The sequence below is a fragment of the Muntiacus reevesi genome, chromosome 9 (assembly GCF_963930625.1).
Source record: "Muntiacus reevesi chromosome 9, mMunRee1.1, whole genome shotgun sequence".
Classification (NCBI taxonomy): domain Eukaryota; kingdom Metazoa; phylum Chordata; class Mammalia; order Artiodactyla; family Cervidae; genus Muntiacus; species Muntiacus reevesi.
The window spans coordinates 4,861,002-4,933,090 of NC_089257.1; the positions used below are offsets into that span (position 1 = coordinate 4,861,002).

The window sequence follows — 72,089 nt, forward strand, 5'->3', positions numbered from 1 at the left end:
AGGAAGGACACTGAAAGTTTATTTTTCTAAATTCCCCAAATAGCGAGAGTATAGAAGCTGAGACTTTCAGGGCAATCAGCAGAGCAATGTTGAGGGGAGAGAAAAAGATCTGAAATCTGAAGAGAACACTTCTCAGGCTGTAAAGGAAAGGAATATACTTAGATAGATGAAAAATTAAACTATTATTGTTGAAGTAAATAACAGTGTTGGATAAAAATTCAGTGGATTCAAGGAATTTAACTTGGAAGGTAATTAGAATGGGTTTTTAATCTATTAAGTTAATATTAAAATAGAAAACTGAATATAATGATATCCTTATTCCTAATTTCTCACATAATTTTGAATAGTATATTTATTTTATAGCACTATTATGTCAACTATTGTATAATAGCTATGTCAGCTTTAAATTAGACACAGGGATTTCTATATTATTGTCAGAATGATCAATGCTCTAGCAACATTATTCTAATAATGTTGCTGCCAAAATGAATGGGAAAAAACAGTAAGAGGCAGGAGGCAAAATTTCCAGGGCCCCAGATCCGAGAGACGGCTCAGAGCCCACAGTTCACGGTGTGAAGGGCCCTCAGCAATCTGCTGAGCATCTCCAGCATCTGAAGAATACAGCTGTCAGGAAAGGGAAGTCTGTGAGACATTCTCTCAGACATGTGAACAGAGCAAGCTGTTTCCAAGAGAAATATATGTAGTTAAAACTGATAGGGAGGGCTAGGCCTATGATTTGGCTATCCATGGATTCTATACAGCAGGTAAATACTTTTAGTACAAGATTCTATGTTATGTGAGCATGTTTGTTCCACCAGTACAAATTACACGGGATAAGTAATAAAATTATCCTCAAACGTCATCTTTTCCCGAACAAATACTTAGGTGATGAATAATATGACGTTGTGGCTTTAAAATTTATTTTTAATGTTAATTTTTCTTGTAATTACTTTAAAATGCATGTTGAAAATAAAAAGTCTCTACTATCTTCATACATTCTCTTCTTGATTTTAAAAATTAAATTAAGGTGACTGTTTAGATGAGTAGGGTTGCTATAATTTTTCATATAATATGCTGCAAAAAATCTTCACTAAGTATGTCTTTATATTATTAATTAGTGTTTCATTCATAGCATATTTTGTTATCAATTTATAGTAGACTGAATTACATAAACATCTTGTTCAACATTTTAGATATTTCTGATTTTTTTATAAATGAAATATCATCTTCTATAAAACTTATATCACTTCATTTCACTTTTAGAATAATTTTTAGGGTTGGGGTTACTTATATGAGAAATATAGTGATTTTTGTGCCTCTAAAAATATTTGCTAAAACATTTCCCAATTGGAAAATATGAATGAAGCTGTTTCGTTGCAATTTAGAAGACGTCATCATTTGAAAACCTGACTTAGAAACCTGTTTTGTTTTTATGATGGATTCAATTCTTCAGTGCACTTTGTACATATAAACACTATTTAAAATTAAACTTTATATAAATATTACACATCTCTCTGTTGAATTATACATTGAAAAGCAGTTCATAGTAACTGTCTTATTTGACAATCACAGGTCAGCAGCGTGAACAAATGTCACTCGATTTTATGGAAAGGACTCAGAAGCTTCGTGGTTTCTTCAGGGACACATGACTATAAATCTGTAGCTTCTAGATTTTTTTATATTGGAAAGTGAGCAATTGTATTATTTTAATTAACTTTTCATTTTGGAATAATTTTAGATTAAAAGAAAAGTTGCCAAGATACTATAGAGTTTCTGTCTACTCCTCGGCTATTTTCCCCTAATAATTATCATCTAACATCACTAGTAGCACATTTGTCAAAACTGTGGAATGAATGTTGCTGTATTACTCTTAAAGAAGCACAAGATTTTATTCATGTTTTACTAACTTTTCCCCTTCTATCACTTTTCTGTTCTAGGGGTCAATCCAGGACAGCACAGCATATTTAAGTACCTTTTAAATGATTTCTGATCATAAAGCTCGTGATCATAAGCTCTGAGGACGCTGTCCTCTCCATTGCCTAAGTATTAACAGTAATTTTGGAAGTTCCTTTAATATTGAAAAAAGAGCCGTTTGATTTGTTCATGCCTGATGAGCATTTTGATTCTAAAATAGTATTTCTCTTAGAAACTTCACAGATTAGGGACATGCAGAGCCTAAGATCTCCTTGTTAGATTAATACAGAGCCTTGCTCTTTCTCTCCACTGTTTGCATTATTTGATGTTCTTTGTTCAATGACACTGCCTGAAAAAGAAGTGGGCTCCTGAGGATCTGGGCTTCCTAGGTGATGCTAAAGGTGAGGAACCTGCCTGGTCAGTCCAGGAGACAGAAGAGACGCAGGCTTGATCCCTGGGTCGGGAAGATCTCCGGAGAAGGGCACAGCAATCCATTCCGACATTCTTGCCTGGAGAATCCCATGGACAAGAGGGGCTTGGCGGGCTCCAGTCCATAAGGTCACAAAGAGCTGGGCACAGCTGAAGCAACTTGGCACCCACACACGCACACATGAGGGTCTGAAGACTATAAACTATATTCAGGAGCTATTAAAGACTTAAAAGTGCTGCACATTTAAATGATACCATATCTTCACTGTGGCAACCAATAAAAATATTTTATATTTGTGAACATGTAAAAGGATGAGTGAAGACATCTGTAAGCCTAGATCATGGGAAAGCAGAAATTAGGAGTAAAAGCACTGTCATTTCTGCTCTGTGTCAAAGGCTCTGGGAGTTTTCTCACTGACGGCAATTTTCTCCAGTGCATCCTACTGCATTCATGGTTTTATCAATATCAGTATTGCCTTATCTGATTCTTCCAAGAACCTTATCAATAGGTGTTGCTAAAATACCCAGTTACAGAGAATCTGAACTCTAGAGAATTTTAAGTAACTTTTCTTGTCACATAATATAACTTAGCACAAGAGCTTGAATTTGAACCTAGGTCTCTGTGACTCTGGAACTGATGTCTCTATTTCATTTCATTGGCTCCACATATATTAATAGCCTCTACTTTTTAATATATAGTCATTCACGGATCCAATGATCTTACAAGGTTTGTTTCGTGTTCTTGTTTACTTGATGGCACGGCTGAATATGGAGTTCAGGGCACAGGTGCTGCTTACGAATGTCTGGTATCCTGGAAACAATTTGTTTTAAAGTAAGTAAAAAGACATATTGCATGTATGTCTGTATACGTGCTAGTTTTATTCATATTTTCAATCATTTTTGTTAGCTGTCAGTGTCATTCATAAAAATCAACTCATTTTTAATTCTTTCAGAGAGCCCAATTATTCTTTTACTTCCCTATTTAACAAGCATAGGCCGTATGTATATGTACACACACACACATACTCACTGGCCCCTTGACTGATGAACCTCTCAGATGCACAAGGAAGGACAATCAGGCTTCCCTGGTGGTTTAGTGGTAAAGAATCCGCCTGCCAATGCAGGAGACGTGGGTTTGATCCCTGCATCAGGAAGGTCCACTGGAGAAGGAAATGACAACCCACTCCAGGGTTCTTGTCTGGGAAATCACACGGACAAAAGAGCCAGGCAGGCTACAGTCCTGGGGTCACAGAGTCAGACACGGCCGAGCGACTAAACAACAGCAAAGGACACAGTCATTCTTCAAACGTGTCCTGATATAAGAAATGAAGCCAAAAGTTGGCCTTTCTGTGGGTAAGCTGTCTGGCTTTTTAAGAGGGAGAAGAGTCACTAAAATCAGTAAGGGTATTTTATCATGAGCAGCAATTTCACATTTTCCAATTTGACCCTCATTATAATTGTATGAAATGAGTAGGGAAGTTATATGTGAATCTCCCTACATTACAGTAAGTCATATACATTTGAAACAGATACACACTGGTGAGTATTACTTGATCTGATTGGGCCACATTGAATAAATACTTAGCAATCAATTAATAAAGCCTCAGGCTCTGGCTATAGCCAGCGTACTGTTTCTAATCCTTACCTATGTGGTTATTGTTAATTTGCATCTATAAATAATTGGACCATTACCTTCTGATTCTACATCACTGGCTCTGTGTCCTTCATCAAGAAGCATCAGTCAAACTTTGACACAGAAATCAGAAGGTTATAACCTCTACAGTGAATGGAGACTCTAGAGAAGCCCGTCCTTCTCTGAAGCTCTTGATAGGAAAAAAACAAAAACAAAAACAAAAACTTCTTCTTTCCCTGTAGTCAGTCACTTCCATGCTGGAGTCAGAGGTTCTGGGTTAAGATACAGAGCCAGCATCTGTTATTTCTTTAATTCTATCTCTTTAAGCATGAACTTCCTACCAGTAAAATTGGGTAATAAGATCTAACGTGGAATGTTTCTTAGCCACTTAACTCTGAACTGCTCCCTTGCATTATTTAGCTTAGTCATCGGAACAGTACACATTAGTAGGTATTACTTATTTTTGTCAGCTTCTATTCTTGTTTTTAAATAATGAGTGAAGAGAAAACCAACTTAACACATGGAAATTTATTATGTCTTAGTCTTCAGCAAGGTGTGTTCCCAATGATCATTCTCTTTTTAAAAGAATGAATTAGTTGATTTTAAACTCTCAATTCTGTTTAGAATTTTAAAGAAATAACTAAGGGAATAGCCATGATCCAAGCATCTCTTCAGTTTTGTCTTATTTCTCCTTCTATCTGTAGATAAGGAAGTCACCTAATCATGGACAGCTTGCAACACCCCCCTGTTCCCCGCTTCTCACATCCATGCACATGGCAGGCATGACCAATAAACTGCAATTTTCCTTTCCTCAGATCATGGATGTGGCTTCAGCACTCTTCTCACAATTCACTCCAGGAAACCACTACTATTAACATATGACCAGAGCTGGCAGTTGAGATAACAACTATTTCTTATCCCCACAGGTGGATCCCTATCCTGCTCCTACATTGAAGCTCTGTCTTAGAATATTTAATAATTTATCTGTACTTCAATTCTTCCTGGTATCCCCCTAGCACCTTCAACAAATTTCTAGCTTTGTGTTCTCAATGATAAAACAAGCACAAGAACATAAGTTAATTTTTCACATGGATGCACCAATTTGTTGATGACTGATGACCCCTCCAACTGGTCTGAGACACATTTGTCTTTTTTCTTTCTGTAGATTCTACATGCTCACTGTGGTAGCTTTCACCTTTTCACTGGAAATTATGCAAAACCAAAGCTTTGTGACGGAATTTGTCCTCCTGGGGCTCTCACAGAATCCAACCGTGCAGAAAATAATATTTGTTGTATTTTTGTTCATTTACATTGCAACTGTCGGGGGCAACTTGCTAATGGTGGTGACCATCAGTAGCAGCCCAGCACTCCGGGGCTCCCCCATGTACTTCTTCCTGGCTTTTCTGTCCTTCCTGGATGCGTGCTTCTCCTCCGCCATTGCCCCAAAGATGATTGTGGACTCTCTCCTTTGGAGGAAAACCATTTCTTTCAAAGGCTGCATGATCCAGATCTTTGCTGAGCACTTCTTTGCTGGGGTGGAGGTGATCGTCCTCAGCGCCATGGCCTATGACCGCTATGTGGCCATCTGCAAGCCCTTCACTACTCTTCCATCATGAACCACAGACTCTGCGCCCTCCTGATGGCGGTAGCCTGGACAGGCGGCCTCCTGCATGCCATGATACAGGTTCTTTTCACTTTCCAGCTGCCCTTCTGCGGCCCCAGTGTCATCAATCACTTCATGTGTGACTTGCACCCGCTGCTGGAGCTGGCCTGCACTGACACTCACATCTTTGGGCTCTTGGTAGCTACCAACAGTGGGCTTTTCTGCATCTTAATCTTCTCCTTGTTGCTTGTCTCCTATGTGGTCATCCTGCTGTCTCTGAGAACCCATAGCTCTGAAGGGCAGCAGAAAGCCCTCTCCACCTGTGGATCTCACGTTGCTGTTGTTGTTTTGTTCTTTATCCCATGCATATTTATGTATGTACGACCTCCATATTCTTTCTCCTTTGACAAAATGGTAGCCATATTTTATACCATCCTAACTCCCTTGTTCAATCCTTTGATTTACACTTTCAGGAACAAAGAAGTGAAAAGTGCCATGAGGAAAGTGTGGAATAGGGTAATGATGGTTTCTAATGAAAAATAAAACATTTAAAGTTGAATAGAAAATTCAAAGTTTCTAATCAAATCAGACAAAAATTTTATATGGATGAGGATTGCTTGACAGGGGGTAAAGTAATGTAATATTATAAAAAATAGCATAAGTTCCAGGAAATAATTTAGTTTTTGTTCTTAGATCACTTATGGACTCTGATTTGACAATTCAATATCCTCAAATGAAAATTAAGAAGACTTGAATTTTATGCTTACTTAAAATCTAAAAGTCAAAAAAGAATGAAAAAAATTGCTCTCACTTCTTGCTACTAATTTGATATCTTGGGAAATATTTCTGGAGGGAAGACAAAATTGTCCTAGAGATTAGGTTTATACATATATAACTATATTTGTATACCAATGAACTTTTTGCCCAGATTAATGTATGCAGATCACTGCTGTACAACTGAAAATAACTAAATATTACAAATCAACTCTATTAAAAAAAAATAAACAATAGAAAGAAAAACATAAGCATATTAATACTTCAAATTTGACAAAGAACTGTAATTATTGCTGATATTAGCCCTTTGATATTGATGATAACTATGATTAACACTTTGAAAGTGAAAGTGAAGTCGCTCAGTTGTGTCGAACTTTTTTGTGACTCCATGGGCTATAGCCAACCAGGCTCTCCTGTCCATGCGATTTTCCAGGTAAGGGTACTGGAATGGGTTGCCATTTCCTTCTCCAGGGGATCTTTCCAACCCAGGGATCAAACCCAGCTCTCCCCCATTGCAGGCAGATGCTTTACCGTCTGAACCACCAGAGAAACCAATTCAAACTTTCATGTAACGTGAATAAGAGTAGTTAACCACACATATTTCAGAGTGTAGGAAGAGCTTACTCCAATTAAGTTTCCAAGAACGGAAGTAAGAAATTCACTTCATTTTCAGGGCACCCTCTCTGCTCCACTACAGACCTTGCTGTTCTGTCTGACCCAGTGTTTCCAGGAAGGAGCTGTGTGAATTATGGCTACATGAAGTGTTCCCTTCTCCATAAACTCTTTACATCCCATCATCACTTGTGATAGAAGGCAATGATAAATCTCAATGAAGTATAGTTTATGTGTTTTATTCAAGTGTCACATAATTCACCTTCTAAGTAAATGAGAGTTGAAGATATGAAAAATAGACTCTGTTGGAAGTCATCTGTTTGGTTGTAAGAAAAGAGGTAAGTTTCTCAATCTGTCTGAAATATTTTCTTCTGTGCTGTGCTTAGCCTCTCAGTCGTGTCTGACTCTGTGACCCCATGGACTGTGGACCACCAGGATCCTCTGTCCATGGGATTCTCCAGGCAAGAGTATTGGAGTGGGTTGCCATGCCCTCCTCCAGGAAATCTTCCCAACCCAGGTACTCAACCTAGGTCTCCTGCACTGCAGACGGATTCTTTACCATCTGAGCCCTAAACACTGATCTCTTGGAATCTGTACTCAGTGTATCTTCTAACAAATGCTAGAGCTCCTGGGGAGTGTTTCTCCCAATGAAGAATATGGTGATTCGGGCTTCCTAGGCCTTCCCTGGTCTCAGCACACAGCTGAACTACCTCCCAAAGGCATCTCTGCCCACAGAGGATGCAACACACTGAGTCAAGGCCAGCTTGGCAGAAGTTTCTACCTTGGGGAGCACCTGGCTCAAAGCTTATGGCCAGGGCTGATGTTTCTGGGACAGAGTACGAAATTGGGCTTCACTTTCTACACACCTGGGTTTTCAAGATCCTTGACAATCCTTGCTATGACACGCAGCAACAATCTCTCTTTAATTGGGGTAAGTGAAGGCGTGGTTGTTCAGGAAGAAAGAAGCTGAACTGTGGGATGAACGTTCAGATTAAACGACTTTCTCTAAGATGTTTCTCTCCTCCCCGCTCTATGTCTTTCTATATCCCATCCCCAACTCTTCTTTCCCTGGTACCTGCTCATTCCTCTCTCCTGTTCTGACTACATGAGCCTGCTTCTTTCCTCCTCTTCACTATTATCCAGTTAGATCTTTATTTTCTTTTGCTTTGATATCAGCCTCAGCATGCAGTTTAATGAACTTGGTTTTGGAGGCAGGAAAGAAATTTAAGATATCAATTGCCATCCTTCTCTCATTACTCATGATTTCTCTTTTCTAAGATGCAATCTACATGATGATTAGGATTTGATATTTTATATGACATGTAGGGTGAACGCTTTGAGAGAGGCTACGTAGTAACATCCCTTTCTAGTTCTGGCCTAACTGCCTTAATTAAAACACTCTGTATCACAGGTCATGCTTTGTAAAGAGAAATGGATGAATCACATGGCCAGTTACCTTGCCAAAAAAAAAAAAAAAGTGTAGGTCAAATGAAATAGCACAAGCAAAAACTTGTTTGAAAGACAAGATTATGGAACAAGAATATTTTATCCTGAATTATCTTATTCAATCATATATATATATATATATATATATTATATATATATATATATATATATATATACATATACATATGGAACATAGGAGATAGAAGCAGATGTTTATTTAATAAAGGAAGAATGGAAGAATTTTGGTACCCAATGTATTTGAATTAGTTAGCATTTGAGTAGGTAAAAGGAAAATTTAAGGATCAAGGAAGTAAAAAAGCCTTCTGTCACCATGATGCCCTCCCAAGTCAAAGAGGCAGGGCAATCCAGAGAAGCTCGGAGGTAATGGCTGAATTCAGTAATGAAGTCCTCAGGGAGTATTGGTTTGGCCTGATGCACACATCTTCTCAATGATGCTTCCCTGTATTTATGTCTCCAAATCTTCTCTTCGCTTACTTAAAATAAAATAGAATTGCTTGAACTGGATTTCATGGTTGTCTGTTACCTACCCAAAATTCATCTCTTAAAACGTTTGGATTTAGTGAGAGTGTAGTTTTTAATGAAGGGGGCATCTATTTTTCCTGACGTAATGCATGTTCGCGTTCTAAAAGTATTTAGTCACTCCTCTATCCTAACTGCTCCTCTTTTCACAGCAACGGGCTCCCTCTTTTTTGTTTTTATCCCCTGCTGGAAACCTAATGTATTAAAATTAAAAAATCATTGATTTACTTTATTTTTTTAATAATCATCAGAGAAAATCGAAACACCCAATCAGAGTTTGCAATTATTGTGATATTTCTGATTTCTCACAGTGAACTAATATTATTTTAGCTCAACTTCAAGGAAAACCTAATGGTATTTAGATGTGTAACTTTACTAGAGTTAAATAGTTTGACTTATTAATATTAATATATTTATCTTACTTAGGAAAACCCTTTATAAACTTTTTGAATATTTAGTTTTCAGAGAATCTTGTTGGAAATTGCAACTTAATTCAATTAAAGCCATAATTTCACTTATTCCCCATATTTAAGCCTTTAACGACCAATCAATTTATTTTCTAGGATCTTTCTGATATGGAAAGATCATATCACAGAGTTTTGTGTAGTTTTCAATGATTGAGAATCTTACATAGAGAAATGGTATCCCTCCAACGTCATTGTGAGGAGGTGGAGGACATCTTTTCATGCCCTGTAAATTGACTCCAGATATGATGAGTAGGTTCTCAGTACACATTTGATGACTGAGTTGATGGTGTTACTGAATCACTAGAGAACTGATGACTAATCAGAAAGAGGAAGTACATCAAAATTCACGTTAAAATTTGTTTCATTTGACATTAAATTTTAAAGGCATGATTGACTAAAATGGAAACAGGAGTGTAAAATTGACAGTTTATTGCATAATGTTGAAAAAAAGAGCTCAAAACTTAAAGATATAAAAAAATTAGACAAAGCATACAAAATTCAAAACAAATGAAATAGAAGAAATTAAAATATACAAAAATGTTATACTGTATTGCTAATCAAAATATATATTTCATAATGCTAATTATGTTAACTAAGCAAATATAATAGTGCTTCAAGTTAAATTTTATTTATAATTTGTGTCATATTGTTATAGTTTTAGAAACAATGGAAAATGATCTAATTTGTATATAAAATATTTCACATATATATTTGTGTGTATATACATACATATATATCTGAAAACCCAGCAGAATGTGTAAGGAACTAATTTTTATTTCTGGTTTACGGGCTCCCCTGGTGTCTCAGATGGTAAAAAACATGCCTGCAATGCAAAGACCTGGGTTTGATCCCTGGGTCGGAAAGATACCCTGGAGAAGGGAGGGGCAGCCCACTCCAGTATTCTTGCCTGGAGAATCCCACGGACAAAGGAACCTGGTGGGGTTCATGGGGTCACAAAGACTCTGGCAGGACTAGTGAGTAACACTACCGTAGGATTGGTTAAGTATGAATTTTTGAAGGTCCCTTTTCTCACCCTGTAATACACTGAAAGCTCCAGAAACTTTGTTATGCAGATGTATCCATACACTAATCAAATTTCTAATAAATATTGAACCAACCAAATTGAAAGATTATTTGAGAATAGTGCCAATAATTACGGGCTTCCCTGGTGGCTCAGTGGTAGAATATGCTTGCAATGCAGGAGATGTGGGCTCGATTCCTGGGTCAGAAAGATCCCCTGGAGAAGGAAATGGCCACCCATTCCAGTATTCTTACCTGGAAATCCCATGGACAAAGGTGCCTGGTGGGCTACAGTCCATGTGATCATAAGAGGTGGACGTTGACTTAAAATAGTGATATTTATATTATGAATCTCCTGGGCATATATTTGATGAAACTATTAAAATAAGCACAAGCTATATGAGAAGAGTTTATTAAGAATATTTTAATTAAATGAAAATTTGGAAAAACAAAGAATAAATGGTAGAATTTATATTTCAAGATTTTTAAGATTTTGACGTGTTAATTTTGGGCCCCCCTGGTGGCTCAGCTGGTAAAGAATCTGCCTGCAATGAAGGAGGCCGGGGCTGATATCTGGGTTGGGAAGATCCCCTGGAGGAAGGAATGGTAAGACACGCCAGTATTCTTGCCTGGAGAACACTATGGACAGAGGAGCCTGGTGGAGTCCACGGTGTCACAAAGAGTCAAGCATGACTGAGTGACTAGCATCATGTTTATTTATAACTGCTAAGTAGATAATTACGCTACAAATACAGTTTAACTACACAGCAAAGGCTTTTAAATTAAAACAGAAAATCAGAAAATATAATAACATGATTGAAATTATATAGATATATGCATATAAGGAAAAGTAAAGGAGAGCAAGGAGGTGTATTTTTATGTTGAATTTCTGAAATACATTTTTAAACTTACATTAAAGTGATAAAAATGGAAAGAATGCAATCTTCTAGATGACATTGGTAGGAGAATCAGATATGAAGGAGGATAGTACACAGGTTACAGAAAAATAGGAAGTGAAATAACAGGTTGGAGCCACAGAATTTGAAATTTACTAGCATGCATCTAATGAATGTAATGGTTTATATCAAATGTATAGCAATTTCAAAATTATTGCTAGCCTAAATGCTTTGTTCAAATATCTCATGTACCCTAACCGGCAATGAAGGTAAAGTTACAGCTGCAATGAACCTAAAGATGGAAAAATAAGTTTTTTCTTAAGTATAACCCAACAAAGATACTGAAGAGATCAGGAACAATGGGTACAAGCTGTTGTTCAAATAAACAAATGTATTCACTCAGGAGAGAATCTCCAAATGTATTATTTCTAAATTATATAAGGATATTATTATCAGTAATTGATGTGCATACATGTTATATGCACATATATGTATCATATGCATATGCTTAATAATGTATCTGTTAGATTCTCTATCATATAAAGAAAGCGCCTTAAGACATTAAAATGATCTTATCAAGATCATAAAGCAAATTCACTAGTTCTCAGACCATGGCAGAGTGCCGTCAACCACTTGAGGGCTTTTTGCCCTACAAATAAATCTTGGCAACCCGTAAGAAGACCTTGAATCAATGCCAATGTTTAAAGCATGTCAACATTAAAAAAAAAAAATCCTGAGTGAGTATAGTCTATGAAAACTTTGAGAAACACTAAATTATATGTTTGATGAAATTAGAACTCTAAAAGTTGCAATTCTGGATGCAAATAAACTGCTATTGCCAAGTCATCATTTCTCCAACTCTGTTTTTGCCGATGAACCACTTTTCAGCTGTGTCTGTTCTATATTCACCATAACCATGGAGGAGAAGAGCAGTGTGAACGAGTTCATTCTGCTTGGGTTAACACAGGATCTTCTAAAGGAGAAAGTAGTATCTGTTACCTTCTTATTTCCATACCTTGGGACTCTGTTGGCAAACTTCCTAATTGTGATGACCGTACGATATGGCCAGACACTTCAGAGCCCCATGTACTTCTTCCTTTTCTACTTATCCTTTGCTGATGCCTGTCCTTCAACAACCACTGCCCCTAGGCTAATTGTAGATTCTGTATCTGAGAAGAAAGCCATCTCCTACAATGAGCGCATGACCCAGATGTTTGCATTTCACTTCTTTGGGTGCATGGGAATCTTGGTACTTGTCCTCATGTCCTTTGATCACTATGTGGCCATTTGCAAGCCCCTGCGGTTCACAACCATCATGAGCCAGCCTGTCTGTGGCCACTGGTGAGACTGGTCTGGATGGGGTCTTGTACCCATTCTTCAGTACAGTTTCTCTTGGTTTTGAGATTACCCTTCTGTGGCCCCAATGCCACTGATCACTATTTCTGTGATATGCAACCTTTGTTGAAACTTGCCTTTGTGGATACTTAAGTCATCAACCTACTCATAGTGTTTAACAGTGGGGCCATGTGCATGGTGAGTTTCATATGCTACTAATCTCCTAAGTTTTCATTCTACATTCTCTGAGTAACTGTAGCACAGAAGGAAGGAGGAGAGCCCTTTCCACATGTACCTCCCACGTTATTGTTATTGCCTTATTCTTTGTACCATGTATATACATATATGCTCACCCTCTAACTGTATGTCCAGTGGACAAGATGGTGGCTGCATTTTACACTATTTTGATACCTTTACTGAACCCTCTGATTTACACTAAACCCTCTGATTTACACTCTGAGGAATGCAGAAGTCAAACAGGCCATGAGAAAGCTATGGTGCAACAAAGTCTGACTCAAGATGACAAAGAGCAGAAGATGCCAACTGCGAATTCTGTCAGAGTTTAAGTATAATTGGGCTGATGGAAAAGAGAAAATGTTCATTCTATTGTGGACAGTATAAATGTGTTCCAGTGGGACATTTAGGGGAATAGGCAGAATGAGCACCCGGCAAAATCTATATTATTTTAACCAATCTCTCAGAGAGACAACATCAGGTTCCATCATCTTTGTGGGGGCACAAGCCCATTCCTCATGTCTGCTGTCTGCTTTGATGTTTCTGCTTGTGAACCACATCCTGTTCTCTCTGTAGGTTTAACTTCTGGTTTTGTACACTATTATTTTTTTTTTTTTTCTTATCCAAGTTTAATATTTTGCCCCTGATCTCTATCATCCATTTTGTTGGTAAATCAGGTCTGGGAGTACTATGTCTGTATCATATACTTTCTGGCTCAAGAGTCAATAGCATAGCGTCACTCCTGGAAACCTATGCCCCCCAAGGAGCATAAATATCAGCCAGTCAATCCTCTCTATTTGGGGCTTGTCTCCCCTTTGTAATACTCTGAAAAATTAGCTTTTTCTTTGCCTGTGTATGTGTAGGGAAATAATGCATCACTTCCTATTCAAATCAGGTAATTCTATTTATAACAAAGATATTCACTGCATTGATACATAATTTCTCTGTATATACATTAAAATGTTTTGTTCATCATGTTGATTATTATTTACATATTTCTTAGCTTTTTATACATATCTGTTTTTGTAGTTTCACTTCATGGGCACTTTCCTAATCTTTGGTTACTTCTGAATGGGTGACCATTTTATAAAGCTGTTAGAGTTATATTATAAAAACTAAGATCTCACAGATGAGATCATACATATGAAAAAGGCAATAATTGACAAATAAAATAGAAATAATGTCATAATGTGTGTGTGTGTGCTCAGTCGCTCAGTCGTATCTGACTGTTTTGAGACCCCACAGACTGTACCCTGCCAGGGTCTTCTGTCCTTGTGATTTTCCAGGCAAGAATATTGGAATGAGTTGCCATTTCCTTATTTAGGAGATGCTCTTGACCCAGTGATGAAACCTGCATTTCTTGCGTCTCCTGCATTGGCAGGCAGATTCTGTGCCACCTGGGAAGCTCATATTTTTCATGTATCTCACTAAATTTGCATTCTTGTTTGAGTACTGTTAACTAATGAGCATCAACAGTAGGAGCCAGCCCACAAGGAAAAAGACATTGAGTCTATCTCTGAGAATAAATATAATCAAGACTATTTTGCTATAGTTGAAACTCCAATACTTGCGACACCTGATGTGAAGAACTAACTCATTGGAAAAGACCTTGATACTGGGAAAGATTGAAGGCAGGAGATGAAGGGGACAACAAAGGATGAGATGGTTGGGTGGCATCACTGACTCAATGGACATGAGTTTGAGCAAGCTCTGGGAGTTGGTGATGGACAGGAAGACTGGCGTGCTGCAATCCATGGGGTCACAAAGAGTCGGACATGACTGAACGACTGCACTGACTGATTTCTCTATAGATCTGAAAACTGGACTGTAAACTGTGGCAGATGAACTCATATGATGCCACTTTGAGATGTTTTGCATTAGCGTGTCTCTTTGGGAATCTCAGCACTCATGGACCTTCAGACTCAGACAATCAAAGTGTGGAAGATCTGATTATATTCTCTTCTGTTAACAACTTTTTATGGTTAAAGATAGTAACTGATGTTCTTGCTGTGATCATTTCTAAGGATCTTTGCAAGCCTGTTTTTAGTCTCTCAATTATTCTTCCTCTGGATATATTCATAGCTTATCCCCTCAGTACTTTTGATTTATTATTAAAATGTATCCTCTCAATAATGACTTTTCAGACTACTTCATAAAATTGCAACAACCACCCAGTAACCTTCTGTATCTCCTATTCCTCCATCTCTGCTTAGTTTTTCTCCTTAGCACTTATCATTCTCTAACCTGTCATACAGTTTATTCATTTTATTTGCTGGTTATGATGGTAGGAATTTGTGTCTTAAAAATAATGTTACGTCTTCAGTGCCTAGAATAGCACCTGGCATAGTGGAAATGGTCAAGTACCTGCTGAGCTAATAAATAAATAATTGTCGAAACATATATAAACCACAAGAGGCTAGAGAGTGGCATGGAATGAACTATCTTACTTCAGAAGGAGCCATATTATAATACCAAATAATAAAGAGCAGAAGGATAAATAAAGAATATATTTATGAGGAGAAGACACACAGAAAGCCATAATCTGGTCCTTTGACTAGAAGAACAAAATTAATATTCTTCTGTCATGTGGTGGCATTTACATGAGCATATATATTTGTCATAAGTTATTTACTGTATGTTTAAAATGGTGCAGTCTATTATATGTAAATCATACTTTAAGAAGTTCATTTAAATATAAAATTATGTAAAAACATTTTTCTTTCCATTTTTCTCTTCTCCCTTCCTTTATCTGGTGACTGATTTCAAAATGCTATAGGGGTTATAGAAATTTAAAGTAGTAGTTTTCATCGTCATTAGTTATGTTTCACTGGTATCATCAGGATTTATATAATAATTAATATATTTAACAGTTACAGTTTCTAAAATATGAAACTAGGAGAAGTTAAGAAACTTGCTTAAAGCCACAGAAACATAAGTCAAGAAGCTAGAATTCTACTAGATCAGATCTATCTGAACCTTTATCTACACTCAGAGCTGCTTTTGTCATTGGGAAAGATTTGACTTAAAGGACAGTCTTTGGTAACTTTTTGCAGTCTATACCTCCATGTGACTTTGAAAGTGTGTTTTTCCCTTGGAGTAGGTACATGAGTGGAGCTCTTGGCAACTGAAATGGAAGGTGTCCCCTTCATTAGGACAGAGTAGGAGGAGAGGAGGGCTCTCTGGGCAGAATCTCCCATTTGACAATCTTGTCTGGAATTAATTAGCCTCATTGTTTGCTGTGATTCTGGATTAACTGAACTAAATAGCTCATTTAGCAAGTCTTTCAGAGTTGGGTGGGAAGGGTAAAGACGTTTAACCTTCAAAGCCTCGGCAAAGAACTTTTCATTAAGTCCTTATAAATATCTGTTAGAGGAAGAGGACATGTTTAATTTACGTGCTCTGCCAGGGAAAGATTTGGGGTTATTGGATTTGGCTATTTAGAGATAGTTTTATCATAGACTGGTGGGAATATTTCCTATTTATTCTAGAAATTTATAAGAGCAGAGTAAGCAACTTTCTGCCAGTATTACAGACCCTTCTGAAGAGTCTAACTCAGGCCTTCGAGGAAGGGTTGGTATCTATGGATTATCTTCTCTCCCCATAGGTCCTGGGATGGAAAGCAGAGTGGATCTATTTGGAGTACAATGTACGTGTTGCAAATACTGAGCATGATTCATCTTCATAGCAAATCAGAATTGAGGGAGCAAGAGCTCATAGCTCTATCCTTTTTTTTTATTTCCACAAAGGAAAAAGGTAAGTTTTCAAGCCTAACTGAACAATTTCCTTCTTCTTGCCTCCCGTTCAAGACCGGCTTTTAGGTCAGCTGCCTCTACCCAGTTCTGTCTCCTGAGAAACCTCAAGTTCAGGAAACACATTTCTCTTGGAGATGACAGGACTCTGATGTTTGGGGGAGCCTCTTCTCTCATTGGTCTCTGCTAATGCAACACTGGCTCAGGCCCAGTTCTGATCCAAAAAGGGGGGATACTGAAGGGAGCAGAGGCACAGCATTCTATGCCTGCACGTTTCTCATTTACAAAGCATAGGGGTAGGAGAAGGGCAAGGGCGCGGATGAATGATGTGCGGTGGGTATGCACTGATACAGGTGATGTTGTGATACTTGCTGTCCTAATTATTACACTAACATTTTCTACCCAGGACACACCATCACCCCTACTTACAGCCCCAAATTGCATTCTTCTTCTGGGATTGGAGTAAGGGATAATATGAGGACTGGAGAAGAGAAAGATCAACTCTCTAGTGAAACCCTGGGATAAACTACTTTTTATCCCTAGCATGGGTCTTTGCTCACCCTTGTCTAGTGAGATTTGCCCTGTTCCATCCTCTGATTCTTCTTCTTTTTCTGGCTCTTTCCCACAATCAAAATTTCCCCTTTTGCTCTGGCTTCTCCCACCATTCTCTAATCTCTCTATCCCTTACTCCTTACTACTATTTTTCAGATAAACATCTAAATGCTGATCTCTTTGTTTGACCCATCTGGAAGTTTGCACTCATTTACTAGTCAGGACATGCACTGAACATGTCAGAGGTTTACTTCTTTACCTGCTTAGGATTTTCTGGCTTTATGCTGGCTCCTCCTGGATGGCTGGAGACTGATATTTTGTGTAACTGTGTGGAGCAGAGTGTTAGCAAGAATTGCTATGGAGCACAAATGCTTCAGTTTCAGTCCAGGTTCCTCTCTGACTATTCTCTGCTAAATCCTGCCTCCCAGCTTAACTTGAAGTAAACAAAATAGAACAGTATGAACGTGCCTCTGTATGACCGTCTCTAGGCCCATCCACTTCTCTGGAAATGGCACAGTTTTGATCCTTTTATGGCTGAGTAATATTCCATTGTGTATATGTGCCACATCTTATTTATCCATTCCTCCATTGATGGAGACTGCTTCCATGTCCTAACTACGGTAAAAAGTGCTGCAATACACATTGGGGTGCATATATCTTTTGGAATTATAGTCTTCTCATATAGCAGAAAATAATGCAACTTTGTAAACCAACTCTGCTCCAATAAAAATTAAAAAAAAAAAAATCAACACATGAACTTGCCTTATGAGATGGTAAAATCAAATGAATAAAAAATATTAAAGCAAATCTGAAAGGATTGCATAATTCAGTAAATACACACACACACACACACACACACACACACACACACACATGCACGCAAACATGCCCTTTGAAATGGATAGCCATTAGCAAGCACGTGATTTGACAGAGCCAGGCTGGGCTGCTGCATGTAGAAGCAGAAGCACTGAGTTAGAGGACTCTGAGAGCCACAGTGAGTATCTCAGTCATTGTTCTTGAAAACCACAGTAATCACTTTATTACATTTATAAGGTGTCATGGCTTTAAAATGTTCACTTTTCCTTTTCTTTCTTTTTTCTTTGGCCTTGTCTAATGGCATGCAGGATCTTAGTTCCCTGACCAGGGATTGAACCCGTGCCTCCTGCACCGGGAGCATGGAGTCTTAACCACTAGACGACCATTTGTTAAACTGATGTTTATGAAATATCAGCCTGACTTAATGGTATGTAGGAGCTAATAATTCTTACAATCAAAACACAGAGAGAGATCTCACTCAAAGTGTTCCTTTTCATCCACTAAATTTTTGTGTGAGACATTTTATTTAGAATTGAATGAAAATTAAGCACTCTGTGAAAAGACTTAATATGTTCCATGTTTTAGAAATATAAAAATGATCATGTTTTAGGGCAGTGAACATATTCTCTACAATATTATAGTAATAGATACACATCATCGCACATTTATTCAAATCCATAGAATGTCCACCGCCAAGAGTGAGCCCCGTGGTAAACCATGGACTTCAGGAGACTGCAGTGTGTCCATGTAGCTTCGGCAGTATAACAAACGCACCACTCTGGTGGGATAGTCGATAATGGGGTGGAGGTTATATATGTGTTGGGGCAGGGACTCTATGGGAAATCTCTGACCCTTTCTCTTAATTTTATTGTGAACCTAAAACTGCTATAAAAAATAAAGCCTTAAAATGATAACAATGACAGCACATGATCCTATTAAATTTTAAAAAGATATATTTAATTTTGTTGTTTTGCATGAGACTAATCAAAAAGGAGCATTTAAGATCCCTCGCTAAGAAGTGAAAGTCGCTCTGTCATGTTCGACTCTTTGCAACCCATGGACTATACAGTCCATGGAATTCTCCAGGCCAGAATACTGGACTGGGTAGCTATTCCTTTCTCCAGGGAAGGAAGTAAGAAATCCAAAGTCACCAATGAATCATATCTGGGGTCACTGAGGGTCCAGACTTTATTTCGTTGGGACCACAGAGGATCAACTTGTATGCCTCCCACTCAGTTTCTTAGTGTAGGGAATAGAAAGACATATCTCCCCTGGAAGCTGCATATCTTCAAGAAGGTAGACATTTCATTGCAGATGAGCTTACACTCCAATTGGATTTTTTTTAATGACAATTTTGTTAAACAACTTAGTTATTTCTGTTCTTAGGTAACGAATAAATCATAATAAAAGCTGTTCACATCTTTATAGGCCTCTACATTTTATATATTCCCAAAAAAACATATTCAAACAATACATTCTTGTTTTCATGGCCTTTCGCTAGGTAGAAAACCTAGTTTTCGAAGCTTTTCTACTATGACTTTGTTGTTGTTCAGGCGCTATATCATGTCTGACTCTTTGCCACTCCATGGACTTCAGCATATCAGGCCTCTCTTCCCTCCATGATCTCCTGGACTTTGTTCAAATTCATGTCCATTAAGTCAGTGATGCTATCTAACCATCTTGTTCTCTGCCACCCTCTCCTCTTTTTGCCTTCAGTATTTCCCAGAATCAGAGTAATCCAACTAAACTAAAAGTTTTGGTTTGATTTTCTTTTTATTTGCTTGATAAAACATTTGCCTTATCACGTCCATTTGGAGAAGGCAATGGCAACCCACTCCAGTACTCTTGCCTGGAAAATCCCATGGACAGAGGAAGCTGGTAGGCTACAGTTCATGGGGTCATGAAGAGTTGGACACAACTGAGCGACTTCACTTTCACTTTTCACTTTCAAGTATTGGAGAAGGGAACAGCAGCCCACTCCAGGGTTCTTGCCTGGAGAATCCCAGGGACAGGGGAGCCTGGTGGGCTGCCGTCTATGGGGTCGCACAGAGTCGGACATGACTGAATGACTGAAGTGACTTGGCAGCAGCAGAATCCTGTCCATTAAAATATTGCTTTCCTCTCTTCTTCCAAAGCCCTCACTCCTCTGAATTTTATCTCTGGATTCTGGACTTTTTCACATCCAAGGGCCTATGTTCCTTCTACTTTTCTCTTATCAGGGGCCCGTATTACTGAATGTGTTGTGTACTTTTGTTTATTTATATTTAGGTACATATTAAAATTTCTGAAAGCATCATTCCTAACTTCTGGTCACCATGAGAAAACTGGTGTGATACACAGTGCTGATATGATTTCAGCTACTTAGAAAGGGAACTTAATGTTTGAAACAGTTGTGCAGTTGTTTTATAGGTAAATAAAAGTTTGGAGTTGGTATCTTTGAAAAATGAACAATCCCTCTTGGAAAGCTAACACTCATAATCATAATGGAAGTAACCACTGCACTTGAAGGTACCACATACCCACATCTTCCATATGTTTTGCACATTCTGAATTATCCAACCTTCATAGCAATCTTGAAAGGTAGATTGCTTTATCACATATTTTCACAGCTGGAGAAAATGAAATGCACAGAATCAAGGAATTTATTAAATATTACACCCTCATAGGCAGCAGGTGGAGTGTGAATCTAGGTAGTGTGGCCTCAGATTCTATGCTAACTCACCTCTTAGACCTGATTTAAAACCTGACTTTCTTCAGTTAAAGTTCATCTCTTTAAAAAATTCTGAATTTTTCACTGACTAATGTACTATTTAGGAATTTGTACTTTTATCTCTGTAGATGGTTTCTACTCTTATAACACCAGTGGTATGATGACTTACATAATTAGTGATCTTATCTCCAAGTACCTTAAAACTCATATTAAACTTTTAGGAACAGGGAGGATGTTTTCCACATTCCTCACAATAAATCCAAATAATTTCAATTCAATGTTTAAAGTGAAAGATAATTATGGAATTATGGAAGGTGAGTGGATACTGTATTACTATTTTAAAGTTTTTTCAAAATATAGACTACATTAAAATGGGAAAATTGACAGTTTGTATTTTATAAAAAAGAACAAGTTCTCATAAGAAGAAAAGAAGCAAAGTCATAAAAGTACAAGTAGTAGAGACTGAGACTTACATAGTTCTTACTTACTATGAGCCACCTGCTTCTTCATTTTAACTGCATAGTAACCATAATTACCTCTAGTAAACTAATAACTAGTTTACTAGCAAATAGTAAATAGTGAATCTGGGATTTGAACCCAGACAAACTGACTCCATCAACTGTATTCTTTACTAAGAAATATCATTTTGCTAGATTAATATTAATGGTAAATAAAATACCAAAATTACAAAATATAAGACAACAAAAGATAAAAGATACTCAGGACCATATGTTTTCATAAAGATGTGGTAAAAAATAAAATGTGACTTGTAATATAATTTGATATACGTGTAATAAAAATACATTTTTACTAACCAAATGAGATAATACAATAACCTTTCTTTACTTTGCTTGTATGTGCATTAATTTTTCTGCAATATTCTAAAGTTTTATATATCATTATATTATTAAGTCAATAATTAAACTATGGAAATTATTGTGAAATTTCACATATTAATGTGAAAATTGTTATAATAATTCTAAGTGAAAGTCAGAAACTACACTACAATGATGATTTCATTCAAACTATATATGATGTTAACAAATATCTGAAATAGAAAAATTGTATTACTGTATATTGGAATTGCAGGGTTTTTTTCAAACAATATTTTTAGCAAAATACTCTGGAAAATTTAGAGTAAAGAGAGACATGTGTAAGTAAGATCATATATTAGATTATACACATATTGGAAATTTAACAAGTCAAATCCATAGGCAGAAAGGCTTAGTACTTTAATGGGGTAAGTTCAGGAGTATAGTCGAGAGGGTAAATAATAGTTTCCCAAATTATAGAAACCTTAGTGTATTATCCACGCATTTGTTATATTATGACCATCAGTGAAGCTGACATCTAGAACACAAGAAGCGCAGGTAAAAATTGTCAAAGCATACTTCAACCAAGACTCCAGTGGAGTCAGGTATAATAGACACAAAAATGAACCAAACTAAGAATGGTTTCTTCAGCAGGGCCTCTAATAGTATTAACACTTAGTATTGAAATAGTGCTATTTAGATTTTAAAGAACATAGAAAAGATATATAATGCCTGGAATATACCTGTGTATATTGATGTCTATGTGGGTACAAAATCAGCTTTAAATTTTCAGGAAAACTCAGAATAAGATATGGCAAGTGTTTGCACCCCATTTCTTGTCAGAAGGCTAAATTTCAAAGTGTTGAAGTCATTTGTCCAAGGAAAGTACTAGTTCTGGAGTTCGTGATCTTGGTTGGAATAAAAAATTTTAAAGACCATTCATTCTGTATTCTCAAAATGCAAAAACTTTGATCCAAGGCTGCTAACTTCTGAATCATAGATAGATCTGGGTGAGAATAGGACATGTGTAGATTTCCAGACATTCATATGGGATTAAAGGCATTTGGAACCAACAGAGCATGCAGCATAAACTAGGACTTCAGAATTCAGTCCACTTATCTTCCCCAGATGTCTGTTCTTTTCTTCTTTCTGCAGATTAAACCTTTGTCACCTAGATCTCGTCTACAGTCATTACCATGTCAGTGAATAAGAGTGTGACTGAATTCATTCTCTTTGGCTTGACACAGGATGCGGAAAAGCAGAAAGTGATATTTGGAGTCTTCTTGATCCTATACCTTGCAACACTGTTGGCGAACTTTCTTATTGTAGTGACTATTAAGACAAGCAGGACACTTGGGAGTCCCATGTATTTCTTCCTGTTCTATCTGTCCTTTGCTGATGCCTGCTTCTCCACAACCACAGCCCCCAGGTTAATTGTGGATGTCCTTTCTCAGGAGAAAACCATTTCCTACAATGAGTGCATGACCCAGGTCTTTGCCGCCCATTTCTTTGGATGCATGGAGATCTTTGTGCTCATCCTCATGGCCTTTGATCGCTACATAGCGATCTGCAAACCCTTGCGATATACAACCATCATGAGCCGGCACCTCTGTGGTGGACTGGTGATTCTAGCCTGGGTGGGATCTTGTATTCACTCGTCAGCACAGATTTTCCTGGTTTTGAGGTTGCCCTTTTGTGGCCCTAATGTGATTGACCACTATTTCTGTGATTTGCAGCCCTTGTTGAAACTTGCCTGCATGGACACTTCTGTGATAAATTTGCTTGCTGTTTTTAACAGTGGGGCCATATGTATGGTGAGTTTCATAATCCTGTTTATTTCTTATGTTGTCATATTACACTCCCTGAGAAACCACAGCGCAGAAGGAAGGCGAAAAGCCCTTTCTACATGCACCTCCCACTTCACTGTGGTTGTCATATTTTTTGGCCCATGTATATTCATATACACACGCCCACCAACCACATTTCCAATAGACAAGATGGTGGCTGTGTTTTATACAATTGGGACACCCTTACTTAACCCGCTGATCTATACACTACGGAATGAAGAAGTGAAAAATGCCATGAAAATGTTATGGTGTAGCAAAGCATGACTTCACTTGATAAGTGTATATAGAGGAATCCTTGTGTATATTTCCTTAAAGATTTAGTTCTGCTTTATGGACAGAAGAGATAGCATATTTTTGTCCAGAAGCAAGAGTAGAGAAACACAAGGATATAAGGACAGAGATACACAGTATCCTCATTCTGAGAGGCTTACATTAGAAAATAAAACAAATAACAATTTTGAACAACCTCTGATGACTCTTACTTTAATTCTATCAACATCAGACAATATTCACATGATAATTTAGTTTCTTGCACAAATGTTTCTTCAGAGAGAAGTGGACTGACAGAATGTGTGTGTGTGTGTGTGTGTGTGTGTGTGTGTGTGCACATTGATTCTTTTTCTAGATTTTATTTTAGTTCTTATGAAAGTGGTCATAAGAGCTTATCCATAGGGCACTGGTACTCTACAGAATCACAGTTTCTGTCTTGACAACCTAACGGTTAGAGAAGATTCTCTGAGAAAATGTTACTCTGGAAATCAGTGCCTGAATCCACCTCACTAGTGTATCTACACTGATGACCCTCAAACTCCTATAAAAGCTGGAACTATCAGTGAAAACTGAGACCATCCCTGAAAAACCTCTTAAAATATCGTGAATAGTTATGAAGATGAAGGGTCTTATGTTTGGCTCAATAGGAAACAACAGCCAGTCAATCAGTTGCCCTTCAGAATCTTCCACATTGCTCTTCATAAAGGAGAGGGAAGAGGAAATAAGAGTTTGGCAGCAAGAATGTGTAGAAGGGAGGGTAAAGGGCAGGAGGGAGGACAGAAAGGTAGGACAGGTGAAAGGAAGTGGTCATTTTACCCAAGTAGGAGAGAAGGCGCTCCATCTTCCTTATGCTTTGAGAATCACTTTTGGGAATATGAACATTTGCAGGAAATAATGAAGTTTCAGGCTCTTCCCATACCATTAAGTTTTCTTTTGTGTACAGGAAAGAAGCATTTTTGTTCTTTTGCTTCACCATAACATCTGAAAACTCAAGTTTCAGGATTCTGGGAAGAACCTGAAATTGAAAGCTTAGCACTTCTCAAAATTGGATCTTTTATTTTATATAAGGTTATTAAAAAATGTGTATTTGAAGATAGCTTAATATATAAATAATGTTCACTCACCACTCCCACTACCACAACTACTATATAATCTCATGATTAAGTACTGTCATGCTATTTTCGAACCTGAGCTTATAATTCCAATTCAAATTGGCACCAAGAGTATTATTTTGTGATATTTAAGTATCATTTAATACTCAAGTACTTAAGTATGGCTTTACGGGAAGCATTTCTGTCAAGTGAAGACAAAATGTTAGTATGTTGCACCTAAGATCCCCAATAGCTCTAATATAAAAAGTAGTGACAGAAAAAAAAAAAATTTAAGAACAAAAATGACATCTATCAGATCCTTTAATACCATATTAACAAGTTGTAAACTTGCTATACGCTCCCTCCAAATAACCCCCCCCATTTTTCTACTTCTATGTCTGGAGTTCTGCTTCTAAAGCATCTCCGTTTGATCCTTTGCTGTGCTATGCTTAGTTACCCAGTCACGTCTGACTCTGTGCCTGAACTCCAGGCTCCTCGGTCCATGGGGATTTTCTAAGCAGGAATACTGGAGAGAGTGGCCATGCCCTCCTCCAGGGGACCTCCCCAAGGATTGAAGCCAGGACCCCTGCACTGCAGGCTGATTCTTTGCCAGCAGATCCCCTAGGGAAGCCCAAGAAGACTGGAGTGGGTAGCTTATCCCTTCTCCAGGGGATCTTCCCAACCCAGGAATTGAACTTGGGTCTCCTGTATTGCAGATGGATTCTTTACCATATGAGCCACCAGGAAAATCCAAGCATACTGGAGTGGGTAGCCTATTCCTTCTCCAGGGGATTTTCCCAACCCAGGAATTGAACTGGAGTCTCCTGCATTGCAGGCAGATTCCTTACCAGCTGAGCTACCAGGGACACCCCTGGTCTTAATAAGTTTACATTAAGTGTGACTGGTTCTTTTTTGTTGTTGTTGTTGTTGTTACTGGTTCTTAAGTTGTTATTGTCCAATCGCTCAGTCCTGTCTGACTCTTTGTAACCCCATGTCAGGCTCCCTCATCCTTTACTATCTTCCAGAGTTCTCTCTAACTCATGTCCATTGAGTTGATGATGACATTCAACCATGTCATCTTCTGTCACCCCCTTCTCCTCCTGCCCTCAAATTTTCCCAGCATCAGGGTCTTTTCCGATGAGTCAGCTTCTTGCATCAGGTGGTCAAAGTATTGGAGCTTCAGCTTCAGCATCAGTCCTTCCAATGAATATTCAAAACTGATTTCCTTTAGGATTGATTGGTTTGATCTCTTTGCCATCTCAGGAACGCTCAAGAGTTTTTCCAACACCACAGTTCAAAAGTATCACGTTTTCGGCACTCAGTCTTTAAGGTACAGCTCTCATATCCATACATGACTACAAGATAAACCCTAGCTTTGACTACACAGACCTTTGTCATCAGAGTGACATCTCTGATTTTTAATATGCTCTCTAGATTTGTCATAGCTTTCTTTCCAAGGAACAAGCATCTTTTAATTTCATGGCTGCAGTCACCATCTGCAGTGATTTTGGAGCCCAAGAAAATAAAGTCTGTCACTGTTTCCATTTTTCCTCCATCTATTTTCCGTGAAGTGATGGGATCATATGTGATGATCTTCTTTTTTTCAACGTTGAGTTTTAAGAGAGCTTTTTCACGCTCCTCTTTCACTTTCAACAAGAGACTGTTTAGTTCCTCTTTACTTCTCCCATTAGGGTGGTGTCATCTTAAGTAAACAAGACATAATCCAAATATAACTTTCATTCTTTTTTCTTGTTGTTTATTCAAATTTTATATACTGGGAAAATTATTTACCCATGGTTGAATAAAAACTCAGAGGTATCAGCATTGCATACATGATCTGAGTCTCTCATACATTCTTGATCCTGCTTCTGGCCTCTCTCTGCCTGGATCACTATGTTTCATTCACTCTGTTATTTTACATTTCCTCAAAAACACCATGATGTTTCTTGAATTAGAGTGTTCTCACTCTAGAATCTTCATCTCATTAATCCTTACATGACTGTTTCCTTCTGCCCATTTCTGTAACTACTCAGCTCATTGGTATTAAAATATTAATATAGCTCATATCTTTTTTCTAATGTAATATCAATAGAATTCCAGTCAGTTTAAAAGATGCATGCTAATAGAATCCTTTTCTGACTGCCCAACATGAAGTACTTTCCATGAAATAATCACATCCTGCCATTTCCTTTCACTCTATTATAATGTTCACTTTCTGCCTTTTTGTTTCAGTTACTTTTAATTTTAGTGTTTGCTTCTTTTTATGACTCAACCATCTGAATTGGGCTATTTGAAAAATATAGGCTCTTGTGTTTTATATTCATCCAACAGATATTTATTGAAAAATGAATCCATGGGAAGGATAAATAAAAACCCCTTCTGGGCTTCCTTAGTATCTCAGTGGTAAAGAATCCACCTACCAATGCAGGAGGCATGGGTTCCATCTCTGATCTGCAAAGGTCACACGTGACACAGAGCAACCAAACCCGGGTACCACAACTATTGAACCTGTGCTCTAGAGCCTATGAACTGAATGTGCTGAAGCCCACAAGCTCTAGACCTCATGGTCTGCAACAAAAGAAGTCCCCACAGTGAGAAGCCCACACATAGGAACTAGACAGTAGCTGCTACTAGAGAGAAACCCATGAGACAATGAAGACCCAGCACAAAAAAAAGGAAAAAAAAAAAATCCCTTCCTGGAGACGTGTCCAGTCTAGACAGGCATGGAATGTAATAAAAGTCAGAGGATAGTTGCACAAAATAAACTTGCTTTTGGTCATTGTTACTAAGAAAATGAGAACATCGACATAGAGGTTAATGGTGAGCGTAGAAGAACCACTGAATAGAGTAACAGAGGAAGGCGCTCTAAGGTAACGACCCCTCATCTAGTACCAGAAGTTGGAGAGAAGTAGTCACCTAAGTGGGATGAAGGCTTGTTTTGAGAGAGAGAGAAGCAAAATCTTTCATGAATCTAAGAAGTGAAGTGAAGTGAAATCCCTCAGTTGTGTTGGACTCTTTGTAACCCCATGGACTGTAGCCTACCATGCTCCTCCGTCCATGGGATTCTTCAGGCAAGAGTACTGGAGTGGGTTGCCATTTTCTTCTCCAGGGGATCTTCCCGACCCAGGGATCGAACCCAGGTCTCCCGCATTGTAGGCAGACGCTTTACTGACTGAGCCACCAGGGAAGTCCTGAGGGCAAATGACAAATCTCAGGATTTCTGATGCACACCAAGGGGTTGGGTGAGGCACTCAGGATGCGATTAGAGATTCAGAGGAAAGATTAACCAGGAAATTCTAGTAGAAGGCAAGGAGATTCCAAATAACCGACAAACTATAAAAAAAACAGTTCATTGAGATTTTAAAATGTGTACACAGCACTTTCAAAAGTCAGTAAGAATGAGTCCTAAAAAAGCATGTAAATTTTATAGTAAATTGTGGTTTTAAAAAGTTCATTTTTTCCACAAAAAAATAAGCCATCAGAAAATGTTCCTATCTAGCAGTGGTTCTGCTGAGAGAGGGCTAAGTTTCCTCATCACTGATAATGAAGCACTTGATGGTTTGTTATCCAGCTTTGTGATAGAACTATCAAACTCCAATTGGAATTATGTTAATGAAAATGAATTAAAAATAAAAATAATAAAAATAGGAATAATAGCAAGAAATTTGACGATTTTGTTTAGATTGAACTTATCCATCAATTCTCCTTTCTCATGTTTTTCTTTTAAAATAATTGCATTTATTCGCATTTTGACTTAAGCTGTTGAGATATTTTCTGGGACATTATGTAATTATAATTTAAAAATAAGAAGGAAAAATGAAAAAAGCTATGAAGGCAATAGGAAGCTAAAGAAGAACAGAAAGCAGAAAGATATCATAATCCTTAAACTGCAAACACTATCAATCAAAATCAGATTTATATTTTTAAGAAATCTCTCTGGTTGTTAGTGAAGAATGGATAGTTTTGCTTCCCCCACATTCCTGAAAGAACAGAGTTCTCTTTAATGGACACACATGATATTCTGAGCATGACGGTCACTTGCCAACCAAACTCCCCATTTTAATCAACAGTTTTCTCATGGCACTTTTCACCTCCATAATCCTCGGGGTGTAGATCAAGGGATTTAACATGGGTGTGATGATGGAATCAGACTCGGCCATCACCTTGTCTATGCGGTAGGTGGCCACAGGCCTAACATACAAAAACATACAAGGCACAAAGAACGTGATGACCACAGTGAGGTGGGAGCCACAGGTGGAGAGGGCTTTACGCCGCCCTTCAGAGCTGCAGGACTTCAGGGAGCAGAGGGTGACCACATAGGAAGTGATGAGGATGAGGAAGATGGCCACACACATTACCCGGCTGAAGAGCTGGGCCATGTAACCTTCCAGGGAGATGGTAGTGCTCTCAGAGCGGGAGTCCACAGTCAACTTGGGGGCAATGATGGAAGAGTAGGTGACATCCATGACGGACAAGGAGGTAAGGAAAAGATACATGGGTGATCTCAGACTCTGACTTGTAACCATGGTTACCACAATGAGGAGGTTTCCCAAAACGGTGGACACAGACATGATTAGAAAGACGACAGAGGGTATTTTCCGCAGCTCTGGATACCGCGTAATGCCCAAAAGAATGAATTCTGTCACAGTGTTTTGATTTCCCATGTGTCAGCTGCTGATACGAGCTCCAGCTAAGAGTTAGAAGACCTGAAAAAGCAGCGCCTGATTTATAACTAGTGATTATTTGACTTCAAGTATTTCCAGGATCTCAGGGAACTTATGGGTTTTTTGTTTGTCTGTTGTGTTTTTTGTGTCTTTTTTTTTTTTTCCATTTATTCATTCTCCAGCATTTGGCTCTTAATAACCTGCTAAATAAAGAGCTTAAAAGAGAGCTACTTCATTAATGCTGTGTTCTTCTTAGGCTTTTTATTTTTCCTTCTCTTTTTAAACGGTGTTTCCATGTGAAATACATTTCTCCCTTTTACTCTTATTATTGATTGTCAGCACCTACCTTCTCCAGGCACTAGAATAATGCCATACAGACTCTATTTTACAAATGAGAGAACTGATTCTCACAGACTTGAGGCAACATAGCCAAGGTTGTACAGCAAGTGAGCGGTGAAGCCAGAATGTGGACCATATTTTCCTACTCCAGAATCAGTGCCCTCAAACATCAATATTTCTCCTCTGGTCGTTGCATTGTGATTTTATCATTTACCAATTATGGTACTAAGTATATTACAATATACCATACAACCCTGCTTTATCTTCAAATAAATATGAAGTAGCTTCTTCTTTCTGTGCTCTTCTCAAATGTTATGATGATTCTTCAGTAATTCAGTGCCTTACTTATATATATTAAGTTAATGAAATACATCTAAAACTATAATTTCTGAATAATATATTGCTCATTAATGAAGATCACAAAGGATGACGATCTAGCAAAGACCCAGGTCACAATATAATCCACTCAAACCTGAGTCAGTCCTAGTCATTCCTTTTAGTTTTCTCTGTTCCCTAAGTGGAGTTAAGGATTCTGGAATACAATAGTGACAATTCAATAATTAGTTTTTACGCTAATTTTTAGAAGTGCCAAAATATATTGAACTTGCAGGCCCTGAGGTTAGAGTTTGCCGGGGATAACATCAAAATGACCAAAAGTCAATTCCGGAAGACTTCAAATCTAATCAAAAGCCACTCTAATCTGAGGGCACAGTTTACTATGGATTTTTATGACCCAGTTGGGGGAAGAAGTTCTCATCACATGTTCCCAGAAGCCTGGGTCACCACAAAATGTTCCTCAGTTCTGGTTCAGATGATCACCCATGATGAGTTAACTTTACCGCACACCACTGATGTTACAGTGGTCTCTCTACATACTCAAACGGGCCAGCATCCCTCTCCAACATCCCAAAGCAAGAATGGAAATCTTGGCAGCTGTCAGTTCTTCAGTCACATTTCAGTAGCTGGGAACACCAGGCTAATTTCTGTTACAAAATGCCCTGGTGAGAAACAATGCAGAAAGATGATTCTCAAAATATTTGTAGGCACCAGATGTTGTACCTAGGGCATCTGCCATTCTCAGTTCATTCCAAGAAGAACTTATTATCCTTCCCTGTTAAAGGCCATGCATTTTTAACCTGATCTATCCTATATCCTAAGTTTTCTTTCTCCTCTTCCTGCCCATTTCTGGTAGCTATTTTCCAATATCTCATTAGAAGAATTCACAGACACCTCTTCCAATGATCATCATTATATAAAAATCTCCAAACCAAACAAAAAGTAAATTTTTAGAGGTAAAAGTCATATATTTTAACGGTTTTCTGTGTGTGTGTGTGTGTGTGTGTATGCACACACACCCAATTAAATATCACAGAACTGTGAAAGTTCTTTTGAGTAATTTTGCTAATTAATTTGCAGCAAGAACCTGAAGTGAAAAAAAATGAAATGAATAAGGAGATATTGTCTCCGAGTCACACCTAAAATATTCACCAATATTGAGAGTAAATTGTTCTCTTAGGGCTTCCTGGGAGCGCAGTGATAAAGAATCTGCCTGCTTATGAAGGAGACAAAAGACCTGGTTGTGATCTCTGGGTCAGGAGGACCCCTGAGGTAGGACATGGCAGCTCACTCTAGGATTTTTGCCTGAAGAATTCCATGGACAGAGGAGTCTGGAGGACTGGAGTCCATGGGGGCAAAGAGTCAGACATGCCTGACAGACTGAGTGCACATACGTGTGTATTAACAATAAATCTGAGTCCTGTGACGGGGCTGTGAACACATCATTATGGAGATTGTACGTGGCAGTAAATTATGCTGTCATGTCCCAGAGGGGCAGAGAGGTCACAAATGACACTAATGTAGGCATTTAGCTCTTGTACCTTTCAAATGCTGAATTTTACTGTGATAAATAATTTTGGCTGAAGACCAAGCATGAAACTGAACTTCACAAAGTACCTATTTAACAATCTTCTGAAAGATACTCAAACATGAGAAATAATTGGCTACACATTGAAAAGTTAGCCTTAGGTGCCATGTATGTAGACAAAGAACACTTCACAAAGGGACACCATGTCTCCAATGTGAAGATGGCTCTGGGCCCATGCCCTGAGTGACAGGAAGTGGGAGAAGAGTGATCTTAGGGAGATGCGCTGCATGAAAGCAGAGAGTCGGCATGAGCTTACAGATGGGGAGAAAGGAAAGGGGCCTTGGTCTCCATCCCTGACTGCGCAGGGCGCTAGAGACAGAGGCACCATTCAAGGTGGCTGATGTAACGTCTTCAGAGAACCTTTTATTATGTTGGGGGAATTGCAGCCTGCTACGGGAGCCATTTTCAGTAGCTTGATAGTAGGATTCAGCTCTAAAGCTTTTTTCCAAGAAACCACTGTTGCTAAACGAAGTTGTCATTGGAAAGTTGATAAACCAAAGTGTCTATTAGTGTGGATAAAGTTTTGGCACCAAGTGTTCTGAATAATTAAAGCACTGCATCATCCATGGACACCGAGAGACTGCATTGTGAGGGGGCAGTGACCGCGGTTTGCCGTAACTTCAGAGAATGCACTTTTCCTGACCTGCTTCATGAGCCAAAGGCAGGAGCTGGAGCCCCAGGGCATCTCTAAGTAAGGTGGATCTAAAGAATATGTCATAGTCCTTGCCTCAATGTAGCTCATGACTCCAAGCAATTACACTCTAGAGAAACACCTGGCATTTTCATGTAGAAGTCTCTACATCAGGGAGTAAATACATTGGATTAAATTTAATAAAGGCTTTTATTTTTAGAGCAGTTTTAGGTTCACAGTTTAGTTGAAAGGAATGTACAGGTTTCTCATATACCCCTATCCCTACTCATATGTAGGATCTCCCATTATCAACTTCTCCTAGAGTTGATTATTCCAAACAAATGATGAACTTACATTGACACGTAATAACCCAAAGTCCATAGTTTACCTTAGGGTTCTCTCCTGTTTTTGTATATTTCATGAATTTGGAGAAAAGTATAATGATATACTTTTGATATACATCCATCATTATATCAATAGTGTCATAAAGAGTGTTTTCACTGCCCTAAAGATCCTGTACACTTCAGGTATTCACCTCTCGCCCACCGACTCATGTTGAATTTCTGATTTATGAGATAGAATAAAGGTAATCTGTCTTTCTGAGTCCTTCACTCAGTGTAAGGAATCTGTCATAGGTTAAGATACTTGTAGACAGTACTCACCATTATACGGTACCAGGTACTGGGTTTACTTAGGACTCAAGGTCCTGGAAGTTAATGTATTTATAGAGCTCTTTAACAAGTCGATGGGAAAGTAAATATGACACATCTCATCATTTAAACAACAGGATATATTATTCTACTTGGTTAGGGTTTTGAACCCAGGCCATATTCAGTTGAACAAAGAACTATGATATCATGCAACACTCTAATAAAGATCCTTCATTATTATGCCTCTTCTCCTAAATTTTAAAAGTTGTCTTTAACCGAAGTATGCATGCAGGAGTATGGAAATACTTTTATAAATATTTTCCATATTGATAGAAACATCATAAACCTCTAATCTAATTGTATAGATCACATATTTTAATGATATTTAATAAATAAGAGTAAGTCTTTCTGCCTCAAAGAAATTTTCTTTCCTTCACAGGACTCTGGTCCACGTTAGTGTTGAAAAAATTGTCTTACAAATGACAAGGAAAAAGAGGTTAAGAATTGACATTTTTAAACTCATATTGTAAGCCATGAACTCAGGTTGTTTTGAGGATTATAATTTTATCCATGTTCTTAATTAAAGCAACAACAAAAGAGAACATAGTTTTGTTTAATTCTTTGCTAATCTTGTGAAAGTTTTCATCTCTGGTCACAAATACTCTATTTGTCTTCTTTTCTGGCACATAACTAGATTGCATCTCCTTACTCCTTATTGAAATTTATGATATTATTTTGTAAATCTTAATACTGGCACATCCTGAAACCTATCAATTATACTCTTAGGAAACATATTTTTATGTTCATAATTGCTGTTCATAGTAGTCAAATATCTATTGACTGGATATTGAATAAACACATTTTGAAATAATCCCATAATGGAGTGTGATAAGGCCATGGAAGTGAATTTACAACTAAATTCAACAACCAAAATGAAATATAGTAGGGCTGGATAAAAAAATAAAAGCAATTCCAAGAAGTCTGCCTATAGGATGTTATGTTCTGTAAAATTCAAAGCCAGGGAAAATATATATAGATAAAAATGTTTTATTTTTAGGACAAAATTAAAATGTTACTTTTAAGAAGAGGTGGACAGCAGACAGGAAAGTGTTTAAAATGTTTAATTATGGGTAAAATTTTAGTTCTTGAGATGATACTAAGTTTACTAGGATTTATTTTGTTATTACATGAATGCCAAAAAGCAGTATGGAGTAGGAAATGTCAGCCCACTCCAGTATTCTTGCTTGGAAAATTCTATGGACAGAAGAGTGGCAGGCTACAGTCCACGGAGGTTGCAAAGAATCAGGCATGTCTGAGTAGACACACCTGAGCAAGCGTGCATGCACAAAAAGGCAATAAAATAAAATGAATAAATGAAAGATGGTAAAATTTTTTTGAAATGGGTGAATTCTACAGGTGAAAATTTATTATAAAAATGTGTCTCTTCTATTGGTTGGATCTGCTTCCTTTTTGTTGACTTCATTTTTAACCAGGCTGTCTCCATTATGGTAAAATTAGGCAGGAGTTCCCAGTCTACATTTTGGTAATTCTATTAGGAAAATAAAAGATAGTGACTTTTCTCAAAAGTGAAGAAAAATTATTTTAATGAGATGTTTTCCTGAATAAGTGTCTCTTTATTAGTTATCAAAACAAATGGAAATGAATTAGAAACAGATGAGATTTCTGCTCAGTGTTCGTATACATTTTAATCCTCAGACTACTTGTTGCAAATCTGTGGTTTCTTGGTGAAGGAAAGCTCTAGCACACAAAATAAAATCTTGCTTCAAGCACCCTGGTGCCTTCCCTAGATGTAATTACAGATAGTTTACAAGGGATAGCGAAAAAGAACAGAGGGGCCCCCTCCGATCATAGAGAGTCAGGAGTGCGAACCGGAAGTCTCCCCTCACAGACCGGCGGCTCTGAGGTGACCTGGGGGCTCCAGCTCCTTCTCCTCCAAGGCCTGCAGCTCACACGCACGTCAAGGGGCCGAGCCTAATATGATTGAATAGATCTCACATATAGTTGCAGTCAACCTGAAATGAAAGGTAGAAAATGGGAGTAAAGGCTATGAATGTAGAGCCAAGGGATTTTCCCTTTATGCTTAGGAAATTGGGAACCGTGCAAGGTAACAGAATATGAGAGGATAAGGATGAAGACAGATTTGAGAAAGAGTGAAAGTGGATGTTATTCTAGGAATGACCTTTATCTGTATGAAGTGTGCTGAGTTTAAGCAGGGGGATGGAAAACACAAAGGATCACTGGAATCAGACTATTTATAATAATTGACATAATGTGTAACAGAGCATCAGTAATGGGAAAGTAACGAAAGATACAGAAGCTACTGTAATACAATTGATATATTTTTAAATATAATAACTTTATAATAACTAATAAATATACTTTTAATGCTTGCTGTATGCATGGCATGATTGCAACCTATGTAAGTGGTATTATTTCATTCATAAAACAGATGACAAACAATCTTATTATATAGTACTAATAATATAGTAATAATATTAGCTAAAGCTAATTGTAAAGGAAAGATACTTTGTCATTTAGGCTTCATTAAAAAGTCATAAGGTGGTGAGAGCTTATGGTGAACCGTGTCGGATTCGTGATCTCTGAAGAAGAAGATCGAGCTTCAGGACCGGGGACCAGGCTTGATCCCTAAAGAGCTTTCGTGTAGCAGAGATTTATTAAAGTATGAGAAGAGACAGAGAAAGCTTCTGACACAGACGTCAGGAGGGGGACGGAGAGTACCCCCCTCGCTAGTCTTAGAAAAGGGAGTCAGGTACTTTTTCAGTTGATTATTACAATAAATCAAAAGGATTTCTCAAGGTTGTAAAGATCTTACTAGACCCACTCCCACAATTTACATTTAAAGATGACAGGATTAGAACTAACAATAGAAATATATTACCAGATCCACTCCCATAATATACATTACTCCCATAGTATACATTTTAAGATAACAAGATTCTTCAGAAATTTCTCTTAAGGAGAAACAAGCAAGATACATTGTTATATTGACTAAGATGTATAGAAAAAAAGCATTTGTCCTTTTCTCCTTGAGAGCACCAGACCCCTTTCTCCTCCTTGGGGACCCCAGACTTCTTGACAACCTGCCTGGGAATTGCTGTCTCTGTAGTTACTACTATCATTTTTATACTTATTTTGCACATTAAGAAGTGTAGAGTGCCTACCTCAAATCAGGCAGCTAAAAAGGGCAGAGCTAAGATTAGTTTAGATTATGCTTTTTTTTTTTTTTACTTCAAATACTTAGTTCATGCCCTGTGTCATTATTGTCATGTCCATTGAGTCCGTGATCCTATCTAAATATCTCATTTCATTGACTATATTATAGCACAGTTTTCTGATCTGCTAAGCTAGAACACCAGGAAGGATAATTTAGGTACTAGCAGGTAGCAGAGTTCTTTCTGAATGACCCAGTTTCTCTTTAATGAATAGCTATTTTTTTTATACATTCCATAATTTATTTAACTTATCCTCTTTTTTTCCTTTTTTTCCCATTTATTTATATTAGTTGGAGGCTAATTACTTTACAATATTGTAGTGGTTTTTGTCATACGTTGACATGAATCAGCCATGAATTTACATGAATAACTTTCTTTTTTTTTCTTTCTTTTTTTTTCACCTATTCTATCATTCATTTGTTTTATTCCTCCTTTTCCCTGGTAAGATTGTTCAGTGCGAAGAAGCTAAGAATTCCAAATACTTGTTTATGTGTGATTAAAGGGTATGAGAAAAATTAACTTGTTTTCCTAATAAGCTAAATAGACAAATGAAAGCTGTTTATTACATATGAGATGTTTCTGACTAGCATAGTGGGGAAAACTTTAGGGAGAATACTATGAAGCCAAAACCTTATGTCATTATTTCTTAAAATATTCCCCCTGGAATTCAGAGAAGAGCGTTTTTTCACTGCTCTGTGAAACAGGTTGCTACCAAAAGGGATGGTCAGAATCGACACTTACTCACTGTCCTCTAGCAGGTAGGTGAAAAACATTTTCCATGTTTTACTCTAGTGGTGTAATTACAAAATTAGCCATCACAAATTTCTAATATATTTCCATATCTATTTTGAATGCACTTTTTACCACAGAACTCTGCAAAAGAAACAGTTTTTTTTTTTTAAGATTTACTGTTAATATAAGAAATAAATGAACACAAATGAGAAAAAATGATTTTATGAACTCAATGAATCTTGACATGTTAAAACTCATTATTGTCATTAAATAATAGAGGAATGTATTTCATGTGTTATTGTTTTCAATACAAATTCTAGAGACAGCAGAGTGTAAGAAAGTTCATACATAATGTTGATATAAGGTAATGTGACAAGATAAAGCCTCACTAGGAGCTAGGAGTCCTAGAAATAAGACATAAGGTTCATGGAGACAGTGACCTCCACATAGCTTTGGGAGAATAGCAACTTCTCCATCTCCATGTGACAACATTGCACAGAGTATTGTATATCACAGTATAGAATCATTACTCCTTATATTCTCCCAAAATAGCATCGTAAGCTTTTAATTGGCACTTTCCACATTTCAAAGGTTTAATTTGAAAGGGTGAATACCTAATTCTCAGAAACCTTTTGAAAGAAACATGGCCATGAAGAGCCTGAAAAGTATAATTAAGGTGAAAGATAATGTGCCATTTACGTGGGATGAGCACTGCTGAGAAATATTGGGTAGAAATATTTCCTTTAAATCAATATTTGTACCTGCCAGTATTCTTCCACATTTGGTCTTATTTACCCTGACCCCTCCACCAGACACCAGTTCTATGTCTAATAAGCTATGAAAAGAGAAGAAATATTAATTTATCGACATATATATATATATATACATGGCATGAATAATGAGCACCTTGGGGGCACTTTTTGACTCCAGACCGGCTGTTTTCTAAGGTGTCTGTGGGTCAGATAATCAGGAATCATGGGGACAGAGTGAGGAGCTCAACGAGGGTAGATTATATACTCTTTTATTCGGACTGTTGAGTGATAAATAATCTTCGAACAATCTGTTAAACTTTTCACAAAGAATGGCAAGTTCTACAAAGAAATAAAGTGAGTGTAGAATTTCCTCTAAAGATGGACATCTAGGGCAACTGAGTCAGAGGGAAGTGGACAAAGAGCCTCCTTAAATTAAGCAATGCTTCTCCCTGTGGTCTCTGCCGTAAGACAGCTCTTTAAGCATGGAAGAATCTGCCTGATGCTAACTAGATAATGTTTCACCCTTATCCATTTTTCAGCCTCACCTGCCTGCTTTTCTTTTAGCTCTTCTCTCCTAGCTCCCATGTCAAAAGATTATCTCTTTATTTTTAACAAATACAGTCATTTTAAATTTGTAACATCCATTTGAAGAGTAGAAGTGAAGACCATATCTATTGAAAACCAGCATTGCTTCTTTTTAAAAGTACATCTTCTGGCTTCTCCTTCTTTGCTTTTTTCTGAGACTCGCACATTTTCAGATACTTGAACAATACAAACTCTCCTGGGAATAAAACCATGATTGGATCCTTTACCAACCATCTGATGACACACAGCCATCTCCCAATATTACTCCAGATCTAAGATGCTTAAGAGAAAAATACTAACTTTTGAGTAATAACCCACCATCCTTCATTTAATACCGCAACTTCAGGAATTCTGAGTATTCTAAATAGTGTTTTTAGATGTTGGAAAAAAGATAAACTGGGATATATGAGATAATGGCATATGAAATAATGTTTATTTCTGATTGTTAGTATTTGTCTAATACAAAATTTCACATTCAAGATGATAACAGCAGATTATTTAAAGGGTATATTTCCTGTTCCATTGCTCAAGCTGCAATAATTGGAATAAGAGTTCAAGGAAGAGGTAGAATGTATTAAATATATGTATACACATATATGATTGTATATCTTTATCTATAGCAATGATGTGATACATAAGTGTTTATGTATGATGTTTTTAACAGAGTTAAAGGTGTAGTGTGACTTTATATCATGAACCTCCATAGGCAGTCATGTATATCCTAAATCCCAAGTGATATACCATGACAAACATGTGCCATAAAATTTTTGATAATGACAAACAAATGAAAAAAATTACAAAGACATATCTCTTAATTATACATTCAACAAATTGGAAAATTTAATCAATAATAATATCAAACTTAGAAAGCTTTCTAAAAAGAAAATCTTATAGGAAATTATTACTTTCAGAAGCTTATTTGAAACTCACAGTAAACCTTTCCAGTGACCATTAAAAATTATCACACAAAGTGTTAACATGAGTCATAAAGAAATCACAGGTACAATGGCCTCCAAAAGCAGTATTTCAAAATATCATGTAACATCCTATGAATTATTTCCTTATTTTTTGCAGATTAATCATTTTGCACTCATCTCTTCTCTTTCATGAAATCATGCAGCTGAAAAATAATGTGACTGAGTTTATTCTGCTTGGGTTGACACAAGATCCTGTTAGGAAGAAAATAGTGTTTGTCATTTTCTTGATTTTCTACTTGAGGACCTTGTTGGGTAACTCGCTGATTATTGTCACCATCAAGACCAGCAGGGCACTTGGGAGTCCAATGTATTTCTTCCTTTTCCACTTATCCGTATATGATGCCTGCTTCTCTACTTCCATAGCTCCTAGGATGATTGCTGATGCCCTTCTGAAGAATGCCACTATCTCTTTCAGTGAGTGCATGATCCAAGTCTTTACATTCCATTTCTTTGGCTGCCTGGAGATCTTCATCCTTGTCCTCATGGCTGTTGACCGCTATGTGGCCATCTGTAAGCCTCTACACTACACGACCATCATGAGTCATCGAGTCTGTGGTGTGCTAATGTCCCTGGCCTGGTTGGGGTCCTGCGTGCATTCGTCAGCTCAGATTTTTCTAGTCTTGAGTCTGCCTTTCTGCGGTCCCAACGTAATTGATCACTACTTCTGTGACTTGCAGCCTTTGTTGAAACTTGCCTGTACAGACACCTATGTAACCAACTTCCTCTTGGTGTCCAACAGCGGGGCCATCTGCACAGTGAGTTTTCTCATGCTGGTGTTATCCTATGTCATCATCTTGCACTCTCTGAGAAACCACAGCGCTGAAGGGAGGAAAAAAGCCCTCTCCACCTGCATCTCACACATCATCGTGGTCATCTTGTTCTTTGGTCCTTGCATATTTATATACACTCGCCCGGCTACCACCTTCTCCATGGATAAGATGATAGCTGTGTTTTATACAATTGGGACACCTTTGTTCAACCCTCTGATTTATACTCTCAGGAATGCAGAAGTGAAAAATGCCATGTGGAAGTTATGGAGCAAGAAGTTGATGTCACATGACAAAAGATGGATAGAAATTTCAAGATTTATTCAGTGTTTGAACTGACCTAGAAAAAGTCCATAGAGACCATTCTCACCTCATTGTGAAGTCAGTATAATTCTATCTTCGGGCGTGACAGCCCCTGCCCTTAAGGCTGAGAAGCAGTGTGCACACACATACTCGTTAGCGCTGAGTCAGTCTTACGTAGAGGACGAGAGGACAGCAGGTATAAGCAGGCTCTAAAGCCCAGGAGCTTAGATGCTGCGTCTCTATGTCTCTCGCTTGCCTGGTATCAATGTCTATGTGGTTTTCATCTAATGTGTTCCCCGCGCTTCTTCCCCTTGCTGTCTACTGTTCTGCCCCTATGTAACCTTGCCCTATATTCTTACATACACAACTTAGTATGTATTTTGTTTTTTCAACTTTTATTAAAAGCTTCTCTTTCATCGTATCTATTCAATGCCTTTAATTAGCCTCTTTCCCCCTGATTAATACTAGATTCAAATAACTGCAGAGGCTTCATGTAGTAAGAGACAGTATATAATCTAGCATTTTTTTTCTTTCAATTATTTATTGTTCACTCCAAATTTTTACCATATGTTTAGCCAAACCCTTCCTTCTCAGATGGAAAGTTAACATTCTGAGGTCAGTTTTTTTCAGTCTTAAGAAGGTTTACATTGTTAAGTTTCTTCTCAGTTTAACATTTTAAATAAAATCTACACTGTGTTCCTCCCATGACTGAAGTGACTTAGTTCACATGCACATTGTACTTCTAATATGATTTCTTCTAATTTGGGGACAATATTAAGTTTTCTCTTCAATCATACCAATCAAAATATTGAAAAAATAATGGGGGACTAGTATAAATATAGCATATATATTAAAAAATAAATAGATTTATGTGGGGTTGGAGATAGAGTGTAGACAGTTGATGTTAGTGAATTTCAAAATATTAATATATTGAATATGCTGAATGAGATAAGTCAGAAGTTATTTATGCTTGAGAAAGAATTGTTTATGTACACATATATGAATTTTGAATTTCCTTTCTTGAAATCAAAAAACTAGAATCAGGAAACAGTATAGCGGTTTCTGGAAATTCCAAAGGAGAATTAGTGGGATGAATAGGTAGCACACACACCAGTTTTAGCGAAGGAAAAGAATCCCGTTTCAGACACTTCAAGGACGACATGCAAATGGACAGCAGGCATGTTAAAGTGCTCAATGTTAATAAGTATTAAAGAGATGCAAGTTGAAGCCGCAATAAGATATCACCTCACAGCTTTCAGAATGGCCATCATTAAAAACGTCTACAAATGATAAATGCTGGAGAGGGTATGGGCAAATGGGAATTCTGCTACATTGCTGCTGTGAATGTAAAATGATACAATAGCTAAGGAGAACAATATAGAGGTATTTTAGAAAACTCAATATTGTGTGACCCAGCATACGGATCCTGAGTATACATTAGGAGAAAACCATGGTTCAAAAGGTTACATGCAGCCTGAGGTTCATCACAGTGCTGTTTACAAGAGCCAAGGCTTGGAAGCAACTTAAGTATCATAACAGAGAATGGAGGAACAGGACACAGTATATATATACAGTGGGATATTACCCAGCAATTAAAAAGAATGAAATATGCAAGCTACAGCAAGGTTGGACCTGAGATTATCACACTAAGTGAAATAAGTCAGACAGAGAAAAACAAATATCATATGATATGGCTTATATGCCAGAATCTTAAAAGATACAAATAGACTTATTTGTAAAACAGGAACACTCAGAGACTTAGAGAACACAATGATGATAACCCGGGGAAAAGGGGGGAGGGGAGGGACAGACTGTGAATTTGGGATTGACACGTGCATGCTGCTATATTTAAAATAGGTAATCAAGACCTACTGTATAGCACAGGGCTCTCTGGTTAATATTCTGTAACAATCTACGTGGGAAAATAATTTAAAAAGCAAAGGTCGCTTGTATGGGTATAGCTGAATCTCTTTGCTGCTGTTAATGCAATTAACCCATTGTTGCTAATCAACTGTATCTTAACATAAAATAAAAATATAAAAACAACCAAATGAACAAAAGCAAGGTTGTGAAGTATTGATATAAGAATAAACATAAAAATCATTGAAACATAGTAGAAAGTCCATAAATAGACTTAAATAGATGAAAAGTTTTACAAAGATATCAAAGTAATTAAAGCAGAAATAATATATTTTTCAACAAATTTTACCACATCAATTGGATATCATTATATGAAAAAAAGGAACCTCAACCACTATCTTATACTATAGACGAAAATTAGCTCAAAATGAGTCATAAATCAAGAAGTCAAAGCTAAACCTATAAAAATTCTGTAAAAACTACAATCAAGAACTATAAAGAAACTAAAAAGTTGAACATTGTTAATATTTGAAATCTTCTGATCATTAGAGATCATACACTTTAAAAATAAAAAGGCAATTCATAGAGTAGGAAAAAGTTGTATCTACATTCACATGTACAAAATTTTACACTATATTTAAATTTATGTGCAAATTGTATATGTAAATTCATTCTATATATGATGCATATTTATGAAAGAACTATATCTAGAATATGTATGTATATATATATATATATATATATATATATATAAATCACCAACAATTTAGTGATGAGAAACCCAGAACTCCTTTTTTAAATTGCACAGAGATCTTAAAAAAAAAATAATAACTTCTGAAAAAGGTATAGAAATAGCCTATAATATAACATTAAAAATTATCAGCTTCAGTAGTTATCAAGAAATCAAAGTAATGCCTCAATAGTTTATCACTACATACTTCCTACAAGGACCAAAATGATACCAAGTGACAGAGATGTCCAATAATTAACTTTGAAATCAGAACTAATTTCCTGTGTTTTATGTATCTATCCAGATGTGTAATGTCACTTAGTATTCCATGATGTCTGTCACAACTGTCCCAGACATAACTTATTGAAAAACTTTTCAGAGTTTCTCTCTATAGTCATAGCCTTCTGATGATTGTGAAAAACAAGCTTTGTATTCAAATACTTCTAAATGGCTGCTATTAGTTTTATGGCCTCGCTGCTCCAGCTCTCAAGAAATCAGTACTGGGTTTCCAAGAACGTTGATGCTGAAAATAAGAAAGAAGTTCTCTCTCTGACATGAGTGCACAAATTAACCACAGCGCAGGTCCCAAGGCTGGAATACTGCTCTCCTTGTCATTCACGTGGCATTTGTCCTGCTTAGAAAACCAGGCTCCTATAAAGGGGATTCACGTATTTTAGCTGCAAGTGCAGGGAATACAACTCCCCACTCAAGAAAGAGTGTTTCTCAAGCATGTCTCTTCAGAATACCTGCTTCTAAGAAAAAGCCTTTCCATCAAAGCAGATAATTAGTTCCTGGGAGAGAAAAGAGCAGCTATAAGACAAAGTCCTTGAACCTGTATTGGAACCTTGTTAAACATCCACACATGCAATTGAAAATGACTTTACTTGTAATTTACATTTCCAGAGAAACACTTATCAAGAGTTGAAATATCCATTTGAAGGTGTTTCCACCACATTTTCTGCCTGCTGACATTTGGAGTAGACCATCCATGGATGAACATTTCTCCATGGTTTTCTATATCAATGTATTCTAAGTTCAAGTTCCAGGTTTTCTGTGAAATTTCACTGGCTGTTTAGGCTAGAAGGAAATATGCAAACATACAGAACGATTTTTCTCCTATTGATTTGATATTGAGTTCTCTGAATAGCTTCTTTCTGAATGTGTCACCTCTTTCTTATTGGAAGTTGCTTATCCTAAGAGGAGGTCAGTTTGAAGTTGGGATTACTTCTGAATACCCTCAAATATCATTAATATCATCTAAGACCAGAAGGTACGTTCTTCAATCATGATGATGCTTAGTAAAGATTGTTACTTTATGTATATTGTTGTTGCTCAGCTTCTCACTTCTGTCTGACTGTTTGCGACCCCATGGACTGCAGCATGCCAGGCTTCCCTGTCCTTCACCATCTCCTGGAGCTTGCTCAGACTCATGTCCATTGATATGAGTTTATGTATATAGTAATTATGTTTTAACACTTTTCAAAAACAATAGCAATTTTAAAGAAGTAAATTTTAAAATTTATTTTTAATAGTAAAAGAAACAATTCACCTCATACTTCTGCAAAATGTTGAAAATGACAATCCCAGTGACTGAGCATCTTAGTTTGGGAATTAGAAACCCAGATTAGAATCTTGCCTTTTCCCACCTGCAGCTTCTTGATCTGGGGTGCATTTCTTGCAACCTTATATTCTTATTTCTTCTAATATTAAGTGTGAAGATTAATACCCCTCACAGGCTTTTATGTGAATATAAATGTATCCAGCACATTGATGAAAACACACAGAGGAATTTTACTTATTTTCATGACTACTTTTCACAGAGGATTAGAAAGAATTGACTTTTATGGCAATAATACAGAAAAAAAATTTAACCCTACATTAAACTGAGGAACAGTCATCTCCAATTTTAAAGAAGCCAAAGAGACCCATATTATGCATAGCAGTTGTTCCAAAGGAGTTCTACATATCCATGTTTGGACTAAACAAGTCATGGCTTGTATCAATTAACAATCATGTTGATGTATTTTTTTGTGTGAGGTGTATTTAAATTTTGTTTCCAATGTCATGATTAATCCTAATTATTATAAAAGGTATATGATGGCAAAATAAATGTAGGTTAGCCAATTGGGTTTTACAAATTTCTTAATCTTGATGGGATTCAGTTTTTTCATCTGTCAAATTAAGCTAATGACATAATTATTGCTGTTGTGTGCTATGATTATTTTCGCTATATGGATGGAACGATACCATTCACATAGATTTATCCCAGATCAATTCTCTAGATGGATGACTTCTTGCATGCAGCTCTGTGTTTGAAAGGTGAATGGTCCATTCATAATGTACAAATTTATTTGTGCACCATTTGCAAACACATTTTTTTTTAGCAGTTTACTGATATCACACATTTAGCCTCTGATTATTTGCGACTTCATATACTAACAGTCCAGAAGTGTACTTGTTGGGAAGGAACTGTCCTTTATTTTCTGACCCCTCCCCAACTCCTCCATCATTCTCTCCAGAAATAATGAACTCCAGTTAATGGCTGGGTGTGCATTTTTGTAGATGGTTTGTGTGCATGAATGTGTTTTGTGAAACGGCAGTGGGTCATAAGATACAGCTGATTTGTTAAGTGTTACTGAACAGTGTGTGTGTGTATTTCTGCCCCATCCTTTTCCTGTTGTCTGGTCTATCTGTCTGTGTCCATCACTTTGATAGCTGCCTCCTATTCTGTGAGTCATTAAATCCAGTCCTCATGATGGGACATTTGCTGATCTTATAAATAGCTCTACAGCCAGCATCTTTGCACACAGCTGTTTGCCGCTTTATCTGCTTCCTCAGGATAAACTCCTAGAAGTGGGGTTGTTAGAGCAAAGGTAGGCCGTTCCGTGGAGGGCCCAGGAAGCTTTGCCAGCCTGAAAGTCTCACTGGCAAGGTTGAGAATCCATTTCCTCCCAGCTGTCCCAGGGGTCACTGCCCAGATGGGCCCACCCACCAGTATTGACAGCCACACATCTGAGGCTGAGGCTCTAAGCTTAAATCTGCATTGATCTCTGTTTACTTGGCATGTCCACTTTTTTCTATCGCTGCACAGTATGAAGTAGCGCTAGTGGTAAAGAACCCACCTGCCAAAGCAGGAGACATGAGACGTGGGTTTGATCGCTGGGTCAGGGTGCTGGCCTGGAGATGGAAATGGCAAGCCACTCCAGTATTCTTGCCTGGAAAGTCCCATGAAGAGGGGAGCCTGTTGGGTTACAGTCTATGGGGTCGCAAAGAGTCAGACATGACTGAGGCGACTTAGCGTGCACTCAACCATGCCATGCATACAGTAATCTATTGTTAAAGGTATATCTATAGAATATTGGGTTAGGGAAATTTATAGGAAAGATGTTAATTTTGTTACAGTCACTCCTGTATCTTTTCATTACTTTCCCATACCAACGCTCTGCTACAGTTTGTGTCAACTCATACATAGTCTGATTCGTGTATTCCTTTCAGCCTTGCATCCTCCTATCATAAATATCACATAAATATCTTTACTGGAATTATATGCAACATTCCCTGTTTCTCAGATCTCTATTCATCCTTATACTCACATTCTCAACTCCCTTACATGGTTTCCCATTTCCTAAGAGTAGTGAGAAAATCCATCAGCCATTCATAACTTTTACATCCATTTTCAACCTCTTGGGCTTAGCTACGACTATGTGCTTACTCAGTCATGTCTGATTCTTTATGACCCCATGGGCTGTAGACCATCGGACTGCTCTGTCCATGGGATTTCCCAAGCAAGAAATGGCGTGGATTGTCATTCACTTTTCCAGGGAATCTTCCTAACCCAGGGATCGAAGCTGCCTCTCCTATTTTTCTTGCAACGTCTGGCAAATTCTTTCTCACTGAACCACCTGGGCAGCTTTGCTACTGCTATGTGTAAGACCTGATGACTCACATTAGGCTCTGGGTCAGCTCAAATGATCAAATGTGCGCAGATGGTCTACTGCTGTGTGGGCATAGGGCTCCTCATGTCTCCAACTATAAACACATCCTAGGAGAGGATTTGAGTTAACTTCAAGAAATCAGAAATATTTTCTTCCTTTATCAAAAGAAAAAAAATACTCTTCAGAATTCAGAACTCAATAGAATTTGGCAGTTATTACATTGAAAGGATAATGAATTCAAGACTGAGGTAATATGATGTATTTTTTTCAGGTTATGTAATTAACCATAACATAATATACATGGAGAATAGGAACAATGTGACAGAGTTTGTCCTACTGGGACTGACACAGAACCCAAAGCTGCAGAAAGTCACATTTGCCGTCTTTCTGGTCATCTACATCGTCTCTATGGTGGGGAACGTGCTCACCTTGGTCACCATCACAGGCAGCCCATTATCGCGGTCCCCAATGTACTTCTTCCTGGCTCATCTCTCTTTTATTGATGCTTGTTATGCCTCTGTCAATAACCCAAAGTTGATTGTAGATTCCCTCCATGAAACAAAAACTAGCCCTTTCAATGAATGCATGACTCAGATCTTTGCGGAACATTTGTTTGGAGGCGCTGATGTCATCCTGCTCACCGTGATGGCCTATGACCGCTACGTGGCCATCTGCAAGCCGTTGCACTACACAACCATCATGAACTGGCAGTTGTGTTGGCTGCTGATTGGAGTGGTGTGGGTGGGAAGCTTTCTTCATGCAACCATTCAGATCCTCTTCATCTTCAGGTTACCCTTCTGCGGCCCTAACGTCATAGATCACTTTATGTGTGACCTGACCCCTTTGCTCAAACTTGCCTGCACGGATACCCACACTCTAGGGCTCTTTGTTGCTGCCAACAGTGGTTTCCTCTGTCTGTTAAACTTCCTCCTCTTGTTGGGCTCCTATGTGGTCATTGCATACACCCTAAGGACACACAGTTTGGAGGCGAAGCGCAAGGCCCTCTCCACGTGTGTCTCCCACATCACAGCCGTCATCATATTCCTTGTGCCCTGCATTTTTGTGTACCTGAGACCAGCGACTACCTTTCCGATTGATAAAGCAGTTACTGTGTTTTACACCATGATAACTCCCATGTTAAATCCTTTAATCTATACCTTAAGAAATGCCCAGATGAAAAATGCCATTAGGAATTTGTGTAATAGAAAGGTGTTTTCAGATGATGGATAGATAAAATGTACAGGAAGCCCAGCATTGATTCTACTAATGCAAAGGTCAAATGGAGATTGCTGATGGTTTTAGCAGAGAATACCTATGAGATAAAAGGAAAATAAATAGCCAGTATACATCATAGAATCTGCAGGGGGGGACAAGAAAAGTCAGGAAAAACTTAGCAGGAGACTAGTTTTGCATGTTTGGGACATTTTACCAGGTTGGCGCTTAGGTTTTCTAGTTTCATCAGTATATGTGGATCAATAAACTCATTCTAATAAAACAAAATAAATTAAAAAGAAACCACTCATATTTAGCAGCAATCTCTGTAACAATCCAATGCCGTCGGTATTGCTACTACCCTCATTTTATAGGTGGGAAAGCAAGCAGAAAGAGGAAAGTTCCCAAACAGAAATACTGAAGATTATTTATCTGTGTTGAGCTGACCTCTCAGACTATGTTCTCAGCTGCTGAACTGTGTTGCCAGGCAATGGTAACAGAAAGGACACATGACTACTTTATTGCTTCCATTTTTGAGACAGGCACTGTGCTGAAACACACGCACATATATACATATATTTAACTGTATATATAGTATATAACTAGTTTAGGGGCTCAAACTAACAGGCCATTTACCCTCGAAGGGGTACGTACGTTATGTTGCACCACATTTCCAAATTCTCTTGTTGCTTTCAGAATCATTTTGCTTTGCTTAGGTCATGACCTTACCCTGATAATCCATCAAAAAGAGTGATGATTCAGATAAAAGCATAGTTTAATGTCAGACAGAAATGTTGCTTTATGAAATAAATTAAATGTCATACTCTCTGTAACAGTTACCTACTTGCTAACAATAGTTTCTGCAAGTAGCACAACACCTGATTTATGATAAATACTGAATCAGTTCAGTTCAGTCGCTCAGTGTGTCCGACTCTTTGGGACCCCAAGGAATGCAGCCCACCAGGCCTTCCTGTCCATCACCAACTCCCGGAGTTTACTCAAACTCATGTCCATTGAGTCGGTGATGCCATCCAACCATCCCATCCTCTGTCATCCCCTTCTCCTCTCACCTTCAATCTCTCCCAGCAGATACTGAATAAATCAGTGTAAATATAAGGGAAGATGAAAAACTCACATAAAATATACAGCAGCATGTAGCATTGCACACCAGGATTTATATTCAATATTACAGCTGGGGCAAGTAGGAAAGGCTCTAATAATTTGTATCATAAATCCAGGAAATGTATGAGGGAATGAATAGAACTAGAAAGTCACTAACTTTGATCAGCCTGATTCACTGCTATGGACTCACTAAGCAGTGGTGATGGTTTAGTTGCTGAGTTGTGTCCGACTATTTGCGAACCCCATGAACTGTAGACTAGTCAGCTCCTCTGTCAGTGGGATTTCCCAGGCAAGAATACTGGAGTGGGTTGCCATTTCCTTCTCCAGGGGACCTTCCCCTCTCCGGGATGGAACCCAGGTCTTCTGCACTGCAGACCATCTCTTGAATTGCAGGCAGATTCTTTGATTTCTTAGCCACCAGGGAAGCCTCCACTAAGCAGAGATCCTGCATTTAATGTAGCAACTGGAGAAGGTAAGACAGGTTTTCACAGGCTTTCATGTGGTGTCTAAGATATGAACCAAATAGTAACCCACAGTGAGCAGCTTAGAAATACTCAAACTGCTTTGGTTTAATACAGAGGATTAATTCATTCCTGGTTAATCAACAGAAATCGACTGCAGCATAAACAAATTTGTTATTGAGAATCCACTCAACCTCCCTGGGAAGGTACAGAGCACAAAGCTGTCATCACAGCCATGAAAGATAAATTTGAAGGGGGGAGTTTGGCATCCTTGAGAAGCTCTGAGATGGCTCTTTCTATATGCCAGCCCTCTGGTTTCTGGTTTACAAATTTGAATGTGTTACCAGTGATTTGATCCTGGGGAACAGGAGCCAAGTAGTGGCACTCAACCCCAAAGGCAAGGCAGGCTGAGTTACTGTACTGGGCAGTACAGGGTAGTGCTATTGTTAATAACTCAGTGTTACTCCCCATTCGGTGGCCGTTGTGACGATGCCTGCACCAGACGGTGACCTGATGTCCTGTGTTCATCGCTTCTCCCCAGACAACTTGTGTACTTAAACTTTACTTGTACTTAAACAACTTATGTCCTTAAAACACAGTGAAGCACCATGAAACATCATGAAAACATTAACCAAGAAAGGGGGAAAACTTGAGGAGTATATAAAGATAAGGAACAGTAAGGGTTTTGGGAATACTCTGTTTCCTCCTTTGACTGGCCAATTGGGGGGAACCTGGTCGATTTCCACGTCTCTCGTGCACAAACACTTCGAGCTCCTTTGTGAACAAAGAACTTTGTAAAATATAAAATGGTGCACTCCCAGACTCATGGTGAGGTCGCCTCCATGCATGGATGCATGGATGGCGGTCTCTCTGGGACTCAGGCCTGCTGATTACTGGACTCAACAGCTGCTAAGAGCCAGATGAAGGTGCTTTACCCCTGACTGTTGCGATTCATTTACTATGTGCTATTTCAAATTCACTTCTTTCCTTTCACTTTGATCCTTGAATGGTACCAGCTTAAATACTTGATAAACTGGTGTTTGCTCCCAACCAATGGACAACATCTTGAATTTTGTAAAAGAACCTCTGAAGCAAAGCAAAAGATAGAGCCACAATGACAATCAGAATAATCAGCAGAAGAGGACTTATAGTGTTGTCCAGCTGATCGTGGTGTTCCTAGAGTGAAATAGAGAGGATACTTTCTCAGTTCTCAGTTGAACAGTGTCAGCAGAAAAGTTCTAGAGTACATAAACACATATCTAGCTCAAATCATTAAAATAGAAATTCATGTCATCAAAATCAATTCCCAGACATGAGCCAGTTTACATTCAGAATGCAATGAACAAAATGGGGGATACAAAACCCTTGAAGAAAGACTTTGGTACCTTGCTAAGATTTTGTAACATATTATTCCCTCAGATCTGGACCTCCAACCTTTTATCAGGTTAACTATGCACTGTGGAAAAGCAAATAATCAGATCTTTCAGAACACTGGCTTTGACCTGAAACTTATTCCAAGAGATCCAAAGCAATACTGTAGTCCCTCAATCAGAGTAAGAGTATATGGAGGTCTGGCGATCAATGGAATTGATCTGTTTCCAGTGGGCCCAGTGATCATGGAACCCATGCCGTGGTTATTTCCTCAACTCCAGAATACATAATTGGAATAGATATACTTAGCAACTGACCGAATTGTTTGGCTGACCTGTGAAGTGAGACATTATGTCAGGAAAAGCCAAGTGTAAGACACTGCTACTGTCCTACCTAGGAAAACAGTAAATCAAATCTAATTCACACATCTGGAAGGATTGTAGAGATTATTGCCAATGTCAAGCCTTGGGAGGTGCAAGGGTGGTGATTCCCACAGCATACAATTTCAGTTCTCTCATTTTGCCTGTTGCCAAAGACAGATGGATCTTGGAGAGTGAGTGGATAATTCTAAGGTTAACCAGCTTCTGTATCAGATGCAGTTTCATCCCGAGAGTAAATTACCAGAACTTCTGGTACCTAGTATATAGCTAAGCTTCTGCTTTTATGTCTCTGTCAATAAAAACTGCCAGAAGTATTTAGATTTCAGCTTGAAAGGCCAGCAGTAACCCTCCATGGTCCTACATCAGGAATGCATCAGCTCTCACCAGAATTGTGTTATAATACAGTTTATAGGGATCTTGGCTGTCATATTCTGCAAGGTATCACATTGATTCATTGTACTGATGACATCATGCTGATTGGACCTACTGATCAAGAGGTAGTAACTGCTGAGGTAATCGGAACACAGGTTGGAAAAGAATTTCTAGTCACAGATCATTTCAGAAGGGAGTGAGTTTGTTAAGAGCATGAAGCAGAGATAAGGAAGGCACTGCAAATGCAGTGGGCCAGTCTCCTGACAGACCAAAAAAAGTCGAGAGTTTTCATGGGTTAGTAGACAATTTTTACAGCCTCCAGGCAAAGCAAATTCCTGCTGAAAAGTTGGCATTAGGTGATTGGTTTGGGTGCTACAGGGTGACTATTGGGGTGGGTTTTTGCATAATCTGAGGTCAGGAAGGCTACTGGTGATGATCAGGGGTGTTTTCAGCAACAGTTACAATGGGACTCAGCCAGCTTTGGAGGTGACTTCAGTTCTGGGCTCCGCTTCTGTGCCTTGGTGCAAGGCCTCGCACCTGTGACCTTGGGGCAGAACTCAATAGAAATTGCTTTAGAGGTTTGGTAAAATATTTCCTGTGTTACAGGGCAATACATGTTCATCTAAAATTAGGAGACTCAAACTCAGTGAAATTTCTAGGGGCCCAGTAGCATGCGGCATATCAAGCTACCCCTTTTCAGATTCTGAAGGATCATTTGTTCCATCTGGCTTCTCCTATAACCAAAGATGGTGCATAGTGTCCCTGGGGCCTCATTGGATTTGGGAGTCAACATATCTTTCATTTTGGAGTATTAATCTGGCTGATTTATAAATTATTCATAATACTGTTAGCTTGAAGTGGGTGCCTGAAATAGAAAAGATTCTGCAAAAGTTTGGGCCATCGCATAAGCTTGTCTTCCACTTAGAACAAATGATCCAGTAGATCTATGGTGCTTGATGTGTCAGTGGCAGATAAGAATGTTGGAAATGTCTGCCCTCCATATGTGAATTTCAGTGAGACACTTAGGATGTGGGGAAAAATTCTTGCCATCCTCGAAAGATAACCACTCCCATTTTTATGAAAAAGCTTGTAGCCTGCTAGTGGTGCTTAAAGGAAACTGAATGCTTCATCAAGGGCCACCAAGTCACTATGCAACCTAAGTTTCTGTCATGCACTTGGTATCTATCATCTAACCCATCAAAGTCATAAAGTGGGGTGTGCACAGCAGTACTCCATCATCAAATGAAGTGATACATACATGATCTGGCCCAAGTAGGACCGGAAGGCAAAGTTCCAGAGAGAAGTGGCAAAAATGATCATGGTCCCCGCTCCCACTGCATTCCATTCTCTCCCCCTGCCTGCATCTATGGATTCATGGGGTCAACTGACTGAGGAATGTAAGACTTCAGACTTCTAAAGGGATAGTTCTGCAATGATCTCCAAGATTGGAAGCTGCAGAAAGGCAACCTCATCCTGAAAATGCTTAAAGCTCAGTAGTGAAGGGAAACCGTCACAGTGGGTGCATTCAAGGGGTGCATCTAGTTGATTACTTTACTTGGAAGGAGGAATGTACAAATGTACAACATATACTCATTCATAGTTTTGGTCTATGAATTTTCTGAATGGTCAGAGGCTTGTGGGGGCGAGGGGTATAGTTGCAAGATTGGTGACAAGAAAATTTGAGGAAGAGGTATATATACACACTTGCTTGAATGGGCAAAAAACATGAAACTCCTTGCTTCCCAAATCACAAAGGTTGAAAATGGAAGTAACAGTCTCTACTCTTCACTGCAGTTAACTATTAGCAAAATTTGTGCTTCCTGTTCCTATTAACTTATGTTCTGTTTGCTTAGAGGCTTTAGTTACAAAGAGAGAAATGCTTCCACCAAGAGTTCCACAAGATTCTGTTGAACTGAGCACTGAGTCAGTGATGCCATCTAACCATCTCATCCTCTGTTGTCCCCTTCTCCTCCTGCCCTTAATCGTTCCCAGCATCAGGATCTTTCCAAATGATTCAGCTCTTCCCATCATCTGGCCAGAGTATTGGAGTTTCAGCTTCAGCATTAGTCCTTCCAGTGAATGTTCAGGACTGATTTACTTGAGGATGGACTGGTTGGATCTCCTTGCAGTCCAAGGGACTTTCAAGAGTCTTCTCTACCACTGCAGTTCAAAAGCATATATTAGTGAATTTCAAAATATTAGTAGATTTTAGCAATACAATGGAGAACCAAAAATTATTTAGACTTGAGAGAGAATTATTTATACCATATATTTGAATTATGAATTTCCTTTCTTGAAAAGGAAAACACTTTGCAAGCAGAAATCTATAGTGGTTTCTAGGAATTCCAAAGGAGAATAATGGTGTATATAGTAGAGCCCAGACCAGTTTTAGGGAAGGGAAATTATTATGTTTAATTTTGTGATGGTGGATAAATGATACAATGCACTGTGTCAAAACTCATAAAACTACATAAGAAAATTGAAAATTATGTCCTTTATTAAGCATGTATCACTTTTGGTCATCAGTTTTAGCAAATATACCACACAAATGCAAGATGTCAGAAAACTGTGAAATTGAGAGGGATACAGAATGGGTATTTGTGAACGGTCAGTATTTATTGCACAGTTTTCTGTAAACTTAAAGCTTTTCTAAAGCAGCCTGTTTAAAAGTTTATTTACCCAGGAGGTTCAGTGGTAAAAAATCCGTCTGCCAAGCAGGAGACACAGGTTCAATCCCTTGGTGGGGAAGGTCCTCTGAAGAAGGCAACCTGCTCTGGTGTTCTCTCCTGGGAAATCCCACGGACAGAGGAGCCTGGTGGGCCACAGTCCACGGGGTCACAAAGAGTCGGGCACAGTTTAGTGACTAAGTAGCCAGCAGCAAGCTCAGCTTCTCTTTACCATATTTAAAATATTTTATTTGAGTTTTTATTTAATTTATTCTATATGTGCATGTTTTATTAAGCTACATATTAATGCCCACAAGTCCTCTTCAGTTTACCCTAGGAAGCTACACAGATATCATTATTGAACACACTGCCTCTTGTTTAGTGGCATGGTATGACATCACTTGACAAGATAACTCTGAATGCCTTTTGAGCATTAAGAATAGACACAGGGATGTTGTGGTGGATGCTGCAATAATCTCGAAAAGAGACTATGATAGTTTGAACCAGGTGAGTAGCAGTGTGTGGTCAGAAAATGTCTCTTATGAATTCAGTTTTAATTTTTTATGGGAGTGTAAAATGGCACATCCACTTTGGATAATTTTCGAGATGGTTAGCATAAGTAAACATACACTTAGCATATATTCCAACAATTTTATTTTTAGCCAAATATCCTGGAGAAATAGTATGTTTTCCAAAGCTTTGTACTATTGTGTTCACAACTGCTTGGTAGATAATAGACAAGAGACTGCAATAATCCAAATATATATTATTAAAGAGAAGGATAGAAAGAAAGTGAAGTCACTCAGTCATGTCCGACTCTTTGTGACCCTATGGACTGTAGCCTTCCAGGCTCCTCCGCCCATGGAATTTTCCAGGCAAGAGTGCTGGAGTGGGTTGCCCTTTCCTTCACCAGGGAATCGTCCCAACCCAGAGATCGAACCTGCGTCTCCCCCGTTGCAGGCAGACGCTTTACTGTCTGAGCCACCTGGGAAGCCCCAAAGAGAAAGATAAGTTGGAATAAAAATATAAAATTAAATCTTTCTCAGCCATAAAAAGCAATGAGTTACTGATACACACATCGTTGACTGATTACAAAAATATTTTGTTCAGTTGAAATCTTGTTGGATGCATAAGACAAGTGCTCAGGGCTGGTGCACTGGGAAGACCCAGAGGGATGGGATGGGGAGGGAGGTGGGATCGTGATGGGGAACACATGTGGATCCATGACTGATTCATGTCAGTGTATGGCAAAAACCACTACAATATTGTAAAGTAATTAGCCTCCAACTAATAATTTCCCCCACATTTCTGAAAGAACAGAGTTCTCTTTAATGGAAACACATGATATTCTGAGCATGACAGTTCACTTGCCAACCAAACTCCCCAGTTTCATCCACAGTTTTCTCATGGCAATTTTCTCCTCCTTATTCCTCGGGGTGTAGATCAAGGGATTTAACATGAGTGTGATGATGGAATCAAACTCGGCTATCACCTTGTCTATGGGGTAGGTGGCCACAGGCCTAACATACAAAAACATACAGGCACAATGAACGTGATGACCACAGTGAGGTGGGAGCCACTGGGTGAGAGGGCTTTACGCTGCCCTTCAGAGCTGCAGGACCTCAGGGAGCAGAGGGTGACCACATAGGAAGTGATGAGGATGAGGAAGATGGCCACACACATCACCCGGCTGTTGAGGATGACTAAGAGGCCCGGACTGCGGGTGTCTATGCAGGCCAGTTTCAACAGTGGGAAGAAATCACATATAAAGTGGTCTGTTGTATTGGGACCACAGAGGGATATTTGACACATGAAGAGAAGCTGCACTGCGGCATGGAAAAATCCCCCACCCAGGCCCCTCCCAGCAACAGGCAGCACATCCGAGGCCTCATGATGGTCACATGGTGAAGAGGCTTACAGATGGCTACGGAGCGGTCACAGGCCATCCCGGTGAGGAGGAGGATGCCCACTCCACAGATGAAGTGCTCAGCGAAGAGCTGGGCCATGCAGCCTTCCAGGGTGATGGTAGTGCTCTCAGAGCGGGAGTCCACAGTCAACTTGGGGGCAATGATGGAGGAGTAGGTGACATTCATGACGGACAAGGAGGTAAGGAAAAGATGCATGGGTGATCTCAGACTCTGACTCGTAACCATGGTTACCACAATGAGGAGGTTTCCCAAAACGGTGGACAGGGACATGATTAGAAACACGACAGAGGGTATTTTCCGCAGCTCTGGATACCGTGTAATGCCCAAAAGAATGAATTCTGTCACAGTGTTTTGATTTCCCATGTGTCAGCTGCTGATATGAGCTCCAGCTAAGAGTTAGAAGACCTGAAAAAGCAGCACCTGATTTAGAACTAGTGATTATTTGACTTCAAGTATTTCTGGGATCTCAGGGAACTTATGGGTTTTTCGTTTGTCTGTTGTGTTTTTTGTGTCGTTTATTTTTCCATTTATTCATTCTCCAGCATTTGGCTCTTAATAACCTGCTAAATAAAGAGCTTAAAAGAGAGCTACTTCATTAATGCTATGTTCTTCTTAGGTTTTTTTTTTTCTTGTTCTCTTTTAAAACGGTGTTTCCATGTGAAATATATTTCTCCCTTTAACTCTTATTATTGATTGTCTGCACCTACCTTCTCCAGGCACTAGAATAATGCCATAACGGACTCTATTTTACAAATCAGAGAACTGATTCTCACAGACTTAAGGCAACATAGCCAAGGTTGTACAGCAAGTGAGCGGTGAAGCCAGAATGTGGACCATATTTTCTGACTCCAGAATCAGTGCCCTCAAACATCAATATTTCTCCTCTGGTCATTGCATTGTGATTTTATCATTTACCAATCATGGTACTAAGTATATTACAATATACCATACAATCCTGCTTTATCTTCAAATAAATATGAAGTAGCTTCTTCTTTCTATGCTCTTCTCAAATGTTATGATGATTCTTCAGTAATTCAGTGCCTTACTTATAAATATTAAGTTAATGGAATACATTTAAAACTATAATTTCTGAATAATATATTGCTCATTAATGAAGATCACAAAGCATGACGATCTATCAAAGACCCAGGTCACAATATAATGTACTCAAGCCTAGTGTGTCCTAGTCAATCCTTTTAGTTTTCTCTGTTCCCTAAGTGAAGTTAAGGATTCTGGAATACAATAGTGACATTTCAATAATTAGTTTTTAGACTAATTTTTAGAAATGCCAAAATATGTTGACCTTGCAGGCCTTGAGGTTAGAGTTTGCCGGGGATAACATCAAAATGACCAAAAGTCAACTCCGGAAGACTTCAAATCTAATCAAAAGCCACTCTAATCTGAGGGCACCCTTTACTATGATTTTTATGACCCAGTTGAGGGAAGCAGTTCTCATCACATGTTCCCAGAGGGCCGGGTCACCACAAAATGTTCCCCAGTTCTGGTTCAGATGATCACCCATGATGAGTTAGCTTTACCACACACCACTGATGTTACAGTATTCTCCCTACATACTCAGATGGGCCAGCATCCCTCTCCAACACCCCACAGCAAGAATGGAAATCTTGACAGCTGTCAGTTCTTCAGTCACATTTCAGTAGCTGGGAACACCAGGCCAATTTCTGTTACAGAATGCCCTGGTGAGAAACAGTGCAGAAAGATGATTCTCAAAATATTTGTAGGCACCAGATGTTGTACCTAGAGCATCTGCCACTCTCAGTTCATTCCAAGAAGAACTTATTATCCTTCCCTGTTAAAGGCCATGCATTTTTAACCTGATCTATCCTATGTCCTAAGTTTTCTTTCTCCTCTTCCTGCCCATTTCTGGTAGCTATTTTCCAATATCTCATTAGAAGAATTCACAGACACCCCTTCCAATGATCATCATTATATAAAAATCTCCAAACCAAACAGAAAGTATATTTTTAGAGATAAATGTCATATATTTTAAAGGATTTTTTTTGTGTGTGTGTGCGTGTTTATGCACACACACCCAATTAAATATCACAGAACTGTGAAAGTTCTATCGAGTAATTTTGTTAATTAATTTGCAGCAAGAACCTGAAGTGAAAAAAAAATGAAATGAATAAGGAGATATTGTCTCCGAGTCACACCTAAAATATTCACCAATATTGAGAGTAAATGTTCTCTTAGGGCTTCCTGGGAGCACAGTGGTAAAGAATCTGCCTGCTTATGAAGGAGACAAGAGGCATGGCTGTGATCCCTGGGTCATGAGAACCCCTGAGGTAGGACATGGCAGCTCACTCTAGGATTTTTGCCTGAAGAATTTCATGGACAGAGGAGTCTGGAGGACTGGAGTCCATAGGGGCAAAGAGTCAGACATGCCTGACAGACTGAGTGCACATACGTGTGTATTAACATAAATCTGAATCCTGTGACTGGGTTGTGGAAGCATCATTATGGAGATTGTACGTGGCAGTAAATTATGCTGTCATGTCCCAGAGGGGCAGACACGTCACAAATGACACTAATGTAGGCATTTAGCTCTTCTACCTTTCAAATGCTGAATTCTAATGTGATCAATAATTTCGGTTGAAGACCAAGCATGAAACTGAACTTCACAAAGTACCTATTTAACAATCTTTTGAAAGATACTCAAATATGAGAATTAATTGGCTACACATTGAAAGGGCACACTTAGGTGCCATGTATATAGACAAAGAACACTTCACAAAGGACACCATGTCTTGAATGTGAAGATGGCTCTGTGCCCATGCCCTGAGTGACAGGAAGTGGGAGAATAGTGATCTTAGGAAGATGAGCTGCATGAAAGCAGAGAGTGGGCATGAACTTACAGATGGGGAGAAAGGAAAGGGGCCTTGGTCTCCATCCCTGACTGCGCAGGGCACTAGAGACAGAGGCACCATTCAAGGTGGCTGATGTAACGTCTTCAGAGAACCTTTTATTATGTTGGGGGAATTGCAGCCTGCTACGGGAGCCATTTTCAGTAGCTTGATAGTAGGATTCAGCTCCAAAGCTTTTTTCCAAGAAACCACTGTTGCTAAAAGAAGTTGTCATTGGAGAGCTGATAAACCAAAGTGTCCATTAGTGTGGATAAAGTTTTGGCACCAAGTGTTCTGAATAATTAAAGCACTGCATCATCCACGGACACCGAGGGACTGCATTGGAAGGGGGCAGTGACCACGGTTTGCCGTAACCTCAGAGAATGCACTTTTCCTGACCTGCTTCATGAGCCAAAGGCAGGAACTGGAGCCCCAGGGCATCTCTAAGTAAGGTGGATCTAAAGAATACGTCATAGTCCTTGCCTCAATGTAGCTCATGACTCCAAGCAATTACACTCTAGAGAAACACCTGGCATTTTCATGTAGAAGTCTCTACATCAGGGAGTAAATACATTGGATTAAATTTAATAATGGCTTTTATTTTTAGAGCAGTTTTAGGTTCACAGTTTAGTTGAAAGGAATGTACAGGTTTCTCATATAACCCTACCCCTACTCATATGTAGTATCTCCCATTATCAACTTCTCCTAGAGTTGATTTGTTCCAAATTTATTACAAATGAAGAACTTACATTGACACGTAATAGCGCAAAGTCCATAGTTTACCATAGGGTTCTCTCCTGTGGTTGTATGTTTCATGAATTTGGAGAAAAGTATAATGATATACTTTTGATATACATCCGTCATTATATCAATAGTGTCATAAAGAGTGTTTTCACTGCCCTAAAGATCCTCTACACTTCACCTATTCACCTCCCTCCCACCAACTCATGTTGAATTTCTGATTTATGTAATAGAATAAAGGTAATCTATCTTTCTGAGTCCTTCACTCAGTGTAAGGAATCTGTCATAGGTTAAGGTACTTGTAGACAGTACTCACCATTATACGGTACCAGGTACTGGGTTTACTTAGGACTCAAGGTCCTGGAAGTTAATCTATTTATAGAGCTCTTTAACAAATTGATGGGAAAGTGAATATGATACATCTCATCATTTAAACAATAGAATATATTATTCTACTTGGTTAGGGTTTTGAATCCGGGCCGTATTCAGTTGAACAAAGAACTATGATATCTTGCAGTACTCTAATAAAGATCCTTCATTATTATGCCTCTTCTCCTGAATTCTAAAAGTGGTCTTTAACCGAGGTATGCATGCTGGTGTATGGAAATACTTTTATAAGTATTTTCCATAATAATAGAAACATCATAAACCTCTAATCTAATTGTATAGATCACATAGTTTAATAATATTTAATAAATAAGAATAAGTCTTTCTGCCTCAAACAAATTTTCTTTCCTTCACAGGACTCTGGTCCACATTAGTGTTGAAGAAATTGTCTTACAAATGACAAGGAAAAAGAGGTTAAGAATTGACATTTTTAAACTGATATTGAAAGCTATGAACTCAGGTTGTTTTGAGGATTATAATTTTATCCATGTTCTTAACTGAAGCAACAACAACAAAAGAGAACAAACTTTTATTTAATTCTTTGCTAATCTTGTGAAAGTTTTCAGTTATGTTCACAAATACTCTATTTGTCTTCTTTTCCGGCACATAACTAGATTGCATCTCCTTACTCCTTATTGAAATTTATGATTTTATTTTGCAAATCTTAATACTGGCATGTGCTGAAACCTATCAATTACACTCTTAGGAAACATATTTTTAAGTTCATAATTGCTGTTCATAGTAGTCAAATATCTATTGACTGGATATTGAATAAGCACATTTTTAAATAATCCCATAATGGAGTGTGATATAGCCATGGAAATGAATTTACAACCAAATTCAACAACCAAAATGAAATATAGAAAGGTTGGATGAAAAAAATAAAAGCAATTCCAAAAAGTCTGCATATAGGATGTTAAGTTCTGTAAAATTCAAAGCCAGGGAAAACATATATAGATAAAAATGTTTTATTTTTAGGACAAAATTAAAATATTTGTTACTTTTAAGAAGAGGTGGACAGCAGATAGGAGTGTTTAAAATGTTTAATTATGGGTAATATTTTAGTTCTTGAGATGGTACTAAGTTTACTAGGATTTATCTTAATTTTTACATGAATGCCAAAAAGCAGTATGGAGTAGGAAATGTCAGCCCACTCCAGTATTCTTGCTTGGAAAATTCTATGGACAGAAGAGTGGCAGGCTACAGTCCACGGAGGCTGCAAAGAATCAGGCATGTTTGAGTAGACACACCTGAGCAAGCGTGCATGCACAAAAAGGCAATAATATAAAATGAACAAATGAAAGATTGTATAATTTTTTTGGACATGGGTGAATTCTACTGTTGAAAATTTATTATAAAAATGTGTCTCTTCTATTGGTTGGATCTGCTTCCTTTTTGTTGACTTCATTTTTAATCAGGCTGTCTCCATTATGGTAAAATTAGGCAGGAGTTCCCAGTCTCCATTTTTGGTAATTCTATTAGGAAAAAAAAAGATAGTGACTTTTCTCAATAGTGAAGAAAAATTATTTTAATAAGATGTTTTCCTGAATAAGTGTCTCTTTATTAGTTATCAAAACAAATGGAAATGAATTAGAGAAAGATGAGATTTCTGCTCACTGTTCGTATACATTTTAATCCTCAGACTACTTGTTGCAAATCTGTGATTTCTTGGTGAAGGATAGCTCTAGCACACAAAATAAAATCTTGTTTCAAGCACCCTGGTGCCTTCCCTAGATGTAATTACAGATAGTTTACAAGGGATCGCGAATAAGAACAGAGGGGCCCCCTCCGATCGTAGAGAGTCAGGAGTGCGAACCGGAAGTCTCCCCTCACAGACCGGTGGCTCCTCAGGTGACCTGGAGGTGAATCAGTGATAATATTTCTTTCCACACATGAAAAAATACTAATTTTTCATTGAAGGAAATGACGTTTCAAAGTTGAATAATCATTGATTTTGCAAAGACATAAAACAATTTGAATATAGGCAGTTACTGACTCTCTGCTGTTCCCCTTGACTAAAATTATACGTTCCCCTCTCTCTCTTCTGAATATTTGTTCTGTTGCAATAATGTGGAGATTCCGGGTACCCAGATAAAACAAACTATACTGGGGATTACAACCATGATTAGACCCGAAGAGGACTACCTGCTGACGTTTCTTCAAAGGACCTCAGTTCTAAAATGCTTAAGCAAAGCACTTAAAGTTTAAACATATAAACTATTGAGTGAACACCACTTGTAATTTACAAGTAAATTCTGGAAATTTGCATGCTTTGAAGGGTGTTTCCAGAAATGAGGAAAATGAAAACAGGGATTGGAAATATTTGTGATATTATCAACCATTGAAGAACATTCACTTCTCTCCATTAGCGTAAGTCAAGTAGTGAATATCATAAAGTTGTTTAAAAGTAAGGACGTTATAATTGAAAGATTATAAGTGCTTTATCTTCCACTTTTCAAGTTGCCACATATGGAAGGGAATGCACAGTGAAGTGGATCATATTATAGACTAATAAAAATAAACATTTCTATAAGTAAGTATAACAAACATAATACATATATATATATATATATATATATATATATATATATATATAATTGATATATGGAGACATATTTAGGGGATGGGACTGGGCTGTAATTTTTACATTTATATTATGAACTTCCATAAGCAGTAAAATATATCCAAAATGCCAGCTGATACACTCTCCAAACATGCTTCCTCCACCCACCCCGATTAAAAGAACATGGAAAGTAATTAAGTTAATAAAATGGAACTGGATTTCTTAACTTAATATTCATTGAGCAAAGTTAATGAGAATCATGTAACATTAACAAATAGTTGCATTTGAAGAGTGCTACAGAAAAATCTACTTTTCACAATCTTATGTGGGACTCATAATGACCCCATGAATTTGTCATTACAAATCAAGTGTTGAGGTGACTTGTTAAGAAACTACAACTAAACTGTCCTTGATGAAGAATATTTATCTCACTTAAAATATTCCTAAAAATCACACATCACATCACAAATTAATTCTTTTCTATCTATTGCAGATTAAGCATTTAAAACTCAACTTTCCCCTCACTGATGAAATCATGCAACTGAATAATAATGTGACTGAGTTTATTCTGCTTAGGTTGACACAAGATCCTGTTAGGAAGAAAATAGTGTTTGCACTTTCTTGATGTTCTATTTGGGGACCTTGTTGGGGAGCTTTTTTTTATATATATTTTTAAGTTTTGTTGGAATACAGTTGATTTACAATGTTGTGTTAATTTCAATGAAGAGGTTCAATTATACATATACGCATATTCATTCTTTTTCAGATTCTTTTCTCATATAGGTTATCCGAATATTGAGTCGAGTGCCCTGAGCGGAACAGCAGGTCCTTGTCAGTTACCTGTTCTCTCTATAGTAGCACTTATGCCAATCCCCGCTCCTGATTTATTCCTACTCCCCACATTTCCCCTTTGGTAAACATGAGTTTGCTTTCTATGTCTGTGAGTCTATTCCTGTTTTGTAAATAAGTGCATTTATTTCATTTTTTTAGATTTCACAGGTAAACAGTATCATATGATATTTGTCTTTCTCTATCTGACTTCAATATGATAATCTCTAGGTCCATCCATGTTGCTGTAAAAGGCATTATGTCATTCTTTTTATGGCTGAGTAATATTCCATTATGTATATATAATGGAATATATAACTTTGCATATAATATATATAGTAATATTCCATTATATATATATATGTGCGTGTGTGTGTGTGTGTGTGTATGTGTGTGTGTGTGTACAATGAACACTAGGGTATCTTTTTGATTATGGTTTTCTCCAAACGTATGCCCAGGAGTGAGATTGCTGGATCATATAGTAGTTCCACTTTTAGATTTTTAGGAACCTCCATACTATTCTCCGTAGTGGCTATGCTAAGTTACTGCTAAGTCACTTCAGTCGCGTCCGACTGTGTGACCCCATAGACGGCAGCCCACCAGGCTCCCCTGTCCCTGGGATTCTCCAGGCAAGAACAGTGGAGTGGGTAGCCATTTCCTTCTCCCCATATGGAGCTTTCTGATTTTTACTACCATCAAGACCATCAGGGTACTAGGGAGTCCAATGTATTTCTTCCTTTTCCATTTATCCTTATCTGATGGCTGCTTCTCTACATGCATAGCCCCTAGGATGATTGCTGATGCCCTTCTGAAGAATGCCACTATCTCTTTCAGTGAGTGCATGATCCAAGTCTTTACATCCTATTTCTTTGGCTGCCTGGAGATCTTCATCCTCGTCCTCATGGCTGTTGACCGCTATGTGGCCATCTGTAAGCCTCTACACTACACGACCATCATGAGTCATCGAGTCTGTGGTGTGCTAACGTCCCTGGCCTGGTTGGGGTCCTGCGTGCATTCATCAGCTCAGATTTTTCTAGTCTTGAGTCTGCCTTTCTGCGGTCCCAATGTAATTGATCACTACTTCTGTGACTTGCAGCCTTTGTTGAAACTTGCCTGTGCAGACACCTATGTAACCAACTTCCTCCTGGTGTCCAACAGCGGGGCCATCTGCACAGTGAGTTTTCTCATGCTGGTGTTATCCTATGCCATCATCTTGCACTCTCTGACAAACACAGCACTGAAGGGAGGAAAAAAGCCCTCTCCACCTGTATCTCCCACATCATCGTGGTCATCTTGTTCTTTGGTCCTTGCATATTTATATACACTCGCCCGGCTACCACCTTCTCCATGGATAAGATGATAGCTGTGTTTTATACAATTGGGACACCTTTGTTCAACCCTCTGATTTATACTCTCAGGAATGCAGAAGTGAAAAATGCCATGTGGAAGTTATGGAGCAAGAAGTTGATGTCACATGACAAAAGATGGATAGAAATTTCAAGATTTATTCAGTGTTTGAACTGACCTAGAAAAAGTCCATAGAGACCATTCTCACCTCATTGTGAAGTCAGTGTAATTCCATCTTCGGGCGTGACAGCCCCTGCCCTTAAGGCTGAGAAGCAGTGTGCACACACATACTCGTTAGCGCTGAGTCAGTCTTACGTAGAGGATGAGAGGACAGCAGGTATAAGCAGGCTCTAAAGCCCAGTAGCTTAGATGCTGCATCTCTATGTCTCTCACTTGCTGGTATCAACGTCTATGTGGTTTTCATCTAATGTGTTCCCCACCCTTCTTCCCCTTGCTGTCTACTGTTCTGCCCCTATGTAACCTTGCCCTATATTCTTATATACACAACTTAGTATGTTTTTGTTTTCTCAACATTTATTAAAAGCTTCTCTTTCATCATATCTATTCAATGCCTTCAATTAGCCTTTTCCCCCGATTAATACTAGATTCAAATAACTGCAGAAGCTTCATGTAGTAAGAGACAGTATATAATCTAGCATTGTTTTTCTTTCAATTATTTATTGTTCACTCCAAATTCTTACCATATGTTTAACCAGACCCTTCCTTCTCAGATGGAAAGTTAACATTCTGACGCTAGTTTTTTCAGTCTTAAGAAGGTTTACATTGTTAAGTTTCTTTTCAGTTTAACATTTTAAATAAATCTGCACTGTGCTCCTCACATGACTGAAGTGACTTAGTTCACATGCACATGGTGCTCCTAGTATGATTTCTTCTAATTTGGGGACAATATTAAGGTTTCTCTTCAATCATACCAATCATGATATTGAAAAAATAATGGTGGACTATTATAAATATAGCATATGTATTATAAAATAAATAGATTTATGTGGGGTTGGAGATAGAGTGTAAACAGTTGATGTTAGTGAATTTCAAAATATCAATATATTAAATATGCTGAATGAGATAAGTCAGAAGTTATTTATGCTTGAAACAGAATTATTTATGTACACATATATGAATTTTCAATTTCCTTAATTGAAAATGAAAAGCTAGAATCAGGAAAAGGTATAGTGGTTTCTGGAAATTCCAAAGGAGAATTAGTGGGATGAATAGATAGCACACAAGCCAGTTTTAGGGAAGGAAAAGAATCCTGTTTCAGACACTTCATTGACGACATGCAAATGGACAGCAGGCATGTTAAAGTGCTCAATGTTACTAAGTGTTAAAGAAATGCAACATGAAGCTGCAATAAGATATCACCTCACAGCTTTCAGAAGGGCCATCATTAAAAACGTCTACAAATGATAAAAGCTGGAGAGGGTATGGGCAAATGGGAATTCTGCTACATTGCTGCTGTGAATGTAAAATGATACGATAGCTAAGGAGAACAATATAGAGGTTCCTTAGAAAACTCAATATTATGTGACCCAGCATACGGATCCTGGATACACATTAGGAGAAAACCATGGTTCAAAAGGTTACATGCTGCCTGAGGTTCATCACAGTGCTGTTTACAACAGCCAAGGCTTGGAAGCAACGTAAATATCATAACAGAGAATGGAGAAACAGGACACAGTGTATATATACAGTGGGATATTACCCAGCAGTTAAAAAGAATGAAATATGCCAGTTAGAGCAAGACTGGACCTGAGATTACCATACTAAGTGAAGTAAGTCAGACAGAGAAAAACAAATATCATATGATATGGCTTATATGCCAGAATCTTAAAAGACACAAATAGACTTATTTATAAAACAGGAACACTCAGAGGCTTAGAGAACACAATTATGATAACCCGGGGGAAAAGGGGGGAGGGGAGGGATAGACTGTGAGTTTGGGATTGACACGTGCATGCTGCTATATTTAAAATAGATAATCAAGACCTACTGTATAGCACAGGCATTTCTGGTTAATATTCTGTAATAATCTAAGTGGGAAAATAATTTAAAAAACAAAGGATGTTTTTATGAGTATAACTGAATCACTTTGCTGCTGTTAATGCAATTAACACATTATTGCTAATCAATTGTATTTTAATATAAACTAAAAATATAGAAACAACTAAATGAACAAAAGCAAGGTTGCGAAGTATTGATATAAGAATAAACATAAAAATCATTGAAGCATAATAAAAAGTCCATAAATAGACTTAAATAGATGAAAAGTTTTACAAAGTAATTAAAGCAGAAAAAATATTTTTTTCAACAAATTTTACCACATCAATTGGATATCATTATATGAAAAAAAGGAGCCTCAACCACTATCTCATACTACAGATGAAAATTAGCTCAAAATGAGTCATAGATCACGAAGTCAAAGCTAGACCTATAAAAATTCTCTAAAAAACTACAATCAAGAACTATAAAGAAACTAAAAAGTTGAACATTGTTAATATTTGAAATCTTCTGATCATTAGAGATCATACATTTTATTGTATTTTTATTTTTTATTCGTTTATTTTTATTATTTATTTTTTAATTTTTTTTATTGGTTGGAGGCTAATTACTTCACAACATTTCAGTGGGTTTTGTCATACACTGACATGAATCAGCCATAGAGTTACACGTATTCCCCATCCCAATCCCCCCTCCCACATCCCTCTCCCCCTGACTCTTCTGGGTCCTGGGACCCATGCGATCATACATTTTAAAAATAAAAATGCACTTCACAGAATAGGAAAAAGTTGTATCTACATTCACATGTACAAACTTTTACATTATATATAAATTTATGTGTAAAATTGTATATTCAAATTCATCTTATATATGATGCATATATATGAAAGAAGAACTATATCTAGAATATGTATATATATATATAAATCACCTACAATTTAGTGATGAGAAACCCAGAACTCTTATTTTAAATTGCACAGAGGTCTTAAAAAAAAAATGACTTCCGAGAAAGGTATAGAAATAGCCTATAATATAACATTAAAAATTATCAGCTTCAGTAGTTATCAAGAAATCAAAGTAATGACTCAATAGTTTCTCACTACATACTTCCTACAAGGACCAAAATGATACCAAGTGACAGAGATGTCCAATAATTAACTTTGAAATCAGAACCAATTTCCTGTGTTTTACGTATCTATCCAGATGTGTAATGTCACTTAGTATTCCATGATGTCTGTCACAACTCTCCCAGGCATAACTTATTGAAAAACTTTTTAGAGTTTCTCTCTATAGTCATAGCCTTCTAATGATTGTGAAAAACAAGTTTTGTATTCAAATACTTTTAAGTGGCTGCCATTAGTTGTATGGCCTCACTGCTCCAGCACTCAGCAAATCAGTATTGGGTTTCCAGGAACGTTGATGCTGATAATAGAAAGAAGTTCTCTCTCTGACATGAGTGCACAAATTAACCACAGCACAGGTCCCAAGGCTGGAACACTGCTCTCCTTGTCATTCACATGGCATTTGTCCCGCTTAGAAAACCAGGCTCCTATAAGGGGGATTCACCTATTTTAGCTGCAAGTGCAGGGAATACAACTCCCCACTCAAGAATGAGTGCCTCTCAAGCATGTCTCTTCAGAATACCTGCTTCTAAGAAAAAGCCTTTCCATCAAAGCAGATAATTAGTTCCTGGGAGAGAAAAGAGCAGCTATAAGACAAAGTCCTTGAACCTGTATTGGAACCTTGTTAGACATCCACACATGCAACTGAAAATGACTTTACTTGTTATTTACATTTCCAGAGAAAGACTTGTCAAGAGTTGAAATATCCATTTGAAGGTGTTTCCACCACATTTTCTGCCTGCTGACTTTTGGAGTAGACCATCCATGGATGATCATTTCTTCACGGTTTTCTATATTAATGTATTCTAAGTTCAAGTTCCAGGTTTCCTGTGAAATTTCACTGACTCTTTAGGCTAGAAGGAAATATGTAAACATACAGAACGATTTATCTCCTATTGATTTGATATTGAGTTCTCTGAATAGCTTCTTTCTGAATGTGTCACATCTTTCTTATTGAAAGTTCCTTATCCTAAGAGGAAGTCAGTTTGAAGTTGGGATTAGTTCTGAATACCCTCAAATATCATTAATATCATCTAAGACCAGAAGGTAAGTTCTTCAATAGTGGTGATGCTTAGTAAAGATTGTTACTTTATATATATTGTTGTTGTTCAGCTTCTCACTTGTGTCCGACTCTTTGCGACCCCATGGACTGCAGCATGCCAGGCTTCCCTGTCCTTCACCATCTCCTGGAGCTTGGTCAGACTCATGTCCATTGATATGAGTTTATGTATATAGTAATTACATTTTAATACTTTTCAAAAACAATAGCAATTTTAAAGAGTTAAATTTTAAAATGTATTTTTAATTGTAAAAGAAAGAATTCACCTCATTCTTCTGCAAAATGTTGAAAATGACAATCCCAGTGACTGAGCATCTTAGTTTGGGAATTAGAAACCCAGATTAGAATCTTGCCTTTTCCCACCTTGCAGCTTCTTGATCTGGGGTGTATTTCTTGCAACCTTATATTCTTATTTCTTCTAATACCAGTGAGAAGACTAATACCCCTCTCAGGCTATTATATGAATATAAATGTATCCAGCACACTGATGAAGACACACAGAGGAACTTTACCTATTTTTATGACTATTTTTCATAGAGGATTAGGAAGAATTGACTTTTATGGCAATAATACAGAAAAAAATCAACCCTCCATTAAACTGAGGAACAGTCATCTGCAATTTTAAAGAAGCCAAAGAGACCCATATTTTGCATAGCAGTTGCTCCAAAGAAGAGTTCTACATATCCAAGTTTGGACTAAACAAGTCTTGGTTTGTATCAATAATGATGTTGATGTATTTTTGTGTGTGAGGTGTATTTAAATTTTGTTTCCAATGTCATGATTAGTCCTAATTATTAAAAAGGTATATGATAGCAAAAAAATGTAGGTTAGAGAATTGGGTCTTACAAACTTCTTAATCTTGATGAGATTCAATTTTTTCATCTGTCAAATTAAGTTAATGACATGATTATTGCTATTGTGTGCTATGATTATTTTTGCTATATGGATGGAATGATACCATTCACATAGATTTATCCCAGATCACTTCTCTACATGGATGACTCCTCGCAGGCAGCTCTGTGTTTGAAAGCTGGATTATCCATTCGTAATGTGCCTATTTATTTGTGCACCATTTGCAAACACATTTTTTTTAGCAGTTTACTAATATCACACATTTAGCCTCTGATTATTTGCGACTTCATATAATAACAGTCCAGAAGTGTACTTGTTGTGAAGGAACTGTCCTTTATTTTCTGACCCCTCCCCAACTCCCCCATCATTCTCTCCAGAAATAATGAACTCCAGTTAATGGCTGGGTGTGCATTTTTGTAGATGGTTTGTATGCATGAATGTGTTTTTTGGAATGACAGTGGGTCATAAGGTACAGCTGATTTGTTAAGTGTTACTGAACAGTGTGTGTGTGTATTTCTGCCCCGTCCTTTTCCTGTTGTCTGGTCTGTCTGTCTGTGTCCATCACTTTGATAGCTGCCTCCTATTCTGTGAGTCATTAAATCCAGTCCTCATGATGGGACATTTGCTGATCTTGTAAATAGCTCTACAGCCAGCATCTTTGCACACAGCTGTTTGCCGCTTTATCTGCTTCCTCAGGATAAACTCCTAGAAGTGGGGTTGTTAGAGCAAAGGTAGGCCGTTCCGTGGAGGGCCCAGGAAGCTTTGCCAGCCTGAAAGTCTCATTGGCAAGGTTGAGAATCCATTTCCTCCCAGCTGTCCCCAGGGGTCACTGCCCAGATGGGCCCACCCACCAGTATTGACAGCCAGACATCTTAGGCTGAGGCTCTAAGCTTAAATTTGCATTGATCTCTGTTTACTTGGCATGTCCACTTTTTTCTATTGCTGCACAGTATGAAGTAGCGCTAGTGGTAAAGAACCCACCTGCCAAATAGGAGACATGAGACGTGGGCTTGATCGCTGGGTCAGGGCGATTGACTGGAGAAGGAAATGGCAAGCCTCTCCAGTATTCCTGCCTGGAAAATCCCATGAAGAGGGGAGCCTGTTGGGTTACAGTCTATGGGGTCGCAAAGAGTCAGACATGACTGAGGCGACTTAGCATGCACTCAACCATGCCACGCATATAGTAATCTATTGTTAAAGGTATATCTATAGAATATTGGGTTAGGGAAATTTATAGGAAAGATGTTAATTTTATTACTCTCACTCCCGTATCTTTTCATTACTTTCCCATACCAACGCTCTGCTGCAATTTGTGTCAACTCATACATAGTCTGATTCTTGTATTCCTTTCAGCCTTGCATCCTCCTATCATAAATATCACACAAATACCTTTACTGGAATTATATGCAACATTCCCTGTTTCTCAAATCTCTGTTCATCCTTATACTCACATTCTCAACTCCCTTACATGGCTTCCCATTTCCAAAGAATAGGGAGATAACCCATCATCCATTCATAACTTTTACATCCCTTTTCAACCTCTTGGGCTTAGCTACGACTATGTGCTTACTCAGTCATGTCAGACTCTTTATGACCCCATGGACGGTAGACCATCGGACTGCTCTGTCCATGGGATTTCCCAAGCAAGAAATGGCGTGGATTGTCATTCACTTTTCCAGGGAATCTTCCTAACCCAGGGATCGAAGCTGCCTCTCCTATTTTTCTTGCATCGTCTGGCAAATTCTTTCTCACTGAACCACCTGGGCAGCTTTGCTACTGCTATGTGTAAGACCTGATGACTCACATTAGGCTCTGGGTCAGCTCAAATGATCAAATGTGGGCAGATGGTCTACTGCTGAGTGTGCATAGGGCTCCTCATGTCTCCAACTCTAAACTCCTAGGAGAGGATTTGAGTTAACTTCAAGAGATCAGAAATATTTTCTTC

The 72,089-nt window shown here is 38.1% G+C and overlaps 5 protein-coding genes and 1 pseudogene across 5 annotated transcripts; 4 read left to right on the forward strand and 2 right to left on the reverse strand.

The window, feature by feature from the left end:
- Nucleotides 1-5,187: 5,187 nt before the first annotated feature.
- Nucleotides 5,188-6,131, forward strand: LOC136174914 (olfactory receptor 4C15-like). The gene is given in 2 exon segments (XM_065945178.1): nt 5,188-5,569; nt 5,572-6,131. Coding segments are annotated over 2 exon segments (942 nt in total).
- A 16,607-nt stretch (nt 6,132-22,738) lies between these two features.
- On the forward strand, nt 22,739-23,653 carry LOC136175254 (olfactory receptor 4C11-like). Its single transcript, XM_065945573.1, has one exon. It carries the CDS (start codon nt 22,739-22,741, stop codon nt 23,651-23,653), a length of 915 nt encoding a protein of 304 aa, XP_065801645.1.
- Nucleotides 23,654-28,784: 5,131 nt separating this feature from the next.
- On the reverse strand, nt 28,785-29,414 carry LOC136175349 (olfactory receptor 4C6-like). Its single transcript, XM_065945676.1, has one exon. The coding sequence runs from the start codon at nt 29,412-29,414 to the stop codon at nt 28,785-28,787; it is 630 nt and encodes a 209-aa protein (XP_065801748.1).
- Nucleotides 29,415-39,395: 9,981 nt separating this feature from the next.
- Nucleotides 39,396-40,364, forward strand: LOC136175350 (olfactory receptor 4C16-like). Its single transcript, XM_065945678.1, has one exon. It carries the CDS (start codon nt 39,396-39,398, stop codon nt 40,362-40,364), a length of 969 nt encoding a protein of 322 aa, XP_065801750.1.
- A 6,789-nt stretch (nt 40,365-47,153) lies between these two features.
- Nucleotides 47,154-48,083, forward strand: LOC136175351 (olfactory receptor 4C13-like). Its single transcript, XM_065945679.1, has one exon. The coding sequence runs from the start codon at nt 47,154-47,156 to the stop codon at nt 48,081-48,083; it is 930 nt and encodes a 309-aa protein (XP_065801751.1).
- Nucleotides 48,084-55,800: 7,717 nt separating this feature from the next.
- LOC136175352 (olfactory receptor 4C6-like) lies at nt 55,801-56,728 on the reverse strand (annotated as a pseudogene).
- Between the last annotated feature and the right edge of the window lie 15,361 nt (nt 56,729-72,089).

Bases quoted from the DNA above. Each gene is read 5' to 3' on its own strand.
- LOC136175351 (XM_065945679.1), top strand. From the start codon at position 47,154: ATGGAGAATAGGAACAATGTGACAGAGTTTGTCCTACTGGGACTGACA.
- LOC136175350 (XM_065945678.1), top strand. From the start codon at position 39,396: ATGCAGCTGAAAAATAATGTGACTGAGTTTATTCTGCTTGGGTTGACA.
- LOC136175254 (XM_065945573.1), top strand. From the start codon at position 22,739: ATGTCAGTGAATAAGAGTGTGACTGAATTCATTCTCTTTGGCTTGACA.
- LOC136175349 (XM_065945676.1), bottom strand. From the start codon at position 29,414: ATGGGAAATCAAAACACTGTGACAGAATTCATTCTTTTGGGCATTACG.